Below are 60,312 nucleotides of genomic sequence, written 5' to 3' on the forward strand. Positions count from 1 at the left end.
TTGGATGGTTATCCCGCCATCGGTCGGTTTCTTAAGTTCCAAGGTAGTTGTGGAACCTTGTTATCCCTTAGTCGCCTCTTACGACACCCACGGGAAGAGAGGGGGTGGCTAAATTCTTTAGTGCCGTAGCCACACAGCACATACATACAGCACATTTTTTATATCATTTTTCTAGAAATGCTTATAGAAAAAAATAGTATTTGTACAAATATTGCGTCTTTGTGCATCGGTTAAGGCTGAATGGCTTTAGGAATGAGTTCGCCTTTTGCGCAATGTATTGTGTTTAGTTTTAAACTTTACACAAATCAATAAAAATAATAAAGTGGTTATCTTTCTTTGTAAGTCTCCTCACCATGGAGTAAAGTAAGTAAAGCCGTCATTCCTAGGCTGTTACCCAAAATATGTGTTAACCATAAGTGGGAAATTATTTATTATAACAAGACTCTCCTATAGAGAATGAGGCCTTTGCTAAGATGTAAGAAGTAATCAGACTGTTTTAGTTCATTTCGACGATACAGCAGAAATTAATGAATTGATAGACAGATAGAAAATCCGTTGAAATATTATCTATATTTTTATTCATAATATAATTTTTTTATGTCAAAAGTTTAAGTTAGCCGGTATGCCTACGTACCCTGCCTTACAAAATAAAATCATACTAGTGGTCGCCCACTGGTCGAAATTAGAACATAATTAGAAATTTAAATAAAAAAAAAAAAAAAAAAAAAAAACAAGAAAAAGTAATAAAAATAAAGAACCATTTTTAAAAATTTTCAATTTTACTACACAGACTTCAACAAAAGGGTCTAATATACGTGTGTATTTCAAATACATGGTAGTGTGTGTAATGTCTTTTTTATTGATTTAATATATTTCTATGCATAACATTTAAATAATATTACCATTTGCACTCCTTCTCTATATAAACTATAAGTGTACGAAATTTCATACTCCTCCGTCCGCGTAATTATCGTAAAATGGGATACAAAGTTTTTGCTTCACGTATTAATAATAGTGATCCTTTCTTTCATTCATTATTAGGATACAGGCTTAGAATTCTTAAAATTTATAATAATAAGTTCATTTTTTGATTTTTTATAACGGACTGTAATTACATAATTTATCTTAACGAGGTATGTATATACGAGTAGATAACTTTCGCCATGAAGGAGAAATTCTAACGGGAATACGATATTTTACCATCGTTGTTATGTAGGAGTGCGGTAGAGCCCCACCACACTGACTTTTGTATCTAGTGATGTGCGTTATCGATGAAATTAGTTTATTTATATCGAATATATTTATATAAATTAATTTAAATAAATAATAAATTAAATTAACTATACTATTTTATTTAATGATTTATTCTAATGTATTATAATTTATATTATTTTTTAAGAAGAAATAATCTAAATCGCTAATTAGGTAATGCAAATTTATTTTACTTTTTTAAAATATTCTCATTTATAAATTTTAATACATTTATCTTACTCTTACTTTCTTTGTTTAAAGAATTGTTTAAAAAGTATCGTAATTAAAAGAATCTTTTTCGTATCTATTGTGTCTGTTGTTTGAAGGCTTTCATTTTAGGGTTGTTGTTCATGTTGCAATTTAACATCAATACTGTAAAAAATCTAATAACTTTTGCAAGTTTATTTATAGTTATAGATAATCTATAGAGGTCAGCTGCTGACCACCACCGGCGTTATTGCAGCTACACCTCACAAAACATACAAATTCTCAAACGGGAATACCGGATACTAAATCCGTAGCTGCAAGAAATATATCCATCCCGTTTTTACCTACGTAAAAGTTCACCTCTCGCGTTGATAACTGATTTTCTATCTCGTTCTCGCGTGCGGAGTACCGTCATGTTGGCTCTGTAGTTATACGGCTGTAGCGTACGCATCAGTAGCGAACTATTCACTTTTGTGTTTTGCCAAGTTGGAGTCGATCCGAATTAGACTCAGTACATGTGTTCTGTGCGGAGAGCGTCAATAGTGCTGTGATTGTTTTATGAGTCGAAAAGTGCTCGGTGGTTAATTTTTTTTTTTGTGTTAAAAAGTGAAAAATGATACTCCAGCGGAGCGCCGTTTGTGGCGCGAGAATGCGATTATTAGATACCGATAGACTTTGAAAGTTGTAAATAGTTTTTAAAACTAGGCAAGTGTTGTTTCGTATCGAATATTTGTGCATCGTGATTATATTTTTGTGGTATTTACATTGTGCAATAAATTTAAAATGATCGCCAGAGATCGCGTCATCAATGTGAGTAATGTTTTGTTTTGTTTTTGTTTAAGTTGATGGGGACATACCGGATAAAATATATATACGAATAAGAAATAGCATTAAAATACCATGTAGTAGACTGTTATGTATGTTACATTGTACTTTTATATCGTTTTTCCTTAAAGAGCATCATGAATTCGTTGAATTTAAGTGTCTATTCACCTTTTGACTTTAAAAAAATGACAAGTTTATATTAACTAAATTAAATTTAATATAAAAATGAAAGATTAAAGATTTTCATATATTAAGTCAATATAAAAATATTCTTTTTGTATTAGAAAGTGTTTACGAGGAAGTAAATTTCCCATTAGTTAGAGAACATATATTTGATAAAAGCGGAGTTCCAAAACAGGCGGAACCGCAGGGATCATCTACTAAAACAATAAATGGAAAGTATTGCTTATGTGCTTGTTTATTTTTTCTATTTTCCTCGAATACAACAAAGAACTGGCTCGGACCCAGCTTCGACAAAATCGTTTTCGTATTTCTTATTTTATGAGCGACAGTGATTTACTTACTCGTATTTTATGGACTGATGTGTTTTACTATTCAGTAGATAACTGTAAAAAACTATAAATTATCAACATTTTCATAGTATATATGATTAGTCTCACACTAATTTAAATAAAAAAAGCCGTTATAAAACTTTTTAATTGAAATTAAATAAATAACATAATACAGAACCTCTTCATAAATATAACGAAAATGTTTGATTCATTAGTTTATATTGAAGTGATCAAAAATAATCTAATTTACATTATCATCTGCCTTCTTTCATTAATTAATCATCGTTTATAACTGTATGCTATTTTTAAATTACAAATTTAAATATAAAAATTGATTTATCACAAACGTTGACATTTTTTAAAATAAATGTATATTTAATGACACAGAGACGTCATTATTGATTTGTATTCGGAACTTGAAACTAAACTGAGCTGTTCTATTTCTCAATTCAAATAATTATATCACCATTAGAATGACATATTATCCTTTAACATAGGCTATAAAATATCACGCTATGACTGATCAACAGGGCAATGGCTATAAACGACAACGCAAATAATAGCAATCGTGTTGTCTATAGGTATACACCAACAAAACATTAACATATAGGGAACTTTTATCAAGACCTAGTGTCCGGATTAAACATACACACCAGTAGGTATTTGTAACTATAACTTTATTTTTTGTTTACAATTTATTTCAATAAGTTTAGTTCCTCGATGCCGCCTAGATGGCGTTGGTAGATTTATTTAATTTTCTGAATCACGCAAGCACTACATCAACATGTTAATATGTAATCGCTTTCAAGTAAACGATAAAGTTGTGTTATAAGAAAAAAAGTGTTTTATTTCATCGTAATCAGCCTACCAGAGTGTTGTTCATGGTCCTTCGAGCCGGATAGGCAAGGCGTGTTTTTGTGTTATTGCTGCGTCAGTGGTACAGTAGTACCACCAGCTTCGTCACTACTGGCAGTGGATTGCTGTCCAGAACATCCCTACAGCGAGGTGCCACGTGCGGCGCCGAGGCAGTGGAGGAGCCGGGTGTCTACAACCCGGAGGAGAGACGGACGGGAAGCGGCAAGCAGCGGTGAGGTTGCGGAGTGCTAGAGGGCGCCACAGGTGCATTATAGCGAAGATAAGTGAGTGTGTGCGGTGATATATTGTGAGTACATTTTTAAATATTATAAATAGAAGAAATTAACTTGAAAATTGAACCTTATTTCAAAGATTAGTTGAACTTAAAAAATTGAAGATAGTGAATTATACAGTAACTTAGAAGAATATCAATAATTTAAGACTTGTAATAGTTTTAAGTAAATATTGGTCGAGACGGGGAACCTATGCCCGATTTTAGTTAGAATTTAAAGTTAAAAAGACTTGTAAAATTTTGCTCATCTGTTTCTTGGACTTAGAAAAAATTAGATCATAAAAATTTGGACAAAAATAATTTAGTTGTAAAGAGTTGGTGTTCTGTTTTATATTTGATACTACTGTTTTATATTTACCTATAAGTGATTAAATTGTTAAACTAAAAAATTTAAAATGGAGTCGTTTAATGATCTGCAGGAAGACATAAGGACTAAAATGCTAAAAGTTAAGACTAATTTTAAAAAGTCTCCTAAGGATCGTTTGACGGTTGCTTATATTGAAACCAGGCTAGATAACTTGGAACAACAGTGGACTTTGTTTACAGACACTCATGCTAAAATTATAAGCCAGGTTAAGCGAACTGATTTGTATAGTTCAGATTATCACAAAAATAGTGTGTATGATGATGTAGAAGAATTATATGTTCAATTCAAAACTGAGTTAAAAGAAATGTTATATAAATTAAAAGCGCCTGAGTTAGAAGTAAAGTTAAGTTCAAATAGTCAAGGTGAGAGTTCAGCAAGACGTTTCAAGTTGCCGGAAATTAAAATACCTACCTTTTCCGGTAAATACACAGAGTGGCAGACATTCAGGGATTTGTTTTTAGGGCTTGTGCATGAAAACAAGTCACTGGATGATGCCCAAAGATTTTATTATTTAAGGGGACATTTAACCGGGGAAGCCGAACAACTGTTACGCAATATTAAGGTGACGTCGGATAGTTATCAAGTTGCCTGGGAGAAATTAGATAGCATGTATAATAATAAAAGGTTTTTGGCGAACGGCATCTTGAAGCGTCTACTAAGTCAAAAAAGTTTGGTGTCTGAATCAGCATCGGAAATTAAAAACTTAATTTGTACAACTTCAGATTGTTTAGACTCAATAAAAAATATTGGTGTGGATGTTTCATCTTGGGATATCCTGATTATCCACATTATAAGCGCTAAATTAGATAAGGACACGCGAAAAGCATGGGAGTTAAAGGTATCTTCAGATCCGAGTGACGAATTACCCACGTTTCAAGATTTTTCCAATTTTTTAATAGGGCGTTTTAGAGGTCTAGAAAATATCGATTTTAAGGTACATCACAGTGAGAAAAAATTTACTAAATCTTTTCACGTGGTTAAAAATAAACCGATTGTATCGTGTGCGTATTGCAATGCGGATCATAAGATAACTACGTGCAAAAGATTTGGGAAAGAAAGTAATGAGAAACGCCGTGAGTTCGTGTTAGATAAAAACTTATGTTTTATTTGTTTAAATAGCAACCATTCCGCTAAACTATGTAAAAATATTGTCCGATGCCAGGTGTGTAAACGTCGACATCATTCTCTATTACATCCCAGTGGTGATTCTGGTTCTGGTAGTGCTGAAGTTGGGGCGATTCATCAATCAACCTCGTCGACCAGTCGAAGGTCAACGGATGAGGATACTGCCGCAAGCAGTGATAAGTTATCTGTTCCAGCAGAATGTTTAGATAAAACACTTGTGTCTTGTTTTTCGACAGGAAACTGTTCTAAAACGGTTTTATTGACTACAGCTGTGGTGCAAGCTGAGTCGAAGGACGGGACTCATTTCCCAGTTAGGGCTTTATTGGATCAGGGGTCGCAAGGTTCTTTTATTACCGAGGCTATGGTGCAGCGCTTAGGTTTAAAAAGGCTTGCGGTCAAAAACACCATAGTTGGTGTAGGGGGAGACAAAAGTGTGACTTCCAAGTCCACAGTCAAAATCAATTTAAGGTCGAGAGTTGATCCTAGGTTTCAAGTGAAGGTTAATGCGTATGTCTTGAAGTCGGTTACGTCTCTTCTCCCAGTTGCGAAGGCAACTAGGGTAGAATGGGAAAACCTGACTCTGGATGATCTGGCTGATCCCGAGTATCACACGCCTAATAAGATTGATATCTTATTAGGTGCGGAGATATTCAGTCAGATTATTCAAGAAGGCATTAAAAGAAACTTCAACGGATCTCTCTTGGCGCAGGATACTGCTTTTGGTTGGATAATATCTGGCGTCTGTGAGGTAGACAGCACGTCAAATATCCATTCTCACATAACTGTGATGCATTCGTATCTGGAACTGGACAATATGCTGAAGAGGTTTTGGGAACTTGAAGCCGAACCACCTGTAACAAAAAGAATGCTCACAGATGAGGAAATTAAATGTGAGAAATTATTTAAGGATACTACGAAACGGGATGGAGATGGTCGGTTCATCGTAAAACTGCCGTTTCGTACGGCTAACCCGGACTGCATGCGTGGTGAGTTCAGGAAAATAGCTGAAAAAAGATTGAGAAATTTAGAATTTAAATTGCAAAAGAACATTAGGTTAAAAGAGGATTATATACAAGTTATAAGGGAGTATTTAAACTTAAATCATATGGTAAAAGTTACAGATAAAGATAAATTTAAGGAAACAGCTATTTACTTACCACACCACGCAGTAGTCCGAGAAGATAAGGATACTACTAAAGTACGAGTAGTGTTTGATGCCTCCTGTAAGGGAAGCAATGGGAAGTCATTAAATGATGATTTATTGATCGGACCGCCACTGCAAGCCGAACTACGTCATATAATTATGCGCTGGAGACAATATAAGATATGTTTGGTGGCGGATGTGGTGAAAATGTACCGACAAGTGCTGGTAAATCGGGAAGATACTCCATTTCAGAGGATTCTTTGGAGAGATAGTCCTGAAAAGGAGCTTCAAGAGTTTGAATTACTTACCGTGACCTTTGGCACCGCATGTGCTCCATATTTAGCTGTGCGGTCACTGCAAGAGTTAGCCTATAAGGAGTGTCAGAATAAGCCAGAAATCGCTAAAATTATTTTGAATGATTTTTACATGGATGATGTGATGACCGGAAGTGAAACCCTAGAAGATGCTTATAAAATATATAAAGAATTAACCGAAGTGTTAGCGAAAGGAGGGTTTCCGTTGCAGAAATGGAAAAGCAATTCTAAGGAAATATTAGCTAAAATATGGAAAGCAAAGGGTAATAAGGATGAGGAATTAAGGATTAAGGTAGATGATACAACTAAAATATTAGGACTTACCTGGGATCAGCGTGGTGACTTCTTCCGGTACTCTGTAGATCTTGCACCACAAGAGGAACCTGTAACAAAAAGGAAAATTATATCTGATATATCCCGATTATTTGATCCACTCGGATGGTTAGCTCCTTGTATTATAGCAGCAAAAATACTCATACAAAAGCTTTGGTTAGCTGGTATTGGGTGGGATGAGCAAGTTCCTAGTAATTTAATAATTGAATGGAATACTTACCGTAAAAATTTAACTGCCTTACAGAATATTAAAATTCCACGATGGATACACACGTGTAATAAATATAAGCGCGAGTTGTACGGGTTTGCTGACGCTTCGAAGGTGGCTTATGCGGCTGTTGTGTATCTGCGAGTTGTAGATGAAGTGGGAAATGTGTATGTCTCGTTGGTTACATCGAAAACAAAAGTAGCTCCCATAAAGCAGGTGTCTATCCCTAGACTTGAGCTTTGTGGGGCCGTTCTCTTGGCTAAATTGATGATTGAGGTAGCTGAAGTCATGAATGTTGAAAGGAATCAGTTACATGCATTCACTGACAGTGAAGTGGTTTTAGCCTGGCTTAACAATCACCCAAGTCGATGGAAGACCTTCGTGGCTAACCGAGTTTCTGAAATCCTACAGATTTTGGATACACATCATTGGTCCCATGTGACCACTAAGAAGAATCCTGCCGATTGTGCATCACGGGGTATTTCCCCGGCGGAACTATCAGAAATGGCTATATGGTTTGATGGGCCAGAGTTTCTAAAAAATAAGGTAGTTAGGTGTACAAAACCAAAACACCTGGTTACAAATCTTGAGCAGGTTAAAGTTTACACAGCGGTCGTTGACACAACTTTGTGGCAAAGGTTTTCTTCATTCTCGAAGCTTGTTCGTGTGGTCGCCTATTGTCGTCGTTGGTTAAGGTTAAGAAAAGGTTCAGGTAGCATGCCAAGTTTAGGAGCATTGGAGCGACAGGAAATTGAGGATGCGATAAAGGTCTGTATTAAAAAATGTCAAGAAGAAGGGTTCTGGGAAGAATTGGAAGGATTTCGAAAACACGGAATAATAAATAAAAAAAAGAAAAAGTTAAAGACAATAAATATATTTTTAGATTCAGAAGGTATAATTAGAGTCGGCGGCCGGCTAGAAATGTCTTCGCTGTCATTTAACGAGAAATATCCGATTCTCATACCTAAAGAATCTTTTTTGAGTGGACTCTTAATTGCTGATGCTCATCAAAAAACTCTGCACGGAGGGCCACAACTCATGATTACCTATTTGAGATCGAAGTATTGGATTGTGGGTGCAAAGTCTCTAATTAAAAAATACTATCGTAGCTGTGTAACTTGTACGCGTTACTCAAACCGGTCCACATCTCAGCTCATGGGGCAGTTACCTTCCGCGCGTGTTAATCCGAATAAGCCCTTTCTTATAAGCGGAGTCGATTACGCGGGGCCTATTAATATAAGAATTTCAAAAGGTAGGGGTAACAAGTCGTACAAAGGATATATTGCTCTGTTTATTTGCATGTCGACCAGAGCCGTCCATCTTGAAGCTGTTAGCGAGCTGTCCACTCAAGGGTTTATAGCCGCTTTTAAAAGGTTTGTCGCAAGACGAGGTAGGTGTGCAGAGCTATATAGCGATAACGGCACAAATTTTGTAGGCGCTGCTCGACAGTTACTGTGTCTGTTCAACGAAGAGAAAACTAATTTTAAACCTGAACTGGCAGAGTACCTCGCGACCAATGGAACCCAGTGGAATTTTATTCCTCCTCGCGCTCCAAATTTCGGTGGACTATGGGAGGCAGGAATAAAGTCCACAAAGTTCCACCTCAAACGAGTAGTTGGAAACTCTACGTTGACGTATGAGGAGATGGCCACAGTGTTATCTCAAATAGAGGCATGTCTGAATTCGAGGCCGTTGTCTCGTGTAGAGGATCAAACCGAGGTCGTAGTATTGACCCCTGGTCATTTCCTGGTGGGGGAACCACTCATAGTTGTTCCTGATGCAAATTATGAGTCGTCGAATATGTATACTTTGCGAAGATGGCAATTTCACCAGCGAATGATGCAGGACTTTTGGCGTCGATGGTCCCAGGATTACCTTCATCAGTTCCTTCAAAGGCATAAATGGGAATATCAGAACCCAGAACCATCACTGGGTGATGTAGTTTTAGTCAAGGAGGACGATCTACCCCCAGCGCGATGGTTGCTAGGTAAAATCGAACAAAAACATCCGGGACCCGATAATATCACGCGGGTAGTCACAATACGTACCAAAAATTCTTTAATTAAAAGACCTACGTCTAAGGTAGCAATTTTACCTGTAACTAAATAAGTTATTAGTCAAGGGATTCTTCACAATTTGGACTGTTGCATGGTGGGCGGTTTGAAGGACATTTCGCATAATGTCCTTGGTGGGCGGTATGTCCGGATTAAACATACACACCAGTAGGTATTTGTAACTATAACTTTATTTTTTGTTTACAATTTATTTCAATAAGTTTAGTTCCTCGATGCCGCCTAGATGGCGTTGGTAGATTTATTTAATTTTCTGAATCACGCAAGCACTACATCAACATGTTAATATGTAATCGCTTTCAAGTAAACGATAAAGTTGTGTTATAAGAAAAAAAGTGTTTTATTTCATCGTAATCAGCCTACCAGAGTGTTGTTCACCTAGGTATTATGTAACCTGATAAAAAAAAAACCCGGATTATTAAAAATGTATCTTCTGTGTAGAACACACGTGTTTTTTAGTTTTAGCTTAGTTATTAATTATCAAGTAATGTTTTTAGTGGGCAGATGACATAAATAGTGTCGTAATAAAATGCGTCAGCTAAAAATAGAACGTTGACTAGTAATACGCTTATAATATGTTTAAAACTGTTTACATTTTATTATGTTGTTACACTTAGCGTTATTGAGATTTGTATTTTAAGTAGTTGAGCCACTTGTCAGTAAAATTTACAACGTGATTAGTGAAAGATTTGTTAATTATGTGAAAGAGTTTAGTTTTTTGATACAAAGTTTAACACCTTTGTGTGAATTTCGTCAATAATTATTTGCGTAAAATGTTTTTTATGCAATAAAATGAAATTTAAATAAAATATTAACTACAATTAAATGAAATTTGAACAAAAAAAAGTTGGGTAATAATAAGAAATACTAATAAGAAAAACTAGTAAAAATATTATCGTCGATATCGATAATTTCTTTTAGACAAAAGTAAACATCACTACTTAAGAAACAAAATAATGAACGTTATTTGTCGGGGTTTGCATAATTTAATATTATAAAATAAGTTCGTTACGTTAGTTGAAAGAACTCTTACGCGTTTTTGAGCGCGAGAAATGTTTTACTTAATATTTGTATATATTTTTTAGTTTTTAAACTCTAGTTCATGTGTAATTAAAGTCACATAAAAGATCGTGTACATTTTTAAAAACAAGTCATGGGGAAAATACATAAATTAATGATGCTACGTTCCACCAGCGAAAGATTCAATACAAAAATAATGAATTATTTATTTTACATTTGATATAATAATAGAATAATATAATAAAATAAATGCATCAGTCGAACACTACCTGAAACGCAGGTTACATAGCCATTTAGTTGCCCAGCTTAGAAACAGCAGACCGTGTCTGTATGTTAAGAATATTAAATGGATTAATCGACTCGTAAAAAGGAGGAGGCTCTCAATTCGATTGTAATTTTTTAATGTGAGCTACCTCATAACTTTTTAGTGGGTGTATCGATTTTGATGATTCGTTTTGCATCCGAAAGTTTTTTTTTGAAATCTTATTTAAATTTGAGCAAGACATGGAGAGAAATTTTAGATTTATCCCTCAGAATGCGTATTTGTTTTTTTTTTTGTTTGAGAAGAGACAAAGTTATGATACATATGTATGACTCGAATAATTTGTCGTAAAAATAAACTAAATTATAAAATTAGAAATAAAGAACTACGTAATGCTTGTCTTATCGAAGTTCTTAAAGGAATGTCGTGTGTTGAAGATAAACTTTGAAATGTCAAGAGCTATTGCGAAGGACAATTATATGACATTTAGATGTAAGGGAAAAAAGATGGTTAAGGTTTCGGTGTGAATAAAATTATACCAAGCTATTTATTACAAACATTAGTTGTTTTAGCGCGAAATTTTACCCGACGGAAACTGTTTTTTTTTCTGGAACCTTCCTCAATATATCTTAAGACTTATTTGTGGACACCAGTTGTGGATAACGCTATTTGACTGATGACGGTAATCAACAGATAAATTTCCTGGATGTATTATTTTTTATTTATTTATTTCATATGATATTCACCAGAGATATACTTGTATCATCATTACAGCCTATACAGTCCACTGCTGGACATAGGGCTCCACAAGTTTACGCCAAAAATAGCGTGAACTCATGTATGTTGCCCATAGTCACCACGCTGGGCAGGCGGGTTGGTGACCGCAGTACTGGCTTTGTCGCACCGAAGACGCTGCTGCCCGTCTTCGGCCTGTGTATTTCAAAGCCAGTAGTTAGATGGTTATCCCGCCACCGGTCGGCTTTTTAAGTTCCAAGGTGGTAGCGGAACTGTGTTATCCCTTAGTCGCCTCTTACGAGACCCACGGGAAGAGAAGGTGTGGCTATATTCTTTAGTACCGTAGCCACACAGTACATATGTTGTATATATTGTATAGTCATTAATAATTATTATTACACTGTTGTCTATTCCGAGTACAGTTACCATTACACGTGTACACAACATTAGGTAAAATTTGTTCGGTTATAACAATAAATCAATCACCAAGCACATACTATAAATAAAAAATAAACAATTACATTTTTTAGATTAATTACACAAAACAATAAATATGATTCGTTTTTATCATCGAATTTCGCGATATTTATCAGAAATTTCTGTTTAGGCAAATATAAATCTAATAGTTTTACTTATAAGTTTTTATTTATAAGTACTTTTAAATAATTATTATAGTTAACTAACGCCGAGTTGCACGAAACAAAATTAAAATTTAAGTAGAGATTAAACTAATTTAATCACAAGAATTTCATACAATTCTTGCGATTAAATTAGTTTAATCACTACTTAAATTTTAATTTCTTTTCGTGCAACTCGGCGTTAGTTTATTAATTGAGATGAAACAGACCCCAATGGTCTATTCTACCTGCTGAAGTCTATTCAGAACTTATGTGTAAGATAAACTTTTTTTAAGTGAATTATTGTTCAAATCTTTCCAAATCGGATCAGTCGCTCTGTCGTGATGGAGTAACAAACATCCAAACTTCCGCATTCTTACAGTACCTACTAAGATCATTAAAAAATTCTGACATTTACTTGAATTATCCTTGATCTGTCTGGATGCCGGATAAAAGGTGAAACTTATATCTACCATTTCATCATTACAGGAGTACACACACTACTTTATTTTAAGACAATCAGCTAAATAATAATGCTTTCAAGCAGCGCTGTATTCCTTTGATGAGTGAGGTGACCAGAACTCCTGGGTTGGTGGGAGTAGGGGTAGGGTCGGCAACGCGTTTGTAATGCTTCGGGTGTTGTAGGCATCTGGTACGTTAATGGATTACTATCACGTGAGCCGTATACTTGTTTGCCGACCTTGTTGCATAGAAAAAGGAATGCAACGGCTGCTTGGGCGCATACTCAAGAGCTCTTGCCAGGATCTAGGCCAGGAGTAAGGCCTGCAATGTGCTTCCAATGTTCTCCGTGTTTCAAGCGTACATATGCTAGAGCATCAGTTACCACTATCAGCCGGAGTCTATGCTTGTTGGCCACCATAATGGTGTATATGAAAAAAAAGGTTTATTTTAGCTGTAATAGTTACTGGGATTTAACGCATAGTTTTAATCATCAGTCTATCACTAATCATGCTTATTAGAAGTTGAATTTTACACATTCTTGTTGCAGTTTATCTTAGTACTCTATCAATAGGAAGCAAAATCAGAAAGAGATAAATGATCGAAATGATTTGTATGTCAAAGCATAGATAAGGCTCTTAACATGCAATCTTATTGTAAGACATAATTTGAGAACTATTTCCTTATCAATCGGTAGCAGCAGATAAGAGTAGAATGATTGATTGATTCAGCTTGTTATATCCCCTTGCAGGGCTGATAGATCTCTTTTTAAATGTGGAAGGATCAGAGCTTAATCTACTACGGGGTGGCGGATATATTCCCTACTATGTGGAAACCGCGTCTTGGCAAATGCAGTGTGGGAGGTCCTCCGGCCCGTTGGACCCACGATCTACGTAAGATTGTCGGTGTGGGCTGGATGAGGATTGCGGAAAACCGGGATGTCTGGTGCGAACTTGGGGAAGCCTATGTCCAGCGGTGGACTAAAGTAGGCTGAACTGACTAACTCACTGATGTGTAAAGAATGCCGGGACCGAGAGTTTAACGTGCTCTCTGAGGTACGATGGAGATACACACAAGGGCAGACTCCCAGACTGCAAAGAAATATATGTAGAAATTAAATGCGATAATTTCAAAATCACTGGTTCCAATTGAAGTTATTATGTGTTTTGTAGTCTACTTTCCGAGGAAGGTTTAGGCTGTAATAACGCAGGCGAAACCGCGGGGCACAAATAAATGTATAATATAGTGTTAAATAAATAAATAATAACCCATTGTTTGTTGTGTACTTTTTTTTAACATAACTCGTAGTTTCACGAACTACTCACATGTCCGTAGCAAAAAATGTATTTATAGCTGTGAATGTTTATATAAAAAAACGATTATTTAGATAATATTTATAGCTATAAAGTAAACACTGCTAATGTGGAACTAAGCACTAGTTTATATAATATCGAATACAAAAATCGTTAATAGTACCAGACGCGGTTTTATGCGATAAGGTGTTATATCAGTAAAGTTATTTACTTAGGTACCTATATATAGTTATATGTTAGGTATATGTCGATTACATAATGTCTATTGAGCTATCGACGAACGAAAAAAGACTTACTTATCTAGTTACTTAGTTTCTCTCGTGTTTTTAGTTTCGTAACTTCTAATCCTGTGGAAATTTCTAGAAAATAATAGTAATGACCTTTCTATATCTCCATCTATCTGCGTACAACGTTTAGTCACAATAAGTTCATCATTATCATCATTACAGCCTATACAGTCCACTGCTGGACATAGGCCTCCACAAGTTTACGCCACAAATAACGTGAACTCATGTGTTTTGCCCATAGTCACCACGCTGGGCAGGCGGGTTGGTGACCGCAGTACTGGCTTTGTCGCACCGAAGACGCTGCTGCCCGTCTTCGGCCTGTGTATTTCAAAGCCAGCAGTTGGATGGTTATCCCGCCATCGGTCGGCTTCTTAAGTTCCAAGGTGGTTGTGGAACCTTGTTATCCCTTAGTCGCCTCTTACGACACCCACGGGAAGAGAGGGGGTGGCTAAATTCTTTAGTGCCGTAGCCACACAGCACACACAATAAGTTCACGTATTTATATTTTTAGTAAAAACCTCGGCCATTTGTGGTATATTACTATTATATCATTAGCTATTGTAGGTTTATTAAATTCATTATAACATTAATAATAAAATTTACTCGTTATTTAAAGGTTTTAACATCATATAACACATAGAATAAAAGTCATGGTATTCACATGTATAATAAAATCCCACAAACGATTTTGGAATTGTCTCAACATAAATTTAAAGTCTTTATTAAAAAAATAATAATAGATAAAGTTTATTATTCGGTGCAGGATTACATAGTTGATAGAGATGTGTGGACTTAGTTGCGCTGTATTTTATGCAGCATGTCTCTAATTTTGTACTAAAACAACGTTTATATTTTTTTTTTCAAAAGAGTAACTGCGGAGTTTCTTACCGATTCTTCTCTGCAGAATCTACATTGCGAATCGGTGGTAGCTTTACTTCTACAAATATAATAATTTATTTTTAAAGTTTTAATTAGTAAAATGACGATTCGAAAGTGCTCTTGGAGCCTATTTGAATAAAGCTGATTTTGATTTTGATTTTGTTTCTTTTAAATTTGTACGACTCAAATGACATGTTTTAGTTATGTTATAACTGAGATTAATTAGTTTATTTATTTGTTTTATTCATTAATTTTATAACTGAGATAGGGCACAACAGGATATATCGTATTCAAAATATGGAGCAGTCCGACTGGGGAAGTACCTGGAACATACAGAAGATCACAGCTAAATAATACTGCTTTCGAGCAGTGTCGTGTTGTAGTGGCGAGTAAGGCGACCAGAGGTACTGGGGGGATTAGGGGTAGGGTTAACAAAGCGCTTGCGATAATCGCTTACGGTTAGGTGACACCCTCGATTGTTTGCCGACCTAGTTGTACTTATAAAAAAAATCAATTTAATATAACATAAAATCTAAATAGGTATATTATATTATCAGTATACCTCCTTGTTTGAGAAGAAACGGTTATAAATTATTTTCAATTATATTTTAGAATTAGTAATTTTAGTTTGACGTATTTTGTTTACGATGACTAATTTAATTACCGAGAACTTCGCCCGATGAAATACAGACAATTTCATTATGTACATTTTGTGTTTAATAAATTTTATTATAAATGAGGACTGTAAGTAAGTTTTTATATCGGAAATTTACTTTTTTAACGAATTCAAAAAAGTTAGAGGTTCTCAATTAGACTGTATTTTTATGTATTAATTTATACAGTTTTTTTTTGTTTGAGAGCAAATGCAATCCTGACAAATAGAATTGGGGATTTGCAAAAACTCGTCTAATGAGGAAAATTTTAAATTTATTAAATTTTATTTTATGAAATTAATTTATTGAGTTGTAATTAACGGACATTATTTTGAGAAATTTAATGATTAATTTAATTTTAACCAATTATACCTCTGAGGTTTTTATAATCTATCCCATAATTATAAAGAGAAAAGTTTTAATTTTTTGTTTGTTAGTATGTAATAGATAAACTCGAAAAATACCGGAATAATTTTGAAAATTTCAAAAAGAGAATGCTATGCTACTGAGTTATATAGACTATATTTAATAGGACAAAACGAAAACGCCAAAATCGTGAAAACAACGTAGACAAAGCCGCAGTCGCAGAGCTACTTAGCAATATTTTTAATCCAATCTAGCTAGATTTCATCATCATTAAATGTAGCCGTTTAAGTGTGTTGTATGTAACAAGTGGTGTCAGAGTGTAATCGAAAGTTCACTGCGCAATTGAATTAGCTCATTGGATCTTTGACCGATCAAATTATACGTTTACGAGCACTGCACTTGCTCATTTAGCACCATTGTTGACAGCGAGCGATAATAATACAGCAATATATATTTTGTATATGATTTTTTGTTAAATTCCTTATATCTATATTATATCAGTGCTACCGCTATGTATATATTTATTTTAGCCGCGACCCACGGTTTTAGCCGCGTTAATTTGATGAAAAAACTTACTAACATATTATTGTATAGCCTATGACCTTCCTCGGTAAATTGACTATTATTCAATAAAATAATAATTATAATTAAATATAAAATATAATTAAGTTGTTATTTTCTTAAGATTTAATAAATTTATTTATTCTTTCTTAAAATTAAATTTATAATTTAAATTTATAAAATAAATTAATTTTGTACGTTGCGTCTTTATGTCAATTTAGTTAATATTCAGCGATAAAATAATATAAAATGAAACGAAACATACAATACGATAATGCGTTATTTTTCAATTTACTATTTTTTATTGATCAAAGAGTATAGTATAGGAATGTATAGCGTACATAATACATACTCACTCATATCAATCCGTCAGTTATTTTTATATTATGGAAATATAAGATGAATAATAAAATTATGTGATTAAAAAAAATTGATTTCAATTATATCGACAAGTAATACCTACAATGTAGGTAGACGAAAAAATAGAAGATAGATTTATATTAATTTAATAGATAAAATAGAAGAGATGAATGCTGAATGATATCACAATAACATTTTGAATACCTTAGAAATAATATTTTCTGTTATATCAAAAAAAAAAAACATAAATTTAAAACACAATGCAATCTGATTGTTTTTAAAATCATACATTACTTATATATTACATGTATAAATATATAAAAAATATTATATTATATTATATGCGTTTAATTGATTTTTCATTTTTGCTGTTTGTTTTTTTTCAAAGGGGTAATAAATATGACCATTTTGGGTCGAATTATGCGAACACTGTACATTTCATTTTATGTACCTAATAATAATAATAAATAATGATTCTATACCATTTTCAACTAGATTAATAACAAAATAGCGGATTCTTAACCGCTATAGTTGCAAATAGAAAACTAACGGTTTTTGTTTTGATTCAATAAATTTGAAACTAATTTTATTTATAGTAAATTCATTCGATTTGAGGTCGTTGCACTTGCCGGTTATGTTTGTAAACATTGAGATTAAAAAAACCAGTTATTAATCGATTCAAATTTTATTAAGGTTTATTAAATTGCGGCTTTACTGACTGCGACTCTCACACGACCGTGGACCGGTTCCGCAAGGAACCGTCCAAACACTAGATTTAAAAAACAAGAAAAAGTCTGAAATCTATTATTTTGAACCTTCTGTTCCCATATGGAATCTCATGTTTCTGTACGCAACCTCTCTGATGTTTTTTATGAAACAAATTTAAAAAATATCTGTATTTATAAGCACTTTTAAATAATTATTATAGTTAAGTAATGCAGTAGGAATATAGATTTTGTTGTGTGAGAAGAATAATAATAAAAAACTGAATGATTTGTACTTTTGAAAAGCAGTGAATAAAATATGCAACGATCATATACCTACTCGATCGTATATCATACATGAAAGACATTGTAACGAAAACCAAAGATATTGTTTTATTATGGCAATCTTAGTTATAAAAAAAATACGTTTATATACTTATACGGTTATGTGGCATATATCTATGTATTGGTGTATCTGAATAATATATTTAACGTTCATTTTGTATTTAAAAGATTTTTTTTTATGATAACAAATGAATATATATGGATTATGAGTATCAAAACAAAGATTTCATTAACTTGATTTACTTTGTCACAATCTACTGCTATACCTTTTTTTATGCGTGGAAATGTGTTACCCAAGCCCGGCCGCTGTCCCCAGCGACTGGGATATGTGGGACTCCTGCCGGCTCCCTGGCAGTCTACCCACTAAAACGACACGGTGTCCACCTTCGTCGCCTGTGCTGGGGTCGCAGGAAATCGAATTCTTCTGCAAACCCCGGCGGCTCCACTGCTATACCTAGAGCGGCCTAAGTTTGCATCAAATATCCCGGTTACAAAAATAAAATATAATGTTTTGATAATAATAAATAAGACTCACTACTTAAAATTATTAATGTCTGAATTTATTAAAATTTGGTTGTCAACTTCTGACAAACCAGGCCGCTTTCGTACCTTATGATTCATTTCTATATGTATAGGTACCATTTTCCTAAGATGTAAAATATCTACGAGAATTTTCGTGTACTAAGAAGTGTCTTATATATTACAAATATTTTAATTACTTTAACAGCAATTTACAGTACTTAATTTAGAGATAATGGAAGGAGTACATACAAACATAATATTTATACCACATTGCTATGATCGTTACAATTACAGTTCGCTAGATATTGCTTAGTTTTGAATACTATTATTATAATACATAACATATTGTCATTACAAAAATTATAATAATATTCTTAGAATTAGTAATTTAATTATTAAATTTATCTCCAATAGGTAATTTGAGAAGATTTTGATGTTATTTTTCTTGTGTTATTACATCCGTTGATGCTCACGTCCTGCTCTATTGCTTTGCACCTTTACGTGAATTTTTAAAGCCTGTTATGTTCTTCGTAACCTACCTGAGTTAAAAGAGGGAAAAGTCGAGACATTAGGAATTGATGTTTTACTTTATTGTCGACAAATAAAAAAATATTAATTTTTCTTTAGGCATTCAAACTTCAAAGAAAACGATTTGTCAAAGGTTTACACTATTTTGTCATTGACATTCTTAAAAACTTTACTCAAAAATATATTTTGTGTTTCCGCTAACGAGCAGTGGAGTAGCGTGATGGATTAAGCTCCGATCCTTCTCTAACACGGAGAAAGAGGCCTATGACCAGCAGTGGGATCTAAAGGAGTATAGTATTATTGACGCATCAATTGAATTTTCATATTGAATCTATAAATAAGAATATTATATATTACTAGCTGATCCCGCAAACGTTGTTTTGCCATATATTTTATTAACCTTCTTATCCCTCCCCCCTTATAATTTGGGGGTATGAAAAATAGATGTTGTTTGATTCTCAGACCTACCCGATATGCACACAAAATTTCATGAGAATTGATCAAGCCGTTTCGAAGGAGTTTAAACGTTTAACTACAAACACCGCGACACGAGAATTTTATATATTAGATTCCGAGCTATAACCAATAAAATGTCACGAAAATGATCTTAACAGTAACATTCAAGTTTATAATTCATTTTATATAACAGTAAAGTATAAATTAAAAATATATTCGCATAACTGAGTAAAACAGACGCCTAGTTATCTTAAGTAATGTAAGTAAATAGTTGATAGCGGCTTTAAAGTCAATAGACGACGCGCTCGGAGACACGACCTCGTTCTTAAATTGTTGAAAACAATTTTTATTCATTATAATTAAATCATTATTATATTAGTGAACCGGAAAACGATTAAAACATGAATGATGAAACTTAAAAAACCCGGCACTGGGCACCTGGTATTTGAATTGAATTGCTATAACAATAAACTCTAAAATAGTTCGAAAAACTAATATTCTTTTTATTAATTTCGAATATTTTATTTTAGGGAATTTTCTGTGACGCAATAAATTTAAATATAAGAGATATACAGTTTAAGGTTTTTCCAGAACCCTTATTACAAAGCTCCCTAGGGCGTATCAGCCCTTTCATTTGGACAAATAAAAAGAAAATGGACAGATAACAGTCCCTAGTGTAGTTGCTATTTTTGATGAATGATTTAATTAATTATCTTTTGAATAAATATTCATTAGTTACTGTATATAAAATTGCAATTATGTGTTGGTAGCAGAAACAGTATCAGATAATAATCTCTAGTAGAAGGAATGTAAATAAAAGTAAGTACCTAAGTGTTCTGTGCACTGTGCGGTCACCTGATGGTAAGCGTTTACCATAGCTTATAGACGTCATGCAACAAGAAAAGCATCACTACCTTTCTATTAAATAAAATTATTGTAATTGTTTACCCAGTCAAAAGTTCTGAGGCAACGTGAATTAAAAAAAAACAATGAAATTGAGAACCTTCTCCTTTTTTTTAGAAATCGGTGAAAAAAAAAATAACAAAATTAACCTAAAATTAAAAAATTGGTATTGACTAAAATTAAGTTACTAATTGTGTTTTGCTGGCAAACGAAAAAAAACCGACTTCAATTACATCGACAAGTATAATACAACGTATGGTAGACGAGAAAATAATCAAGTAAATACGCATTATCAAAGATTACAACAAAATTTGTAATCAGATCACGATGAAATTTAAATGTGACTACATGATAAATATCGGCTTTCGATTAAATTAAAAATCATCAAAATCGGTACACCCAGTAAAAAGATATGTGGATTTTCAAGGTTTTCCCCTCGATTTCTCTGGGATCCCATCATCAGATCTTGGTTTCCTTATCATGGTACCACACCTGGGATATCTCCTTTCCAACAAAAAAAAAATTATTATAATCGGTTCATAAACGACGAAGTTATCCCCGAACATACATAATATATATATATATATATATATATATATATATATATACATATACGGTTGAATTGAATAACCTCCTCCTTTTTTGAAGTCGGTTAAAAAAGAGAAATGCTTATTAGGAAGCAGAGAAAGAAAACCAAAAAAAAACGACATTAAAAAACAATTACACAACAAATATTTAACAGTAAGATGTTCATTAAATATAATTAGCTACTGTCGTCATATATTTATTGTGAAGCTATTTTTTACGATTACTACTATTATCTAATAAAGACGCAGTGTTCGAGATAACACAAGATTGCTGTAAGCACACAGCTTCTTGCTAGCAGATAACAATGCGGCACAGCGACTTGGAAATATAATTTTATGAAACTATGTTTATATTAAAAATGACAAAATATCAGTACTCGATAGTATAAATATACTCAGCAAAAAAAAAAAATAATAATCAAATTGAGAAGTCGGTTAAAAGGAATGAAAAAAAGATGTACATATTCATGAACATAAATATGGCGGAGTAAGTTCGTCGCATTCGTGATTGAAGTAGAGGAATTCCTCCCCAAACATATATAGGTACTTCATAATTGCATACATGTTTCGTTACGATATCACACTTGATGTGACGTGACATGTAAAATAATTATTTATATGTCTATCAGTTATATGTTTAGCAAAGTATTTATATTATTTTGAACTAAAAAATCATACACATAAACTACAACAGACATTAAATTACTTAGATTAGTAATGGAACACTGTGTTTGCTGTACATAAAAAAGCACTACCTCGATTCCAATGAATGGGTAAATAAAAGACAATGGATGATAAATATCCTTAAAGCTTGACATTATGCCTCTATAAACAACTACACTAAACGGCAGCTCCACCCTCCGAGTGATATATCGAGGACACACCGAGGCGCGCCGCAGTAAATACACGACGATTAGTTCGAATTGAAACCTGCTGTGAATTTATTTGTTGATTTACTTTCTTTTGTATTTAGTTTCATATTTAGAAATAATTGTGTTTGCAGACAAACGAAAAAAAAACCGACTTCAATTACATCGACAAGTAATACAACGTAGATCGACGAAAAAATAGTCAAGTAACTACGCGTTATCAAAGATTACTCAAAAAGTAGTTATCAGATCTCGATAAAATTTAAATGTGACCACATGATGAACATCAGCTTTTCATTAAATTAAAAATTATCAAAATCGAAACACCCAGTAAAAAGTTATTGCGGATTTTCGAGAGTTTTACTCGATTTCTCTGGGATCCCATCATCAGATCCTGGTTTCCTTATCATGGTACTAAACTAGAGATATCCCCTTTCTACCAAAAAAAGAATTATCCAAATCGGTATACCCAGTAGAAAGTTATGCGGTATAATACAACGACGTAGGTCGACGAAAAAAGCGTCAAGTAAAAACGCATTATTAGATATAACTCGAAAAGTAGTCGTTAGATCTCAAATAAATATAAATGGGACCAATTGACACACACCACCTTTCGATTAAAAAAAAAATTGTCGAAATCGGTCCACCCTGTCAAAAGTTCTGATGTAACATACATAAAAAAAATACAGTCGAATTGAGAACCTCCTCCTTTTTTGGAATTCGGTTAAAAATATACATTAAAAACATTTAAAGGACTTAGCCGAATTTATTTGTTGATTTACTTTCTTTTGTATTTAGTTTCATATTTAGAATAAATATACTATGTTAAATTACATTTCGAATAAAGGACTCAGCCAGAAATATATTAAGTTAGGAACAGCCTGACTGACTACGTACCTTCCAGAACTACAGCTATATAATGTGTTCAAGTAGTGTTGTAGTCAAGTGTGTTGATAGTGTTTGTTTATCATTATTACCATATAAAAAGGATTATCTTTGTGCCTGTATATTTGGACCCTGAAGTAGGAGCACAGATTTTTTTAAATAAATTTAACTCTTTGACACATAACCTCCAATAGCGATAACAATTCAACATCTAGCTTTAGCATCGGTCCACTCGCGAACGTGATTCATACCGCGTTTGGCTGTACCTACATAGTTATTTGATAGATTGTTTTTTTTTTTAAATATGCAAATTTTTTATAATGTTATTTAAATTGGAACATTTGTAACGTAAATTTTAAATTTAATTTTGGAAAATTTAAAATTCTATTTAGCGCAGTTTTTATTTTAAGCTAGCCCGGACAGACTTCATTTTGTCAAAAGTTATTAGTAAAAATTTAAATAAAAAAAAAATGTATGGAAAATCTTCCATTAGCCGAATTGGTCGAGCCATTCTCGAGTTATGCGCTTAGCAACATTCATTTTTATTTATATAGATAGGTAAAGTCAATTTGAAACATAATTTTGTAACCAACCTGTTTCCAGTTTTGGTTTCCAAAAAATTTTTTTTATTTGTATCGTATTAATATTAAAAAAATCAAAAGTCGGTTCAATGTATCTTAAACGATTACAAATGTTTATAATTACACATTTATTTTGTACGAGCTGTATCCGAAAATTCTCTTGTTTTCGACAAATTTTGACTTTTATCTTCTCTTTCAAGGGAACCAAAATCAAAATACGACTTTATTCACACAGGATTCAAAAGCACTATCGAATCGTCATAATACAAATACTGAGATTAGGAAATAAAAGTTATCCAGTACGGTTCCTATATAGCTTCCCTATCTCAAATTGTGTAAAGTCTTATTTGGATTTATTCAATAGCTTTGGTGTAATGCGTGACCAATCAGCAGTGTAGACTAACTTGAAAGACAGTGTCCAGTCCTCCATACAAATTGTGTTAAAAATCTGGTAGGCAAAAACAGAGATGGATAGGTTATTGAATCCTTTTTATTAATTATTAAACGGTTTTATTTAGCTCACCCCGTTTGTTTTATTTTTTATTTATTATTTATTCTTGGGTCAAATTTAGTAATTCAAATTTCACCCTCTTCCTGTCAACCGATTAATCTGAAATTTTGTATAAACTTTGGATTTTGGTGACAATACAATTATGTTTATTCATTATCATTATAAATTCAAGATGGCCGCCGCTACAAAATGGCGGATAATTTATGTTTTATTAATCCCATCAATATGGGTATCAAATGAAAGGGCTCAACAAGCAGAATACAATATACTATAAAAAATTGAAATCCAAGATGGCGGCCGCTACAAAATGGCGGATAACGTAGGTTTTATCAATCCCATCAATATGGGTATCAAATGAAAGGGCTCAACAAGCAGAATACAATAAACTATAAAAAATTGAAATACAAGATGGCGGCCGCTACAAAATGGCGGATAACGTAGGTTTTATCGATCCCATCAATATGGGTATCAAATGAAAGTGCTCAACCAGTATAATCAATGTACTATATAAAATTAAAATCCAAGATGGCGGCCTCTACAAAATGGCGGATAACTTAGGTTTTATCAATCCCATCAACATGTGTATCAAATGAAAGGTCTCAACAAGTAGAATACAATTTACTATGCAAAATTGAAATCTAAGCTGGCCGCCGCTACCAAATGTCTGATAACAATTTTTTATCAATCCCACCAATATGGGTATCAAATAAAAGGGCTTGACAAGAAGAATACGGTGCACTATACAACCTCAATATTTAAGATGGGCCTTGCAATAATGAAGCACTAAATGAATTAAACAGAATGCGAAATAAAAACTAAAAACTAGAAAATAAAAATAGGTAAAAAAACTTTTTAAGTTAAACGGTTTTATGTTAAACATACATTGCAATGTTTAAGATAAATGTACTAAAAACCAAAAAATAATAAAATAGATACAGTCGTGGGAATTATAAACATATGCATAGACTAGACTAAAATAAAACCGTGGGGCACGTCAATTGTCTACAAATTATCGACTTAATGTGCGATAGAAGCATCGTTTAATTCGTCGTTAAAATAGGCAGTTCGCCCGCAGACGGTGAGGAAATTACTTACTATTTTCTTGCTCATGGAAATTCCAATAGTTATACACTCCATGTAAATAAAAGAGATGTTTCAACTAGTTTATCGTTGGACATTCACACCGCTGGCTGGCGAGGAATCGTTTCACTGCTCGTAGTTTGTCTTTAATCGACAAAACATATGATAAAAGTACTACTCGCTCACCACTATGAAACCCTAAAACTCGCTTATAATCGAGCTTGCTAGCTTGTTTCCACATTCTAGCCCTACTTATCACACGTCCATCGTTGTCGGTTGAACAACTGCCTAATTATAGTGTAACATTACAAAACAAACATTTTAATCAACGATTGTAGACAATTGACGTGCCCCACGGTTTTATTTTAGTCTAGTCTATGCATATGTTTATAATTCCCACGACTGTATCTATTTTATTATTTTTTGGTTTTTAGTACATTTATCTTAAACATTGCAATGTATGTTTAACATAAAACCGTTTAACTTAAAAAGTTTTTAATTTTTTTGCACAATTTTTTTATTCCGTAAGAACCATTTGAGAAGTTATATTTTAAAGTAAAAAAGACCGATTTGCCAAGCCGTTTTCGAGTTTTCCATTTAGCCACACATTAGGCGTCTCATATTTATTCATATTATTATTCACATTGTTATTTTTCAATTGTTAAGTTACTCAATTTTGTGTTTTAATTTAATTTATTTTGATTTAAATTATAATTTGATCTTAATTTGATTTTAATTTTAATTTGCTTTTGATTTTAATTTAATTTTGATTTTGTATTTGTATTTTGTTTCTTGTTTTAGATATTTTAATTCTAATTATAAACTTTTTTGTTTTAATATTTGCGCTCTGCTTATTATATGTGTTAGTTTTTAGTGGAAACTTGACTGGTTTAGGCACTATCTTGTTGCTGTTCTTTTTTACTTTGTGTTATATTGTACTGTCTGTTTCCCAAATAAAAATAAATAAATAAATATAGATGTAAACATAAACTATACTGTGTGTACAACAGCTGAGCGGTCACAGTTAGTAACTCATTACAACACAAACGTATACAAAGAGAAGTAAATAATGCGCTATCGTTATGTTATTTCCGCTAACAATACAATATTTCAACTCAATTATACCCAATATTTGTTCAATTGTAACGCAGTTATAATCACAAAATGTAATTACCTCGTTAGTGTAACATTAAATTATAGTAACTAGTAGCTACATAATACACGTATGTTAAATATATTTTAATGTTACCGTACACAAAACTTGTCAAATTGACTGTTGTCTAATTGATTACTTTCTGAGAGTCGTTTACACAACATTTTAAGTGACAAACTTACTTGATATATCGCGCTTCAGCCTGTAATATACTACTGGGCATAGGTCTCTTTCCCCGTGTAGGAGAAGGATCAGAGCTTAATCCACCACGCTGCTCCAATGCAGGTTGACGGATATATTCCCTACTATGAGTAACGATCGCTATCAGGTGTACATGATAACAACCGGGACCGACGGCTTAACGTGCTCTCCGAGGCACGGTGGGGAGACCCACAAGGACTGCACACACACCCAGATCACGGCAAACACCTGTATGGCCAATACAATTGTTTATCACGTGCGGGGATCGAACCCGCAACCGCCAGCGCAACAGGTACAATCCATGGCAACCGTTGCGCCAACGCGGCGTCAATTTTCTAACTACGTTTATCATGTTTTATGGTATAATTTAATTCAACAAATTAGCATCGGCTGATGCAGTGGCGGTCTATGGTTTGGTTCTTGCTTATGGTAAAATATTGTATGCTTTATAGAGATGTTCGCCATAATCTGGGCGTTTGTAAACTAGCACAAGTATTGTATGTGCTTGTGGTCGGTCAACAAAAGCAGAAATCCTACTGGGGTCGTTGAGTGTCAGACCATTCTTGTTTTATGAATAGTGGTATTAGTTTTGCGTTTATCATTAATTTATTCATTCTTTTGAGGCAGTGACATTTAAGAGCGCAAAAGAGCAAGGATGACTTTGCATTTGCCTCTATAACAGGAAAAGACGAACGAAGAAGATGGACTGCATCATCTATGTAGATGATATAATGCAAGGGACAAAGTACAGAGCCCTGCGCTGTTCCATCTAATACTCGTACGTTTTTACTGGTGATATTGACAATTATAACCACATGATCTATTGTTGAGGTAGCCTTGAAACAATTTATTTAAAAAGCCTGTATACCACAGTTTTTGATAAGAATGTCATGTTTTAAAGTGTCAAACGCTTCACTATAATCAATAAACATTACTCGAACGTATTTTTTAATGTTGAGATATTTATAAATACTATACATAAACTTTGAGAATAATTGGACTTACTGAAATTAAAATTGTTTATTTGTTATTATATTGGCTACCCAGCGGTCGAAATTCGACCATGATTAATTTAAATTATAAGTTTGGTTTATTAAGGTTCTGTTGTCAAAGACTGTACTTCTATAATAATAAACTAAAGAGTATAATATGCGTGTGTGTGTGTGTGTGTGTGTCAAATACATTGTAGTATGTGTAATGTTTTTTTATTGGTTTAATGTATTTTTTTATGGATAATTAAAAAAAAATAATAGAATCCTGCATTCCTTCTCTTCATTTCATTCAATCACTTTTAAAAACCCCGCTTAAATAATTTAAATTAGTATTCCTTGACACATAATCTCGTATAACTTTCTTGAAAAAAAAAAGATTTATGAGTAGGTACGTGCATTAATTATAAATACACATTACACATAGCTTGTCTATTTATACTCCGTCGTTCACAATCGTATTATTTATGAGTATTTCGATATGAATTTACGCGACAGGCAGTAAAAACAAAACTATTTACACAACACACATAGTAATAACACATTAACATTTATAGAGCGCTATGTAATGTATTGTGCTAAAAATAATTTATGTGTGTGTGTGTGTGTGTGTGTGTGTGTGTGTGTGTTTAACAGTGATAAAAATATGAATCCAAAGTTTATAAAATATACATTTGATAATGACTTAAGTCTACTGAAATAATCTAATATGCAAAATGTATTCAGACTTTAGTATATTAAGACATGAAACACTAAAATTACCAATTTAGATGAATACCTTGAGAGAGGAAAATAGTTCTTCATTTAATGATAGGCAAATATTTCTTTCTATGGGTAAAACACATGAGTTCACGTTATTTTTGGCGTAGACTTGTGGAGGCCTATGTCCAGCAGTGGACTGTGATAGGCTGAAATGATGATGATGATGATGATGATGAAATATTTCTTCATTGGCGGTTTTATCATAAGTAGTAGTAGGCAAAAATAGGTGATAATAAGAAATGAGATCAACTAAATTAAAATATGAAAAAAATGTAGTAAATAAAACCATGATACGGATACTTAATACCACGATGTGACCACAGATTATACTATGTGTGTTGTTCTACATAAAAATAATATAATAATAATAATAAACATAAAACGATTTCTCTCTAATAGGTATATCGATTTGATCTAATATATCCTAAAGTGAATATGTACTTCGTTTCTATTTCTCATAGCGTAATATTTATACTCTTTTTAACCGACTTCAAAAAAAGGAGGACGTTACTCAATTCGGCCGTATATATACTATTAATGTATGATTAGGTATAAATTCGTCGTTTATGAACCAATTTTAATAATTCTTTTTTTGTTGAAAAGGATATATCCCAAGTGTGGTACCATGATAAGGAAACCAGGATCGGGGATCCAGGATGGAATCCCAGAAAAATGGAGAGAAACTCTCGAAAATCGTAGTGACGACTAGTGCGTTTGTTAATTTTTTTCGTCTTCTTACGTTGTATTACTTGTCGATGTAATTGAAGTCGTTGTTTTCGTTTGCGAGCAAACACAATTATTATATACAGCTAAGTCAGCAAACAAGCGTAACGGCTTACCTGATGGTAAGTGGGATACCGTACCTCATTAACGCCAGCAACACTAGGAACATTTCCATAGCGTTGTCGACCCTCTCTTCAACTCTCCCCCGGACCTATGGCTACCTTACTCAACGCAGAAATACAACATTGCTGGAGAGCAGCATAATTTAGCTGTAATCTTCTGGAAGGTTGAGGTCACTAGGACAGTACTTGGGTTGCTCCAGATTTTGAGCAGGATATTTCCAGCTGTGCCCTACATCAATATCATCATCATTATCATCATCACAGCCTATACAGTCCACTGCTGGACATAGGCCTCCACAAGTTCACGCCAAAAATAACGTGAACTCATGTGTTTTGCACATAGTCACCACGCTGGGCAGGCGGGTCGGTGACCGCAGGGCTGGCTTTGTCGCACCGAAGAGGAGTCGCTCTTACGACACCCACGGGAAGAGAGGGGGTGGCTATATTCTTTAGTACTGTAGCCACACAATACACATCAATATAATATATGATCTATTAGCCTATATGACCTATCACAATAAACTTACGCCTAAATATAATGTAACAATAGATAAGATAAACAAACGATCTCTTACATTATACAATATCTGTGCAGAACTGCAGATATACAGATATACATGTATGTCGATATAAACATTCGACGGTGTTCTCGAAGTATTAACGATACCCACAGTGCTGATAACACAACAGTTTCTCTTGTTTTTGCATTCTCATTAAATATTTATGTTGCATGCATTATATCTACCTACGTCGCGCATTTGACCGATGCGACCTACTGATGTCGATGCTACATTGACTATGTAACACCTAATTACATAAAGCTATTACTATTTTTATTGACTGGCCTATAGTACAGTTGGTACCTTTACAAGTATACAGAATACGTATTAAGGTATTATATGAATTTACTAAAAAATATAGACGTGTACGTGAACTGTTAGGTACTTAAAACATATGCGTAAAGTTTTATTCCTTATGATGATGATACAAGACTGTGGTCTAGAAATAATAACAATATATTATTTATTGTAAAAAAATTAAGAACGCGACAATTTTAGCCGCGCAACGATAAGACGGCCTTATCACATAAAGCAATTTCTTCCAGGCAGCCTTTTGATTGAAACTGAAAAATAAGAATTAAGTAGGTTTATCGAAACAAAACAACTGGGTAGTAATAAATATATAACATAAAATAAGTTGACCATACACATCAAGAAAGAATTTGTTTTTCTAACACCTTAAAAATGAGGTATCTGTGTTGTGATAAATATTTAAAATAATTTGCAGTGAAATTGATATTTAATAAAAAGAGTATTGTGATAAAAATGTTTATTTTTAAACAGTGACAATATATGACCTGAAAGCTCTAAATCCATCGATAAGCTAATTCTACTTAACCTGATAAAATATATCATAACAGGATATTGTTATCACTTTCAAATTGCTCTTCAACGATCTGATATTGCTGTACATATTATTACGGCTTATCTATACAAATAAAAAAAATTGGAGTGTCTGTTTGTAATATTAAAATAACCGCATTTTACGAAATGCAAATGGATGTATGTATACACGGCACATAATATACCTACCAAAATATATTTTTTTACAATATTTGTCTGTCTGTCTGGTCTGTTTGTTCCGGCTAATCTCTGAAACGGCTAGACTGATTTTGACGGGACTTTCACTGGCAGATAGCTGATGTAATAAGGAGTAATTTAGGCTTTTATTTTAGAAGTTTACTTATTTTATAACTCTGTGAACCGAACAGTAAATTTTTTGTTAAAATTCACGCGGATAAAGTCGCGGTCACATCTAGTCTATTTATATATTAGATGACGCGGCGAGCTTAGTATTGTTTTTTCGTAAATATATTTAGGCTCTTTTTAAAATTATCGTTTAAAAAATCTTGTCCCGACAATAATGAACACAGAAAAAGCCAATTTGATAAATATTTTGGCGGTTCGTTTTTATTTACATAGGCGATAGGTAATTAATTACTGACTAGCAGTTTTTTTTGTTTAATAACTCTGAGGCTTATTGCCAAAAGAGAGCATTATTATTTTATTTTCGGTCCGAATCCACCGCCCACCAGAAATCCTTGAAAGACATTGAATCATTCTCTAGATCAGACCGGGCGTCGTCAATTGTCCAATGTTCGACTTCCTCCCTTCAAGTGAATAGGAGGAAGACGATCTTCTTCACGTTATTTAAGCCTTTATTAGGTTAACCTTAAGATCTAGAATCTTATAAATACCATTAAGAGAGTTTGGTCGGTTTATTTAGTATAATACTGGTAGATAATGCCAAGCGTGTACCACGTATATATTAATGTTACTTACTTAAATGAACTGGACAAAAATCTGTATTAGAAGTAATTCAACATATTTTGGGTTAATGTCTTTTATTGGTAAAAAGAGCATAGATGATTTCGCCAATCTCACGTAGAATAAAGAATATGTTCAGGGTTTTGATCGGTCAAAATTGCACCATTCGTTAAAAAAATAGTTGTACTGAGTTACAAACTGACAGTATCTGTGTGAAGGCTAGACATTTTTGATATTAGAAAAGTTTTTAATTTATACTATACGTCTGTAGCTATATCAGTAAACTTATATTTTGCTTATCTGTTATTTGTAAACTTAAGTCTAAAATGATTCTGTTTGATGCTTCTTTCGTTTCTTAAATATTACGAACGAAATAATTTGAACTTGTCTCCAATTTTACATGTTTCAAGTTCATTTTTAATTCTAATTTGCACAAGCAACTGTCATTAAATATTAAATACTTTGTAATCCTAACTTACGAGAATATTTGAACAATGTGTATTTTATAAAAAATATTTACCTTCCGCGTCGACGCGAACTATCTGATAAAAAAAGATTTGAAGTAATATATATTTATTTTTAACTTTTTGTTAAGTGTTTTATGTAGGAAAATATGGCCATGTCCAATAGTGGTATGCCCAATACCAAATATTAACAACATTTTATGACAAAAATTATAATATTCTTTAAGTTATTAAGGAATAGATAATCCTTTTTACGAATTTTAATAACAATATGAAAATAAACAAGAATATATTACATTTGCGACACGCTAATTGTCAAACAGAAACAAAAAAAAACCACGATTATTGTCAAATTTGAAACTACAATAATTGTAAATTGTTTGTATTTTTCATTTAAATGTTTATTTTAATAACGTTTTGTTTGCGTTTCGCGTTAGCTTGTGCGTTTAAATTGTTTCTAAAGTAACGCAAAGTGCAGAATACTCGAAGACGATTAGTTTAAATGACTGTTATTACAACAGCCGTTTATTTTAAAGACAATCCTTATTCAAACCCTTCATCTATTGTTAAAACAACACAGATTAGAATCAAGATAAAATTGTGTAAGAAAAAATTGATATTTTTTTTTATAACTAGGTCGGCTAACACGCGTACGGCTCACCTGATGGTAAGCGATTACCGTAGCTTACCGACGCCTGCAACACTACAAGCATCGCTAGCGCACTGCCGACCCTATCCCCAATCCCCCCGAGGAATCATTAATGTTTTTATATTTGTTAGGAAAATAATAATTTTTGGATTTACTAAATCATTATTATGTATTATAGTCACTTAAATAGGCATTATGGTCCGGGAGCCAGTGACAGATTTTCATGACTAATTTCCTTTCAATCGAAACTTCGTAATATTCACCCACGGAGTCGTAGCTGACGGAAAAACTACTTTATAAAATTATCTTAACATCTTTATTGTATTTACGATGATTTATAAAAATATGTAATAATTATTATCGAATGACATAATAATAAAAGCAAACTGCAACAATCATCATAATCACGTAGACTACACATTAGCCACTGTATAGTCATCATACATGACTATACATAAAAATTTTACGCTTTCTTAAACGTTACGGACATTTTTTAGCAGCTAGGGTACCCCTTCACAACGCCTCATAAGCAACTTCGTTCCAAAATCGGTAAACCAAAAATAAAATATTAAAGATAAATATAGTATGTAATATTAGGTTAATATAAATATAGTATGTAAAGAAGGTTCTAACCTTCTTCAAAAGCCAGTTCCATTTTTGCATATTTATAAACAAGTTGCAACATAATTTACATAAATAAATGTGAAATGTTTGTACCTGCATCTTGCTAGACTCGTTTGAAACTGTAATGCATTTATGCTATTTTTATGAATATTTTACTTACGCAAGCTATTAAAATGAGACCGACGTATTGAAAATCTAGTAGTATTTCTGATTCCAACGATTTGACGAAAATCTTTAACAATTACAACGTCATCAGTTTCCAACCTATCCAGTGTTGTGGAACCGTAAATTTCATCATAAGATGTTCAGGTCAGGTAGATTAGGTACCTAATTTAAGAATTGAAGCTCTTAATCTTATCAATATTGTTAATGCGGAAGGTTGGATAGATACATAGCTTCTAGGAAGCGTAAAAGGCTGCGATGCTTCTGGTGTTGCAGGCGTTCATAGGGTTCGGTATCCGCTTACCATCAGATGGTCTTTAGTTAGTTTTGATACCTCTATAATGAAAAAAAGATGTTTATAACTCAATCACGCCATAACTACTGAATGGATCTAGCAGAAACTTGGTATGGAGATAGCTACAGACCCAAAAAAATAAATGAAAATCCATATTTCATTACAAAGTTCTCAGTGGATAAGAGGTTACGCAGGTAAAAGCGTAAAGCGCAATTAGACGCGCATTAAATTTAACTAATTAAGATTAGGCAGCTTACAATTTGGCAGTTTGCAATAAATACACACCAACAATATTTATAATGATAGCATATTCATCACATCAGACTATCGCAGTCCACGGACATAGGCCTCCATAAGTTCGAGCTAAAAATTGCGTGAACTCATGTGTTTTGCCCATAGTCACCACGCTGGGCAGGCGGGTTGGTGACCGCAGTGTTGGCTTTGTCGCACCGAACACGCTGCTGCGCGTCTTCAGCCTGTATTTCAAAGCCAGCAGTAGGATGGCTATCCCACCATAGGTCGGCTTTTTAAGTTCCAAGGTGGTAGTGGAACTGTGTTATCCCTTAGTCGCCTCTTACGACACCCACGGGATAGCATATTATGCAATGACAAATAAATATACAAACAAACTCATGCAGATTTTGTTGCGTTCGGTTACAACTCTACTTATATTCTATGACATAAAGACAGAAAACATTATTTTCATTACGGATTTTGGGAATAATCTTTTTTTTACCACCTATTAGGTTCTTAACCATGAAGTGTTTATATAATTATGACATTTCTAATTAGTAACTGTTGTTCACAGATACAGCTGTGGTGCTGTTTCGTGGTCTACCTCGTAACCAATATGAGTCTCGTGGAGACGAGGCTGGAGGAAATGGAGGTATTGTATTGTTTTACTTGATTTTATTGGACTTGTGTTTTACGGATCGCAGTAAAAGACAAGTGACCAAATTTTGTGGCGGATTTTTTAATAATTCTAAACTTATAAAGAGACGTCGGTCTGCTTAATAGTAAGTGGTTATCGTAGCAATGGATACCAATAATATACAACAAGTATTAGAAGCACGTTGCCTATCCCATCCTTGTTTTTAACACAGCTCAGTCAGGACCTTACTCGCAACAGGAACACAACACTGGGTAGTGTGTGTGAGTCTATTACTTAGGAGCTTATTTTAGTTCTGACATTCTTAAGTTCAAGATACCTCCATTGTTGGGCTGTTTGATATGATGAGCAAGACATTTCTGGCTTTGTTCTACTTCATACAACCTTCATATTTAACTTTAAATTTGTGAAAATACGCATCCTAACTGAAGACAGGTTAAACCAGCCTTGGCCATTCATTGGAGATCCAAGCGTAGGTCAAGACTAGTTAACCCAGCCTTGGCCATTCATTGGAGATCCAAACATGGGCGAAGACTGGTTAAACCAGCCTCGGCCATGCCAATGATTATCCAAGCTTGGGCCAAGACTGCCTGACCCAGCTTTGGCCATGCCAATGATCACCCAACCTTGGGCCAAAACGCTAGCCCAGCCTTGGCCATGCCAATTATTATCCAACCTTGGGCCAAGACTGGCTAACCCAGCCTTGGTCGTTGGGGTTAGTCAATCGGGACCCAAGCTTAGGACATACGTTGTGATTCGAGTATTATTATTGTTATAGTTCAGATATGATTCCCTCAGATGTCGCCCTACAAATTAAGGTATTTTTCTAAATCGTGCTAGCCAGATTCTCTCGCGTCCAATGACCTCCCTCGGTCGCATCGATACCAAAATGGCGCTTCTCGGCCTACAGGTTAAAATCAAAGTGTGGTAGCTGTCTTTTTCAGCTTAATATTCGAAAGCTCCCGCAATGCGGGACCAGTAGGTACTCACTTCAGCTTACCGCAGTCCACTTCCGGACATAGACGTTAGACGCCAGACGTTAAAGCGCGAACTCATGTGTTTTTTGTACGTGGTAGATATTAGGTATATTAAACTGATTATTGGAAAATAATGAGAAGTTAGGGGCTTGCCCCACTCCCGTCACGGGTCGCCCCGGCTTTTTTTAATAAAAATAATTTATTTAGAAAAACGTTTACATAATATGAAAACCGTTGTTGGCGTTGCACTGCCGCCCCGTATTACGGATGTGCTTTTTGAGAACCAAGCATCGTTATCATTCCAGACTTCTACCAAGACTGGCTTGCAGGCTTGGCCCAGAGTTCTACATAGTTGGGCCAAGTCTGGCCCAGGCTTGGCCCCGTGGTACTTTCCTGTATGGGAAGTTTCACTTCAAAAAAATTAAAATTAGTAAAATAGTATTATTATACGTAAGTTGATTTGAAATTGAACACTAAAAAAATACCTTATCAATCATGTTTACGCTGCTGTTTCAAAATTAAAGCCGTTATATATATAATTGTAATAATTAATTACTTTTCAAAAAAAAAAAAACAAAAAAAAAAACATATTTTTTTTAGTTGTTGATGCCGGTAGAGCAAGCAATTTATGTGGAGTAATTCTGAGGCTTTTTCTAAAAAGGGAGGCAAACATTTTAAACCTTAGCGTATTAATATATATGATTTTTATTTTATTAATTACCAGTTCTTCTCAGCAGAATCTACGTTAAAAATTCAATGGTGGGTGCAAATTAACGTAATAAGTTTCTCGGACATGACTTACATCACAATTATCTTTAATGTAATAATTATTACTTTTCAAGTTTTGCTTTGTAAATATGAATAGTGCAGTAATTTTTAATTAGTGCAAAAAATACGGAGTAATTTATTTTAAAATGACTATTTAAAAGTTCTTTTAATACCTATTTAAATAAACTTTAGTTTCAATAAATATACAGTTCACACTCTCCGCTCCGCTAGGATTTACTCGTGTGTCGGGGGTCCGGAAACACACAATACACGAGCATAAACACCCAGACTACAAAAAATCTGTATGGCCAATACAAATTTGCCATGAGCGAAGATCGATCCTGCAACAGCCACAAGCTAGAGCTGTGATTATGAAAGTTAATGGGTATCTAACAAATAAAATACCAAAAAGGAAAAGTTAAACTACGTTTCAATCTTTCCCAGCATCATTTTTAATCTATCTGCACCCTCGTTCAATCTCAAAAGGGTCAAGAGCCCTTCCATGCAAGCGAAGCCTTTGTTCAGTTTACAGCAAGCTTGCAAGCGATGAATGATAAAGCGCTTTACGCAAGCGCTTTCAAGCTGTTATATAAGAGTAAACGTAGATTGCTTTGCAGTGTAATTTTATTTTTTAATCTATTAGGCGTAACATATTGTTAGCAAAATAATGCATTATAATGAGGTTTAGCTTTCTTAAATAAAATTATTTACAGATAAAAAAAATGCTATATTGTTCTATAATGTTTACGCAATTTTCACTCATTACCTATAATGAAACAACTTTTTCGGATTTTATCGCGGGTAATCAAGTTTTTTTGACTGTTCGTCGTCAGTTTAAATACTCCCGTGATCATGGTTGCTGTGAAGTATCCGAAAGGTTTTAATAAACCGCGATAAAATCCAAAACAGTTGTTTCATTATAAAAAAAAGTCCTAATAAATGAAACCACGCGCGTTGTCCGTCCGTCTGCTTCCTAGAGCTCACCTTTTAATTATTATAATATGTAGACTTCTTATAACTTTTAAGCATACTTCAAAAAAGGAAGAAGTTCTCAATTTGACAACATTACTTAACTTCGACCAAATTACTTGTCGATGTAAATAAAAGTTTTTTTGTAAAAAAAATTGCATACAATGTGTTAAATATATATTGAAAATAATTGATAGCCTTTATACATTGTACATTATGTAAAACCAAAATATAATTTTGGCATCGACGTGAAAGTGTAAAAGAAAGTTTTTGTTTTTAAAAGTAAAAAAATTTAAAAGTGGAAAATTTTCGGTTTATATTGCGATCTGGAACGCTTAATGAGTTTTTAATTGGATCTTTATCGGTTCTCTATAAAAATCAATTAGAATACAGTTTATTCATAAAGTTTTCTTATATTTATTTATGTTTATATTTATGGTACAATATTTAATTTGGTCTGACATACGTGTGATTTCGAAAGTTTTTAAGTGCACCAAATTTTTTTATTAATATTTACCTTCGAAATGATTGCTCGCCAGGACCACTTAAATTGGTGAATTTGAATTTGCCTTTAAGTTTAATTATTTAAGATATAGTGTCTATGTAAGTTAGGGCACAGCAGGAATTTGGGGCAGTCGAACTGGGGAAGTACCTCGACCTTTCAGATCCTTAAAGATCACAAGCACATAACATTGTAGAGTAGGAAGTCAAAGTTCCTTTGGAAGGTCGAGGGTAATACCTTCATCAATATATCATATTAACACGCTGGCGATGCTCACGGTGTTGCAAGCACTATAAGCTACGGTATCCGCTTATCAGGAGTACACTTGTTTTTATATGTATTTAGTATCCAGCTAATCAAATTATTATTTCAGCCGCGTCCGCTTTCGACGGAAAAACCAAAGCCTGATCCACCTCGGGACGTAGCGAAGGAGCGCAAATGTTTCCACATGTCACGGGATCAGTGTCCCACGGATGGACAGAAGTGTATCCGAGTGGACCCTGTTTCCGTGTTCTGTTGCGACGTGGACAGCGCTCAGTTCAAGGAGTCACTCGGGTTTGTCAGTAAGTTGGAAATATTTAATTTACAATCTATGCTAATATTATAACTTTGAAAGATTTTGTATTTTTAAATGTTTATAATTGATATAATAATAATAATAATCCTTTTTATTTCCAATAACCTTACAAAAAATTCGCTCCCTCGAGTCTTTCTTTCGTAAAATTACGGTATCGGCTTATCACCAAATAATTAATTTCGCAAAGAATTTATTGTTGAACAGAAATTGTTATACGTATAACAAGTTGTTTCTGAACTGTGATATATTTTATCTTAGTACGGTTCTCCTATTTGGAATTATTATTATTATTATCATTATTAATATAAATTTGAGCTAATAATCCAAAGTTATTATTGATCGATACAATTGTTATTTATTATTATAGTTATTAATGTAAATCGGTAATTTGAATAGTTGTTCTGTCTCTCTATAATGTTAATAATTTGGTTTCGAAGGGCCATCAACTCCACGTACTTTATTATATGTTAAATAATCATTGAAAACTATTTTTTGTAATGATTTTTAAATGTGTGCTATAAATAAAAAATAAATACACTGAATTGATCTTGTAACAGGTTTGTTATAAGGACAGGTACACAATTATAAAAAAAATCGTAAATAAATAAGTAAACAAAGTAATATTATAATATAAATGCAATCGATTTTTTAATTTTCCATAACCTTGGAATATAAATTTTTGACCGTATTCCAATACTTTTTTTTAAATCTATATCTATAATATATATAAACGCGAAAGGTCATTCATCACGAAATCTCCGAAACTATAACACCTACAAACTTGAAATTTGGCAGGTAGGCTCCTTATAGGAAGTAGACATCCGCTAAGAACGGATTTTACGAAACTCAACCCCTAAGGGGGTAAAATGGGGGTTGGAAGTTTGTATGAGAGTCCCATGTTTTTGACGTAAGAGACTTGAAATTTAAAATGTATGCTCTATAGATGGTAACAAGGTGTTCAAATAATGTATCTTTAGAAATCAACTCCCTTTTGGGGTTAAAACGGGGGATGTTACGTTGACTCACTAATCACGAAATCTCCGAAACTATAACAGCTACAAATTTGACATTTGGCAGGTAGGTTCCATATAAAGCGTAGTCACATGCTAAGAACTGATTTAACGTAACTCGACCCTTAAAGGGGTAAAACGGAAGTTGGAACTTTGTATGAAAGTCCTATGTTTTTGAAGTAAGAGATTTGAAATTTAAAATGTATGTATAGATAGTAAAAAGGTATCCAAATAATGTATCTTTAGAAATCAACTCCTTTTTGGGGTTAAAACGGGGGATCGTAGGTTGACTCACTGATCACGAAATCTCCGAAACTATAACACCTACAAACTTGAAATTTAGCAGGTAGGCTCCTTATAGGGCGGAAATTACTGTTAAGAATGGATTTTACGAAACTCGACCCCTAAGAGGGTAAATTGGGGTTGGAAGTTTGTATAAAAGTCCTATGTCTATGAAGTTATGAAGTAAGAAACTTGAAATTTAAAATGTATGCTCTATATATGGTGAGAAGGTGTCAAAATAATGTATCTTTAGAAATCAACTCCTTTTTGGGGTTAAAACGGGGGATGGTAAGTTGAGTCACTCATCACGAAATCTCCGAAACTATAACAGCTACAAACTTGAAATTTGGTAAGTAGGTTTTTTATAGGGATTAAACATCCGCTAAGAACGAATTTTACGAAATTCGACCCCTAAGGGAATAAAACGGGGGTTGGAAGTTTGTATAAAAGTCCCATGTTTTTGAAGTAAGAGATTTGAAATTTAAAATGTATGCTCTATAGATGGTGAGAAGGTGTCCAAATAATGAAACTTTAGAAATCAACTCCCTTTTGGGGTTAAAACGGGGGATGGTAGGTTGAGTCACTCATCACGAAACCTCCGAAACTATTACAGCTATTAACTTGAAATTTGGCAAATATGTTCCTTATAGGGCGTAAACATCCACTGAGAACGGATTTTACGAAACTCGACCCCTAAGGGAATAAAACGGGGGTTGGAAGTTTGTATAAAAGTGCTATGTTTTTGAAGTAAGAGAGTTGAAATTTAAAATGTATGCTCTATATATATATACATATATATATATATATATATATATAGTGAGAAGGTGTTCAAATAATGCATCTTTAGAAATCAACTCCCTTTTAGGGTTAAAACGGGGTATGGTAAGTTGACTCACTCATCACGAAATCTCCGAAGCTATAACAGCACAAACTTCACATTTGGCAGGTAGGTTCCTTATAGAACGTAGATATTCGCTAAGAACGGATTTTACGATACTCGATTCCTAAGGGGATAAAACGGGGGTTGGAAGTTTGTATGAAAGTCCTATGTTTTTGAAGTTTAAAATGTGTGCTCTATAGATGGTAAGGAGGTGTCCAAATAATGTACCTTTAGAAACCGACTCCCTTTTGGGGTTAAAACGGGGGATCGTAGGTTGATTCATTCATCACGAAATCTCCGAAACTATAACAGATACAAACTTGACATTTGGCAGGTAGGTTCCTTATAGGTCGCAGACATCCGCTAAGAACGAATTTTACGTAACTCGACCCCTAAGGGGTTGAACAGGGGTTGGAAGTTTGTATGAAAGTCCTATGTTTTTGAAGTAAGAGACTTGAAATTTAAAATGTGTGCTCTATAAATGGTGAGGAGGTGTCCAAATAATGCATTGTAATCTATATATATAAAAGAGAAAGGTCACTGACTCACTCATCACGAGAACTCAAAAACCGCTGGACGGTCCATCCATCCAGGATGTACAAAGATGAAATTTGGCAGGGAGGTAGATTATAGTTAGTCGACGTCCGCTAAGAACGGACTGCGATATTCCACCGCTAAGGTGGTTTAATTGGGGTTGATAGTGTGTATGAAACATATACAGCAGCTATAAGTTCGCCTGATAGGTTATTTATACTGCAGCCTGAAAATAAAACTAAAAATGTGGTGTATAGAGAGGTATTATAAAATAACTATTAAATTATACTTAATTGTGTCTTTTAAAAAGTTACTCAGTCTGATAAGCATTTCAAGTGACAGAAATAAAAAAATAATTTGCGTTAAGCATCTTAATAGTAATGCATATCTTCATAACCACGCAGACGTAGTCGCGGGCAACAGTTAGTGTATTATAAAACAAAGTTCCCAAAAGCATTTGTGATCTTTCACCAATGGAGAGAGGGCTTCAAGAGAAAGGTTTACGGAACGGCTAAGCCGATTTTGATGAGAGTTTACTGGAAGTTTTCCGGGAAAACTTTGTGACACACTAAAATTCAACGCGGGCGAAGCCGCGGGCACAGCTAGTATGTATATACTCGTAACTAGGTCCGCAAACAAGCGCACGGCTCAACTGATGGTAAGTGATTACCGTAGCTTATAGGCGTCTGCAACACCAGAAGCATCACAAGTACGTTGCCGACCCTATCTCCAATTCAACCCAGGAGCTCTGGTTACCATACTCACCACAGGAACACAAACCTGCTTGTAAGCAGTATTATTTAGCTGTGATCCTTATGTAATGTCGAGGTAGTACCCCAGTCGAGTTGCTCCATATTTTGAGCAGGAATTTTCTGCTGTGCCCTACCTCGGTTAAGGCTTTAAACTTAAACAACAAAATAAATATAAATGTTTAAAAGTTTTGATTTCATAAAAAAGTTTTTTCTCTCCGCGATACGCATACTAAAATGTACTTTTACAAAATGAAAACAAGCGAATTTAAGTTCACTTCTGACTTGATACCTAAGTACTTCTTCTTGTGTCTAAACTTTAGCTTCGATTTGACTGATCTTTTGTGCATGACTTAAAATGGTATGTAGTGTATGTAGTTTAATTTAATACTTCTTGATTTAATCCTATTTTTATCACGTAGTGTATAAATAGTTACGAACAAAAAATATTTTATTAAATTGTTTGAAGATACTTAGAATATTTAAACTATCAATATTCTCATTTGCATGTTTCTGCATACTTGCTTGTTAAGTATGCGATAATTTTTTTAAAATACGTACATAAATAAACGATTCACGCTGAAAGTAGCACGCGCGAAATATATGAATTTTTTTTAAAATTATAAATAAAAAATTTACAGTGTTACGCTTGACACTGCAGACGTTTTTCAGATTCAAAATGTTTTAATTCAATTATTTCATAGTCACCACGCTGGGCAGGCGGATTAGTGACCACAGGCTTTGTCGCACTGAAGACGCTGCTGTCCGTCTTCGGCCTATGTATTTCAATGCCTGCAACTTGATGGTTATCCCGCCATCGGTCGGCTTTTTATGTTCTAAGGTGGTAGTGGAACAGTGTTATCTCTTAGTCGCCTATTACGACACCCACGGGATGAGAGGGGGTGGCTGTATTCTATACTGCCGTAACCACGCAACAATAAATATTGAAGTTATCTTAATTTAAGCATATCACACTAGAATGAAAAATAAATACAAACGTAACCTTTTGTAAGCGCGAGACACCCACGTGAATGCAAAGCGAGTTTTGTATTTGTAAGCAAAACAAAACATCTAGTTTCCTTTTACGGTCGTTATGGAGGTTTCACTTCGTGTGTACAGATTCACAAAATACATTATATTCGGATTTTCTTATGATTTGTTTACGGCCTGTTACCCCGGTGTGTATAAAGATTATAATATTATAAATTAAATTAAAATTAATTAAAAATTTAAGTTTTGATTAAACTTTAACCGCAGGAAGTAGACTAGGCCATTAGGACCAGTCTCACCTCGATTAATAAAGTACAAGTTCTAGATAAATATTTGGGAATAGCTTTATCTCATAAATACAGTGGAAATTGGTGGTGAAAAGAATAAAACATTAAAAACTTTTATCTGCTGGATATAGTCATCTGTCAAATAGCGTTATCCATAACTGGTGAAACAGGCCCTTAATCGTACACAATATATAAAAATAAAAACGAATCGCTTAAATGTATGTCGCATAACGATTGCGCCATATTGGATATTTCTCTTTTTCTGCGTTTGCTATTGTCATTACTAAATATTATTATTCACCTGTGGGACCAAAATTTTATATATCAGTTTAGGTGAAATGGTTTTACTTCTTGTTGATAAAACCTATGAATAAGTAACGTGAGAAATAAACTCACCAGCAAGTGGTGAAGTCGTTCTTAGGATACAATTAGTTTCATTTTTTTGAGATATTATTCGCTAAACCTCATTAGACCTATCATATCTACCTACCTATCAGACCTATCATAGAGGTTCAACCCGCATTGGAACAGCGTGGCGTTAATCCGCCACGCTCTGTTCCTTCTCATACATGGTGAAAGCGGCCTATGCCCAGCAGTGAAATTCAAATCTTCTTTTTAGGAAGGCAGCAGTAGGCCAAGTATGTACTGCCTATTATCATTCAGTTCCGTAGGGTAAAATATAAACAAAAATTTGTATAGAGTTTAAGATAACATTAGGTTAAATAAACAAACACCGCTACAGTTAAATGTGTGGTGTGGTAACTGTGGTTAAAATCTTTTTTTATTTATCTCACATTTCATTTAAAAAATTTCTTAAGCCGCGAACAAGTCCAGTTAACGATGACATTGTAAATGTTTTTTCAAAATGTAAAAATAAAACTTTTAAACATAACGAAATGTTTTTCATAAGTTATTGTACTTTTGTCCCACTTTGTTGTCGAGTTTTACTTTAGGAGCCTCGAATGTGCTTAACGGATTTAAACTTTGGACGATCAAAATATATTTCTTACAAGTTGACATTTGGTCTAATGCTATATATGCCTTAGCTTCCTTTGTTGAAAAACCTATTTGTCTTATGGTTAGCTTATTTGTCAAACGTAGTCCTATTTTGTGAACTGTCCAACACAAGAAGATTAAATAGAAAGTAAATTAGAATAAGGACACCCTAATCTTTTCTTATATCCTTCTCCTACTTGAAGAAAGAGGCCTATCCCCAGCATGATAGAGGCTAAATGCAATCTTTTCTTCTGATCTAAACCATCTTTATGCCAAAGTCTATCATAATCGACTTTAAATCACAACTACAATCACATTGTTTATTAAACTCTCTTGATTTAAGTCTGGAGCAGCCGGACTTGGGAAGTTCCTTAACTTTACAGAATATCACAGCTAAATAGCATTGTTCTTAAGCAGTATTGTGTTTCTGTGGTGAGTGAGGTAGCCAGAGGTCCTGGGGAGCGTTGGGGGTAGGGTCGGCATCACATTTGCAGTGTACCTGGTGGCTACACCATAGGCATAGTATCCCTATGGTGTAGCCATCATATCATAAGGCAGATTTTATGCTTGTTTGCTACCTTCGTTATATAAAAAAGATATGATTTTTATATTTTCACTGGCAGATAATCAGATTTACTGTTTGCATAGCTAACAGGAACGCGTGCGCGCTCGCTTCGGAATGTGACCTGCGCCGTCGCTTGCGACATTACAAATTTATTACAACGTCCAGACCGAGATCGCATTCAGATTGTTTTTGTTTATTTATAAAACAAACAACCTTGTTTTCGAGCTGATGGAGTCTTTATTTTATTCTATACTAGCGACCCGCCCCGGCTTCGCACGGGTGCAATGCTGATACTAAATATACTACAGAATGTCTTTATTTATAGTGTGAAGCTAGCTTATGACATGGTTATTAACATAATAACAACAACAATCAAATAGGCGTCGTTAGATTACACGTTGTTACAGAATGCGTATAAAAAATAAAGGTTCACTGCTCGTTCCCCGTTGGTGATAGCGTGATAATACAAAATATAGATATATAAATATAGCCTATATGTTGACCCGACTTCTTAATAATATTCGTGTCAAATTTGAAGTAAATCCATGCAGTACTTTTTGAGTTTATCCCGGACATACATACAGACAAACAGAAAAACAAACAGACAAAAAGTCTTAAAATTATATTTTTGGCTTCGGTGTCGATTGTAGATCACACCCCAAGTATTATTTTAAAAAAATATTCAGTGTACAGTTTTGACTTTCCTACCATTTTATTTGTAATAATAGATTAACGACCCACACTTGAGTTCTTTAATCAGTAGAATTATACGTTATGAATGTTATGAGTGATATAGGCTATATTTTTAACTGGGATAAATTGCCAGCGAGCGGGATGATAGTAATTAATATTTTTGACTAGCCCGTTGGCACAGGTTGTAATGGCTCTGCTTTCTGTTCCGCGGGTCTTGGTATAACATTTATCAGATTTTTTTTAATATAACACAAGCATTAAGTTGCTTACCTACCTTAGGAACAGACAACCGCGTGTGTATGTTAAAAGAGCATTTATTCATATTTATATTCGTTAAACACAATACTCACTTATACTATATATATACATATACACATACATATATAAGATCAAACGATTTGTTCTCGCATAGCCTTGGTAGTAAAAATAGCCTATAATCAGTATAAGACCGTATTGTTTGCGATATTGCGCGCCGCCTGCTATAAATACAATATAATTATGTATTGTTTTAATCACATTAATTGAATCATTTTACGAAGATTTTGATACGTTTTCTAGCTAGTAATATACAAATATTGAAATGTCTAATTTGATTTCTTTGTTGGTTCTTCTTATAATAATCTACATTCTGAATCGGTGGTAGTCTGACGTTACATAATTATCATACGATCGTAAGTTAATGTTTTTTTTTAGTTCTTTTATTGTTAAATTTGATATTAATGTAACGTAATTAATACAAAAGTTTTTCTTTTATACAATCCTTGTCCTGACAATAAAAAAATATATAAAAAACTAGCTGACCTGGCGAACTACGCAATGCCTTATTTCTTTTTAAATATAATAATTATTTATATCGAAATAAAATATAGCCTATTTTTCAAGTTGGATCAAACTGCACACGCTTGCAGATTTGAGCTTAGTAATCCATCGCGGACAAAGAACGTGACGCGTAATTTATATATATTAAGATTTTCAATATGGTGCAGTCATTGTCATTTATATATAGATTGTAAATAGATAAGACAGTCATAAATTAAAATAATAATTATTTTCAGTGACTCAAAACACGACAAACCTCCACGTGTTGAACGCGAGTATTGAGGAGCTGGACGTGTCTCAGGCGGTCTTCCGACGTCTCACCTCAATGGCTCTGACCGATGGCAACATTGGGAAAATAGTGGGTAAGCTATCTTAGTTGAGTTAAAATATAATCAATGGTTATACAAGTTTGTTATAAATCTAGGCGAAGTAATCCAAAATATACTATTGTGTTTGTTTTCCAAAAGAAAAAAGAAGTGTGTGTGTACTTATGTACGCACGTAAGAAGTTATACTTCATTGGCTAGTTAACTTCACGTTGCTAACTTCTTCTTCGTTGACTATCTAACTTCAGGGTGTCGGATTTTTTTGTGGTGTTCGCGCGCTAAACATTTTACTCTTATCATTTTTCTCCATCGCGCCAAAAGAATATAACTTTAAAAAAAAAAACTTAAAAAACAATACACATTATTGGAGATAAGTCAAAAACTACTCGACATATCTCGCTAAAATTTCAAATGGGGTCACATAACACCAGCTTTCGAATACAAAACGTGTCAACAAATCATCAAAATCGGTACTCTCGGTAAAAGTTATGAGGTAACAACGTGAAATAAATCAATCGAATTGACGCTCCTAATTTTTTAAATTAATTTAGAATACGAAAAATCATTTTCCTTTATATTCCTAAATATAAGACTTTTGTTTACGAAAATTGGTTCAAAATTTTAATATTTTTTTATGCAAGCCGACGAGTTTATGTCAGAAAAACAAAACGGAAGTGAGTAGTATCATACGTTTTATTTTAAGTGTAAGCTTTTGTGCTAAATGTGCTTTTGAACGTATTATATTTTACTAGAGGTCGCCTTGTAGTCGACGTTTGGCCATAATCAGTTTAAATTAAAAGTGTGAACATTATTAAGGTTTTAAATCAATTTATTATGCTTATGTTTGAGATTCAGTATAGACATAAATATTAATCTATAGATTATAATCTATTCTCAATTTGACGTCAGACTTTAACAGTATACAAAAGAGTATATGCCTGTGTGTGTGTGTATGTGCGTGTGTGTGGGTATTGTTGTGTTTTTCATTGATGTAATATACTTATTATGCATAATTAAAAAAAAATGTATTTGCACTCTTTCTCTATATAAACTATAACCGCGCAATTTTTGTTAAAAGGGGTACGAAGTATTCGATTCACGTATTAATATATAAATTTATTTACAACGTTAATTAATAAAGAATTCAGGCGATGTCGCAGTTATCAGCTAGTCTTAAATATTTGAATAACAAACAGTTTTAAACTATTTGCTCAATGTATCAGTTTATGGCATTCTATGTCTTAACATTTACTCATGTAATAAAATAATTGTATTTGTTTGTAAACTTACAAAACCTGACTTCAATGACATCGACAAGCAATATAACGTAGGTAGTCATCGTAACAGACAAATAAATACTCATTGTTACGGATAGTTCAATCAAATTTAAGTAGGGCCATATAACAAGCACCAGATTTCAATCGCAAAAGAAAATCATCAAAGTAAAACCAGTAAAAAGTTTTGAGGTATTTATTTATCTTGAAACACCGTAAAAAGTGCATTTATTTTGAAATACCGTAATGTTAAAAGTGCCTTACCAAGTACAGGCGAATACAACTACATATTAAGAAAACACGACTCAAAACGGTAGGGCTTTAGATTAAGGACCGTCGAATTGTCTAAGCTCAAAATTTTAACGGTTATCGGCATAATTTCGTTACAAAAAAAAAAACCCTAACCTATCTAACTTCAAAATGCGGTTCTTAATCTAAAGCCTAGCCCTCAAAACTAATGAAAAAGAATGAAAAATAATTAATATTAAGATTGAAATAACAAGAATCATATGAATTAAAATAAAAAAAAGTAATAATATAGTTATGTATAATATTATGTCTATATATATGTGTATATGTGTATGTATGTTTGTATGTGTATAAGTTTATATGTATTTATGTTTGTAGTGTATTTATATATTTTTATGTAATACGTTCTGTATTTTTTAGTATAGTTAATATTGTTTGTTGTATGTGTATATATGTATGCATGTATGTGTGTATATTTGATTTTATTCTTGTTTTCTTTTATTTCAAGTCTGTACACCCTTTCCTCTTTTTTCACATTATCTCCTCCAAGCTGGTTGTCTGGAAGAGATCGCTGTTTAGCGATAAGACCGCCTGTTGTACATTTCTTTTCGTAAATAGTTTAATAAATTGTAAACTTCTTTTTATGTGTACAATAAAGAGTAAATTATTATTAATTATTATTATTATTAAAAAAAATGTCAGTTATATAACAGATATGGACAGATATTCAGAGACGAGTTAGTTTTTTTATATGTTACCGTGCTATGGATTATATAATTTAATTATTCTGGACAAAGGGGAGCACAGCACAGCACAGTACAGCTTATATAGGGTCAATAGCGCGGAGTCATTCTTGGAACTAAAAAGTTAACTCTGTACATCATACATGGGCTGTCGATTTTCATGTTAAGTAACTTGTATAAGAACAAAAAATCTAATTGCTTTCGTCGCTTCACCAATCTAACAATACCATAATGTTCCTCTTTTTTCGCATAGGACTTCCCCGAGCTTTCCCGCTCTAAATGCCAAGGAATTAAAAAAAAAACTTTAAATCATTTCCATTCAATTTTTGTGAACCTCATAAAAAGGCGTCCATGCTTGGCTACAGTATTCTAATACACTTCGTAATAAAGAGTTATAAGTTTTAGTAAGTGGTCGTTTAAAGGGCTTGAAACTCCTGATAGTAAAACCAAGATCTAGTATTATTATTATTTTTTTATGTCACTAGGTCGGCAAACAAGCGTATGGTTCACCTGATGGTAAGTGATTACCGTAGCTTATAGACACCTGCAACACCAGAAGCACCGCAAGCGCGTTGCCGACACAATCCCCAATCCCCAGGAGCTCTGGTCACCTTACTCACCAACAGGAACACAATACTGCTTGAAAACAGTATTATTTTGCTGCTTGAAAACAGTATTATTTTGCTGTGATCTTCTGTAAGGTCGCCTTCAAAATAATGTCAGTCAATGCTCTAGGAAATCTATGTTTTAGGAAATTTTAATTTTTCATCCATTATAACACCTAAATCTCGTATACTGGACAGTTTGGTAAATTTATCATCTATACTAATATTATAAAGCTGAAGGGTTTGTTTCTTTGTTTGAACGCGCTAATCTCAGGAACTACTGGTCCGATTTGAAAAATTCTTTCAGTGTTAGATAGTCCATTTATCGAGAAAGGCTATAAGCTATATATCATCACCCTGAGACCAATAGGAGCGGAGCACCAATGAAAAATGTGAGAACTTCCGCTGCGTGCACTGCGTAAACAGTTTATTTGTGGATTAAAGTTTTCGTTATCCCAAAGTAACTATTCCACGCGGACAAATCGCGGACAGGAGCTAGTCAGTTATATTGGTAATAGTCCAAAATATTTTATGTGTCCGTTTTGTTTTGAATGTGAAGCCGTGATTCGTGTGACAGTGATACCGGAGTGACCGTCCGAGCATTACATAACACTTTACCTTGCGTACAGTACTTAATTGTTGAATTTAGAAAAATAAGAAGAAATTCATAAAAAAAAGATGTAAATTTTTAAAAATATTAATTATAGTACAAAGAGATATAAATAAAATATAAGCAAACCTGTTATCAGAAATAGTATCTATATTTATTTATCTATATAAAAATAAAAGCGTATGTCAGATAAAAGTTACCCTCAAGCAGAAATTATCTACCTACATATTATAATGCAACGCATAGCTCAATACAAATTAGACGCACAAATAGCACTGAATACAAAATGAATTAAAGATTATATATATATATATATATATATATATATATATATATATATATATATATATATATATATATATCGCTTCGCTCGCTACAGCCTGTAATAGTCCACAGCTGGGCATATGCCTCTTTCCCCACGTACAAGAAAGATAAGAGCTTAACCCACTACGCAATTCCACCAGGTCAGTTCAGAAAGTACTCCTCGATTGCGTGTCTGAACATCTCCAACAACAATCTGAGCAGCGCGACCCTGGAATCAGCCGTCCATCGCCCTTTCGCCTACCTCTTCACCCTGACCGTCCTCGATGCCTCTGCGAACAACCTCACTGAGTTCCCGCTCAGTTTGGTCCAGAGTAATAGGAAGATATACGTGGATTTGTCTGGTAAGATATTATAACTATTAATTATTTGAAGATATATTTTCATATACTTACTAGCTTACCCGGCAAACATTGTCTTGCCGCTAAACGCTATTAAAAATAGGGGTTGATGGTAGAAGAGTGAAACTTGTATGTATTTTCAATGCCATATCATAATAAAATAAAATAAATAAATTATCAAAAATTAAAAAAAAAATTTTTTGCCCACAAACAATTACATCGACGAGTAATACAACGTAGATCGACGAAAAAATAGTCAAGTAACTACGCGTTATCAAAGATTACTCAAAAAGTAGCTATCAGATCTCAATCAAATTTATATGTGACCACATGACAAACATCAGCTTTCGATTAAATTAAAAATTATTAAAATCGGTACACCCAGTAAAAAGTTATTGCGGATTTTCGAGAGTTTCCCTCGATTTCTCTGGGATCCCATCTTCAAATCCTGGTTTCCTTATCATGTTACTAAACTAGGCATATCTTATTTCCAACACAAAAAGAATTATCAAAATCGGTACATCCAGTAGAAAGTTATGCGGTATAATACAACGTAGGTCGATGAAAAAAAGCGTCAAGTAAAAACGCATTATTAGATATAACTCGAAAAGTAGTTGTTAGATCTCAAATAAATTTAAATGGGACCAATTGACACACACCACCTTTTGATTAAAAGAAAATTTGTCGAAATCGGTCCACACGGGCAAAAGTTCTGAAGTAACATACATAAAAAAAAAAAAAAAAATACAGTCGAATTGAGAACCTCCTCCTTTTTTGGAAGTCGGTTAAAAATAGGAATGGGTCACCCTTATCAAAAATAGACGTTAGCTGATTTTCAAACCTACTCCGATATGCACATAAAATTTGATAAAAATCGGTCCAGCTGTTTCTGAGGAGTTTGGTAACAAACATCGCGACACGAGAATTTTATATATTAGAATTAATCAGTGTCATTAAGAAAGCATTATTTGGCAGACAATTTTTTCTATTATATTAGTATGTTTCTTCTGATCAGTGCTAAATTTAATACGACAAACTATAACCTATATATATATATAGTCTTTCAGTAGGAAACTCTAAGTGGAGGAGTAAGACGAGGAGTTTATGACTTGATGATCTGTGTTAATATTTTTTTCAATATCACAAAACTCTGCTGCACGATATCGAATGTAAAAATTTGATCGTAAAGGTCTAACAATGTGTTTCGTGTTGATTTCATCGTTATATAGGTACTGTCTAGAAGTGGAGTTAGTACTTCATAAATAATTGTTGATTTGATTTAGTCTTTAACATCCCACTGCTGGACATAGGCCTCTTTCCCTATACAGGAGAAGGAACAGAGCTTAATCCACCACGCTGCTCCAGTGGAGGTTGCCGGATATATTCCCTACTATGAGTAACGATCGCTGTCAGGTGTACAGGATAACAGTCGGGACCGACAGCTTGACGTAAATATTTGTATAAAGACAAATTTCTACTCCGAGCGGGAATCAAACCCGGGACCGTCGGGATTTTAGATGCCACCGACAGAGCAGAGAGGTACACCAGAGCGGTCGAAAGACTAATACATTACCTGCATAATAATCATTATATTCGACTTCCCATAGGCAACAACTACCTCCCATGCAAGAACTTTCAGAAAGTGATGGAGTCAAACAACAGCTCCACTCTCTCATTCCTCAACTACGAGCGAACGTTCTGCGCGCTCGACCTCACCTTCAACTGGTTCAAGGACGTTCAAATTGTGCAGATTGACCATTTGAGAGTACAGAAAGAGGTAAGGATGAATGTTTATTTAATTAAAATTGTAGAGTTCTTAGTTTCTTTACGTGTATCTTCTCTTTGAAATTATACATGTAAACAATTATATATAATACATAAGAATGAAAATGACATTTAGACATGGTTTATTACTAATTCACAAATGATCATTATAAATTTATTTACGATTTCAAAATAAACAAATCCAAATAACAATAATAAATAAAACTCCACACTGAATGCATGGCTGGGTTTTAATCCTATGTCAAGTGTACGTAAAACAAACGCACAACCTTCACGCAAACACGCAGAGTATTATTTGTAATTTATTGGAATCGAAACTGCGATTACTAAGCCATCAGTAAATTGCTGATAGCACAGCGACAAAGAGTCGTTAGTTGAAGAGAGTTAGTACATAGTTACACACACATGGAGTTGTAAATTTGAAGCATCAGTAGCCACTGAGTATTTCTCATATATAGCGTTTCGGATTTACATTGATGTTGTTGCAATAGGCTTATAAGTCTATAACCTCACTGAAGACGATCATCATCATCATCATTACAGCCTATACAGTCCACTGCTGGACACAGGTCTCCACAAGTTTACGCCAAAAATAACGTGAACTCATGTGTTTTGCCCATAGTCACCACGCTGTACAGGCGGGTCGGTGATCGCAGGGCTGGATTTGTCGCGCGGAAGACGCTGCTGTCCGTCTTCGGCCTGTGTATTTCAAAGCCAGCAGTTGGATGGTTATCTCGCCACTGGTCGGCTTTTTAAGTTCCACACCCACGGGAAGAGAGGAGGTGGCTATATTATTTAGTACCGTAGTACTGAAGACGATAGGACTGTATTTTTTTCTACGGTTGCAAACAAGCGTACGGCCCACTTGATGTGAAGCGATTACTGTAGTATGTCTAAATTCGAACAGGACATGGACCCTTCATTAATTTCAAATTACAAAATTAAGAAGCTGTACAATTTTCAGGTGAACGCAAGCTGTCGCAACATTAGGCCAGCTAATGCGAACTGTACGTGTATACCAGATCGCTTGGAGCTGCTGGGGGGAGAGGTCACCAACTCAGTGGCTGTGGACTGCTCCATGCGACACTTGAAGGAAATGCCCACCAACCTGCCGCCTAATACTGCTAGGCTGAATGTGTCTTATAATAATGTGAGTAGGAAAAATAAAAAAATATTTTCTCTATTGATAAAAGTTGGCTGTTAGAGATCATTGTTAGTAAAAAGACCGCCTTTGCACTTTTTTAAGTAATTTTCCTTATGTAATTTCAAATATGCAATAAAGTATATAAATAAATAAACAAATAAATAATTGCAGGGGTAGTCACAAGTTTAGAGATCAGTCACACTCAATGTAAGGATTTACAAGTTTGATTTAAGTCTGATTTAAATCCGTGATTGTTATCTCGTTTTGTTATTTGTTCTGTTTATTTTAAATTTTATTTATACTGTAATACCGCAAACAAATTTCCAGATAACATCCCTCGGCCCAGTCTCCGACGATCCGACGTACGAGCACTTACGCCAGTTACTCGTGGACTACAATGATATCGCGAGCATCGTGGAGCTCGAGGGATCCAAGTTCATCGATAACTTCATGGTGTTCTCCATCACTAATAACAAACTAAAGACGGTGCGACTTGACTTTCCTTTTAGACATATTTTTATACCACTAGGTTCATGTTATTTATTTATTTATTTATTCGTGATGTACACCTAAATACAGACACATATAAAGAAAGATACAATACAAGATGTAAAAAGGCGATCTTATCGCTAAATAGCCATTTCTTAAGAGCCAGATAAACTTTGGATACTCGACATAATGTTCAGTTTTTTTTTCAATTATATTCACATTTATAATCGATTACTTGTGTAGTTTAATGGCATATTTTTATATTAGTTACAATATGAAACACGTAAAATGTTCGATTATTTAAATCCTACAGATTCACACATATGTAATGTCGAATTGCTTCTTCACCACGGGACCTTCGTTCCTCATCGGTGGAAACTACATACACTGCGACTGTAACACGGAAAAAGTTGTCAAGGTAAAATTAGTTTTAATATATTTTGTTAGGATTTTTTATCTATCACATTAAAACTTCTTTACGTACGCTTGACTTGGGGAGTAAGCTGGTGCGTGACGAGAGCGTTACGAAAAGTGCGAACGGAACGAACGGAAGTTGGAAGAGATATTTAAGGAAGGTTGAGGGGAAGTTACTGAAGATAGAAACAGAGAGAGTTAGGTTTTTATATTACTGCAGGGGCAACTAAAGAAGTTTTACTTCAGCTATCTGAGTGCCTAGTGCGAGTTTTGTTTAATCCGTCTCGCAATAACGGGCGTAAATTTTAACTTCATTTTGTACGGGAAATTCGGTATTTCAACCTAGTTCTCGCGTTTGCCGCTAGATGACTCTGTATCGATTGTATCGTATACTATTCTTTATCGTCTACGCTGCAGTGTTTAAATTCCCATTCAAAATAATCTTCACGTATAAACGCGTTTCTCTCATGTTTCTGTGAATAAAACTCGCACTAGGCACTCTGGTCTAAAGGACACTCGTGTTTTACGTGTGAAATTTGTCAGACTATGTATGCTCCATTCGATTCAATTTTTTTTTTGTTTTCGAACTCGTTATTTTTATTTATAAATAAATAAATGCTTCACACTCAACGGCCTCTAGTAGGATTTTCTTCTGTGTTTAGTGGGCCGGAAACACACAATAAATAAGCACAAACGCCCAGACCAGAAAACGGGGATCGAACCCGTGACCGCCATCGCAATAGCCAGTACTGTGACAGCTGCCGTAACGATTTGTCGAATTTTCTAATAAAAGTATGATTATAAAAACCCATGTAGTTACAATTTTTTATTATTATTTAATATTTATTTATTATTATTATTTATTTAATTATTACTCATCGTAGTACTAATAAGAACACATTTGATGTAGCATCGACTGAAAATGAACTCAATTAGATAAATAAACCAATTTCTACAGAAATAAACATGAAATGTTTACATTATAAAATATCACAAATCCCGAATTTATCAAACCATAATAACACGGAAATGATAATAAAAGTGGTTGGATTTCAGCCAAACGACAATTTTGTAGACAAGCGTCCCAATTTATTTACAATTAGCTGTGTCCGCGACTTCGTCCGCGTGGAATTTAACAAAATAGTTATTGTTTAGTTCGCAGTTATAAAAAAAATAAAATAAAAGCAACCTAAGTACAGTAAGTAGCCTTATTACATCAGCTATCTGCCAGTGAAAGTCCCGTCAAAATCGATCAAGGCGTTTCAGAGATTATGCGGAACAAACAGACAGACAGACAAACGAACAGACAGACAGACAAACCGTACCGTGTTTGCATACGTATGAATTTAGTAAAAAGCTGTTATTTTAATATTACAAACAGACACTCCAATTTTATATATTTGTATAGACTAGCTTACCGACTGACGTTGCCTTATTTTGGGAACTGTCAGACGTGAAAATTCTCAATAACTGTAAATTTTGGTTAAATTTTCTTTGCAGTTTTTTAATTTTTTTTTCACACCAAGGACCTTCTACAGAGTATTAAAAAAAAAGTAGCAGAATTGATCCAGCGTTTATTGAATTTTGCTTTTATAATACTTTACATAATAGCAAAAACTTTTGTGCTTCATTTTTACTTATATATAAATTAAATCTTTCCAGCCGTGGCTTCTAGAAAACTACAAAAATATACCTGACTACAAGAGTCTCGAATGCGAAGATGGCATGGGATCAGTGGTAGACCTCAAGGAGTTCCAAGTTTGCCACACGCCGAGAGACTGGACCGATTACATCTACTACATCATTGGTTTAGAAGTTTTAGTGCTAGTGTTACTCATCAGTAAGGTGTCGTACGACTATTGGGTGTTCAAAACCGCCGGTTACCTGCCCTGGCCGGCCAATAAGATGCCGAGACTACCTTGTGATTGGTTATGTGAGTGAACTTTTATAGAATGGAACAATTCATTTCTGGTAAATTTAAAACAAAGTGGATAGTTTATGGTTACAATTGCCAAATCATTATTTTAGTTTTATAAAGGAGTGTATATTTCTTTTGTAAAGTTTTTCTATTTAATTTTTTTTTATTAATTATACATAAGGGTAGCTAAATGTGTATAAAATGAGATTTATGTATATTTTCGATAAAATTTTTGATATACGAATTTTTAAACTAACTTTATGTTCTGTAAAATACCAAATACAGTGGTCAATATCGTGAAATATGACTACAAGATCAGACTGAGAACGTTTTTGTAATTAATTATAGTCGTTCGTAACGGTTTTGTAATTAATTAACTGAACCTGGTTATGTACCTAGTGACGAACGGAAACTGTAGACGAACTTTTAAGCTTTTCGGGATAAAAAGTAGGATACGTGTAACGAATTTTAGAAGGGATAAGTGTTTGATTAAAAATCCCCATATGATGAATGTGATGAGAAATCAAGGGTAGAATAAGTATTAGACTATGTAAATGAGCATTCTGCCTAGTTACAATTATAATTCTTGTGATAGCTTAAGAGCCATTTCACAAAAATCGGTAACAATCCGCGAAATTGTAATATTTTGACGTCGTTAATCTCAGTGTTGGATGCAATAATGTAATTTATATTCTTGAAATATAATAGAGCAACCTTTGTTGTAGTCCATAGTCAGATCAGAATTTTGATTTATATTATGTGTATAAAATTATTAACCTTTTCATCAGCCTCCTCCCTGGGTAAACGGTCGCAATGTATACTTTGAAGTCCTACTTTTCAATAACCTCTACGTTGAAACCATTTTAAAAAAATATCATAATATGTGGAATATAATTTTGTTGTCCACTATCATAGATTTTTATTCCATTTGTATCCCTATTAAACGACAAAAAAAATTTAAAGTTACGAATATTTTCCAAATAAGTACAATTTTAAAAGCGATAATTCTCTTAGAAAACTAAGAAATTTTAACGAACTATCTTCATCAAAGTAAACTTACATCATTAAGGAATACAAAAAAAAAAAAAAATTAAAAGATGTAATTATTTTTAATACATTTTATATTAAATAATAAAAAGATACTATATATTGCCACGCATCAAGCCCGGTAAATCAGTCGAGCGCTACCGCTCTTTCGCTCACACGCGCCAAGCGCCTGTTGTTATAGCGGATAAAACGCATTTGATACTTTCATAATAAAATATAAATAAAATAAACATATTACGAAAATGACTGTAAAATAATATAATGATAATTTCTGTAAACAAATGTATATTTTAATTTTCTTTTCTCACACTATCAATACAAATAGGCATTTCAATCTGTTTGTCTTGTTATTTGTTAATTAATATGTTTGTCGGTGTCGATGTCATAAAATGCTATTTTATTCATATCGTAAATATTAGATTCATTCGTAAACTGAAAAAAATAAATCAATTTAAAATAATTGTTTCATAAAATTGATTTTTTATTTTTATTTTAAATTTATTAACTGTTGTTATATAAACATACTTGAAATTTTTAACAAATTAATTATATAAAAAACATTTTATACCATAGTTATTAATTTTTATTATACATTAGAAAATGATCATGATGGTCTTTTGGTTGTCACACTATACGTACTAACACAAAGATCGCGCGGCTCGTACGACTCGCGCGATGCGACCAAATTTACCTAAACTTGCAGAGCGTAAAATTGTGAAATGGCTCTTAATGAGCGCAGCTTGAAAAGAAAAAGGGAGGGATGGAACTACCCTTGAAAAATTAACGATAATTTTCACTGTCGTTAGAAAAGGAGAAAAGGCCTGTCCACATAAATGGGTAGGTTCTATATCAGTAGCCAAAAGTCAGGAGTGTACCTCGTGTATGTAAAACTTATGGTGCCTTTGTTGTGCTTTGATAAATATTATATAAGTAACGACTTCTAAATATGTTATGACCATATTTTAAAGACGCTACATTCTTAGGCGAAGAAGAGATTTTGATAAGTGTTATAATTATGATTATTATTAAATCTTAAATTTAAAATATGTTGGTAAACGTCTAGCGTCCATGTGCAATAAACAGTAATTTTCAAAGAATCTTATACTGGTCACATAAAGTTATTATTTAGTGTAAATTCATGCTCATATTAAAAGTTTTATTACAGCCAAACATAGGGTATATATATTTTTAACATAGTTTTTTTTAAACAGAAACAGTATGAAGAAATTCCATACAATTTAAGATTCGGGAAAGTATTCTTTGAGTTTTCCTTTATCTTTCAATTACTTTTCAAAAAAAGAAAAAGAAAAAATTCTAGTCTGTTTTAAAAAAGGAACAACAATTCGATAGTTGCACCAAAGGAAAATATCGGACCACCATATTGATTAAATAAATTTTATTTCCACATATTGTATATAAAGAATTAACTATTATTAAAAATATTTTATTTTAACTGGGGTTGATCTGGAAGGTTTGAATTTCTACATACTACTCTTATGTAGGTAAAAGTACCTTGTACGTTAGTGCAAGACGCACGAATAGGTAACCTACATTGTCTAAACATACCTCAAAGCTGGTGAAATGCAGTAGTATTACATCTACTTACTTTTGAGGTATTATTCTGTGTAATCTGATGATTTATAAAATGAATAAATACGCAGATAGTAACAGTCAATGATTTTTAATTACTTATATTTATATAATAATAATAATATAATATATAAAAAGATGGCGCTAAATCGGTGTTGCCTGCTTGTAAATATTAGGGATTTAATAATTTAGTCAATAAATAAACGTATTTTTTGTTATCAAATAATATATAATTATATTAAGAACTTTCTTGCATTATTATTACTCATAATAATACTTAAAAGTTAAGTACAAATGTGTATATCAAGAAGAAACAGAAATATTATTTATATTTTAAAATTAAAAAAATACATTAAGCAAAAAATAATGGAAACAATATATAGTGTCAAATCAGTGTTTATATATTTCAATATTTTCATAGCTTATTTCTGTTTTAAATTGTTTTAGTAAAATTTCATATACCTAAATCTTAAAAATATATGATAAAATTTTTTATTGTACACCAAATACAAATAAATATAGTAACAAATGAAAACAAAGATGTACAAAGGCGATTTTATCGCTGAAGAGCAATTTCTTCCAGATAACCTTTGGGCACAGGATACGATGGGTACGTTCCACTAAACGCCCGCAACGAATGTAACACCACGATACAGAGGGTATTTTTCTATCTAAAAACCGTGGTCGTTGCGAGCGTCTCGACATCATAGATGACGCCACTGTTCGCGACCACTTCGTCCACAATATATTTGTGGTTCATAGTGGACTTTAACCAAAACGTGGCGGGAATTCGAAAAAACAATTGTTAATGTCAAATTGTGAATGTTATCAGAACTTGATGAACTTTTCCAGTCATCTCTCATTCGCTTAGTCAAAAACGCAACGATAAATTCACGGGAATCCATGTTGAATTAATTTTACTCCAATCCATGCTAAATATTTACTTACCCCCACAGCTGCATGTTTTCACCGTGCCGCTATATTGCAACCACACAGCGCTCAAATATGCGTTCCATTTATAATATTCGCCTACAACGGCGTTTTTTCGTTAGTGGAACGGCAATTTTTGCAGTCATGGTTGATGGCGTTGCAGGCGTTAAGTGGAACGTAGCTGACATAGTAGCTGCGGTTAGGAACTTTAGGAAGCGATGATAGTGATAGAGGGAAATCAAGGAAGATAAATACAATATAATAAAAGACTATTTTATTTTAATTTTCGAAAAATTTTAACGCTACACGGTTAGTTTTCTGTTGCAAATATTCTATAATTTGTGAAGAGGCTTAAATTATATACAAGGACCTATGTAGTAATATTTTTCTTATAAATTCGAGTTGAGGCTTACGCAATGTTCTTAAAGTGCCATAAATTTGGCTTTTAATTTAATGTCGAATAGTTTATATTTTTTTATTATTAAATTAATTAAGAATGCATGTATTTTGTATATAATGCATCGAAGACTGTCTATTTTGTATCTGATTTATTATTTGAAGCTAGTAAATGGTTTATTACA

General features: G+C 33.5%; 1 protein-coding gene across 1 annotated transcript; it reads left to right on the top strand.

Moving 5' to 3' along the window:
• Positions 1-1,927: 1,927 nt before the first annotated feature.
• Positions 1,928-56,366, top strand: LOC123656258 (protein halfway). The gene is made up of 10 exons (XM_045591967.1): positions 1,928-2,268; positions 34,268-34,345; positions 37,938-38,127; positions 46,183-46,308; positions 50,217-50,417; positions 52,022-52,191; positions 53,164-53,349; positions 53,671-53,829; positions 54,146-54,250; positions 55,909-56,366. Exons 1-10 carry the CDS (start codon positions 2,242-2,244, stop codon positions 56,185-56,187), a joined length of 1,521 nt encoding a protein of 506 aa, XP_045447923.1. The 5' UTR covers positions 1,928-2,241; the 3' UTR covers positions 56,188-56,366.
• The last annotated feature ends 3,946 nt before the right edge of the window (positions 56,367-60,312 follow it).

This window comes from Melitaea cinxia, chromosome 9, assembly GCF_905220565.1.
Source record: "Melitaea cinxia chromosome 9, ilMelCinx1.1, whole genome shotgun sequence".
Classification (NCBI taxonomy): domain Eukaryota; kingdom Metazoa; phylum Arthropoda; class Insecta; order Lepidoptera; family Nymphalidae; genus Melitaea; species Melitaea cinxia.

What these genes read in the sequence shown, in the direction of transcription:
- LOC123656258 (XM_045591967.1), top strand. Translation starts at nt 2,242, where the DNA reads ATGATCGCCAGAGATCGCGTCATCAAT. An exon ending in GGAGTCACTCGGGTTTGTCA is followed by an intron (nt 38,128 to 46,182) that starts GTAAGTTGGAAA and finishes AATTATTTTCAG; the next exon opens with TGACTCAAAACACGACAAAC. An exon ending in ACACGGAAAAAGTTGTCAAG is followed by an intron (nt 54,251 to 55,908) that starts GTAAAATTAGTT and finishes AAATCTTTCCAG; the next exon opens with CCGTGGCTTCTAGAAAACTA.